Raw genomic sequence first — 72,089 nt, 5'->3', positions numbered from 1 at the left:
AACGTCTAAAATGTTATGAGGTCGTAAGGTACTGATACAATGTCAAAAGATCCTATAAATAGTAAGCTAGTATCCTAAGGTTTACAGAATTGAGTAAATGACAGAAAAATCCACTTCCGGGCCCACTTGGTGTGTGCTTGGGCTGAGCAATGAAGCATTTTCGTGTAGAGACCTTTTTTGGAGTTAAACGCCAGCTTTCATGCCAGTTTGGGCGTTTAACTCCAAGTTTTATGCCAGTTCCGGCGTTTAACGCTGGAATTTCTGTAGGTGACTTTGAGCGCCGGTTTGGGCCATCAAATCTTGGGCAAAGTATGGACTATTATATATTGCTGGAAAGCCCAGGATGTCTACTTTCCAATGCCGTTGAGAGCGCGCCAATTGGGCTTCTTTAGCTCCAGAAAATCCACTTCGAGTGCAGGGAGGTCAGAATCCAACAGCATCTGCAGTCCTTTTAGCCTCTGAATCAGATTTTTGCTCAGATCCCTCAATTTCAGCCAGAAAATACCTGAAATCACAGAAAAAAACACAAACTCATAGTAAAGCCCAGAAAAGTGAATTTTAACTAAAAACTAATAAAAATGTAATAAAAACTAACTAAAATATACTAAAAACATACTGAAAATAATGTCAAAAAGCGTATAAATTATCCGCTCATCACAACACCAAACTTAAATTGTTGCTTGTCCCCAAGCAACTAAAAATCAAAATAGAATAAAAAGAAGAGAATATACTATAGACTCCAAAATATCAAAGAAACTCAGCTCCAATTAGATGAGCGGGACTAGTAGCTTTTTGCTTCCGAACAGTTTTGGCATCTCGCTTTATCCTTTGAAGTTCAGAATGATTGGCATCCATAGGAACTCAGAACTCAGATAGTGTTATTGATTCTCTTAGTTAAGTATGATGATTCTTGAACATAGCTAGTGTATGAGTCTTGGCTGTGGCCCAAAGCACTCTGTCTTCCAGTATTACCACCGGATACATACATGCCACAGACACATAATTGGGTGAACCTTTTTAGATTGTGACTCAGCTTTGCTAAAGTCCCCAATTAGAGGTGTCCAGGGTTCTTAAGCACACTCTTTTTGCTTTGGTTCACAACTTTATTTCCTTCTTTTTCTTTCTTTTTTTTTCGAATTTTTTTTTCACTGCTTTTTCTTGCTTCAAGAATCATTTTGATGATTTTTCAGATCCTCAATAACAGTTCTCCTTTTCCATCATTCTTTCAAGATCCAATAATTTTAACATTCTTAAAACAACAAATTCAAGAGACATATGCACTGTTCAAGCATTCATTCAGAAAACAAAAAGTATTGTCACCACATCAAGCTAATTCAACTAGTTTCAGAGATAAATTTCGAAATCCTGTACTTCTTGTTCTTTTGTGATTAAAGCATTTTTCATTTAAGAGAGGTGATGGATTCATAGGACATTCATAACTTTAAGGCATAAACTTTAAATTTTATTAATTAAGAACAAGACTCAAATATAGATATAAGATGAGACTAGAAATAGAAAAAACGAAAAATAGGCTCCTAATGATAGAGGTTTTCACAGAGTTAGGACTCAACAACCTTGATTTTGAGAAGTGGATGCTCCCTCAGCTTGAGAGGAGAGCTTTTGGCGCTTCATCTCTTGGATTTCACGCCCCTGCTTCTCTTGTTCCTTCAGCAATTTGCAGAGCATGCAGTTTTGATTCTGCTGTTCTTCCTTAAGTTGCTTCATAGTCTCTTGCAACTTGGTGATAGATGCTTCCAGGCTGGCCCAATAGCCAATTTCAGGAAATTCAGGGAGGAACTCATGCGCCCTCCTTTTGATAGAGTTGTCTTGCACTTGTCCTTCCATTGACTTCTTGGTGATTGGGTGTTCAATGGGTATGAATTCATCTACCCCCATCTTCACCCCAGCCTCTTTACAGAGCAAGGAGATTAAGCTTGGGTAAGCCAGTTTGGCTTCAGTGGAATTTTTATTTGCAATTGTGTAGATCTCACAAGCAATCACATGATGGACCTCCACTTCTTTTCCAAGCATAATGCAATGAATCATCACTGCTCTCTTGATGGTGACCTCAGAACGGTTGCTAGTGGGCAATATGGAACGCCCAATAAAGTCTAGCCAACCTCTTGCAATTGGTTTGAGGTCTCCCCTCTTGAGTTGGTTTGGGACACCCTTAGAATTGGTTATCCACTTAGTTCCAGGGAGGCATATGTCCTCTAGAACTTGATCCAACCCCTTATCTACTCTCACCATCCTCCTATTAAAGGAATCAGGATCATCTTGCAGTTGAGGCAACTTGAAGATTTCTCTTATTTTGTCCAGATGGAAGTACATAACTTTCCCTCTGACCATGGTTCTATAGGTATGGTAAGCAGTTCCAGTCATTCTCTGCTTATCTGTTAGCCACAGATTTGAGTAGAATTCCTGAACCATGTTCCTTCCAACCTTTGTCTCAGGATTGGTTAGAACTTCCCATCCTCTGTTTTGAATTTGCTCTTGGATCCCCGGATATTCATCTTCTTTCAGATCAAATTTCACTTCCGGGATCACTGACCTCAGACCCATTATTTTGTGATAATGGTCTTCATGTTCTTTGGTTAAGAACTTCTCTTGATTCCAAAGATTCTTTGGATTATTCTCTTTCTTGCCTCTTAAATTGGTTTGTTTTCCCTTAGGAGCCATGATATTGACGAATCTTGGCTCAGTGATCACGGAAAAGCACACCAAACTTAGAGGTTTGCTTGTCCTCAAGCAAAAGAAAAGAAAGAAGAGAGAGAGAGAAAGAGGAAATTCGAATGGTGTGGGTAAAAGGGGTTCCAAACGTGAATTTATAAGGGGAGGGAGAAGAGATTTCGAAAAAAAATAAGAATTTGAAAGAAAATTTGAGAAGATATGGAGAGAAATTGAGAAAAGGGTGAGTTTTTGAAGAAGATTTGGGATTAATTTGAAATAGATTTGAAGAATGGTTTTGATTTGTGAAGATTTGAAAGTGAATGATGAAAGGTTGAAGTGCATTTATGTAGAAGAGTATGGTTAAAAAGAGGAAAGTTTGAAAAAAATTGAGTTGAAAACAAAATTGTGGTCCCCCCCACCTTGCTGGCGTTAAACGCCCATTTGTTGCCCCTTTTGGGCGTTTAACGCCCAGCCAGGTGCCCTGGCTGGCGTTAAACGCCAGAAATCCTTTGTCACTGGGCGTTTTTCCAAAACACCCAGGATGCTGCACACCTAGCGTTAAACGCCCAGAATGGTGCCCATTCTGGCGTTTAACGCCCAAAATGGTACCATTACTGGCGTTAAACGCCCAGAATGATACCCATTCTGGCGTTTAACGCCCAAAATGCCCCTTACTGGCGTTTTTTCGCCAGTAAGCTCATTTTCTCTGCTTTTTGAGCTGAATCCTTCTGTAACTCTGTGAATTCCTTCATTTTTGATACTTGCCTCTGTAAGAACAATTCATACAACTTCCTAATAACTGGGTTGCCTCCCAGCAAGCGCTTCTTTACTGTCTTTAGCTGGACTTTCACTGAGAATCACTCAAGTCTCAGTTTTGAGCACTCCTGCTCAAAATTGCCTTCAAGATAATGCTTGATTCTCTGTCCATTAACAATGAACTTTTTGTCAGAATCAATATCCTGAAGCTCAACATATCCATAGGGTGATACTCCTGTAATCACATACGGACCCCTCCACCGGGATTTGAGTTTTCCTGGAAACAATTTGAGCCTGGAGTTGAAGAGCAGAACTTTTTGTCCTGGCTCAAAGACTCTGGTTGACAATCTCTTGTCATGCCACTTCTTTGCCTTTTCCTTATAAATTTTTGCATTTTCAAAGGCATTGAGTCTGAACTCCTCTAGTTCATTTAGCTGGAGCAGTCTTTTCTCACCAGCTAACTGAGCATCCATGTTTAGGAATCTGGTTGCCCAGTAGGCTTTATGTTCCAGTTCCACAGGCAAATGACAGGCCTTCCCATACACCAGTGGTATGGAGAGGTGTCTATAGGAGTCTTGAATGCTGTTCTGTATGCCCACAGAGCATCATCCAAGCTCTTTGCCAATCCTTTCTTCGGGTTATCACAGTCCGTTCTAGGATTCTTTTTAGCTCTCTGTTAGAGACTTCAGCTTGCCCATTTGTCTGTGGATGATACGGAGTTGCCACTTTATGGCTGATTCCATATCTAACCATAGCAGAGTATAGCTGTTTATTGCAGAAATGAGTGCCTCCATCACTGATTAGCACTCTGGGGACGCCAAACCTGCTGAAAATGTTTTTCTGGAGGAATTTCAGCACGGTCTTGGTATCATTAGTGGGTGTAGCAATTGCTTCTACCCACTTAGATACATAGTCCACTGCCACCAGAATGTAAGTGTTTGAGTATGATGGTGGGAATGGCCCCATGAAGTCAATTCCCCATACATCAAATAATTCTATCTCTAATATCCCTTGTTGAGGCATGGCATATCCATGAGGCAGGTTACCAGCTCTTTGGCAACTATCACAGTTACGCACAAACTCTCGGGAATCTTTATAGAGAGTAGGCCAGTAGAAGCCGCACTGGAGAACTTTAGTGGCTGTTCGCTCACTTCCAAAATGTCCTCCATACTGTGATCCATGGCAGTGCCATAGGATCCTTCGTGCTTCTTCTCTGGGTACACATCTGCGGATCACTCCGTCAGCACATCTCTTAAAGAGATATGGTTCGTCCCAAAGGTAGTACTTGGCATCTGAAATTAATTTCTTTCTTTGCAATCTGCTGTACTCCTTGGGTATGAACCTTACAGCTTTATAATTTGCAATGTCTGCAAACCATGGAGCTTCCTGGATGGCAAAGAGTTGCTCATCTGGGAAAGTCTCAGAGATCTCAGTAGAAGGGAGGGACGCTCCAGCTACTGGTTCTATTATGGACAGATGATCAGCTACTTGATTCTCTGTCCCTTTTCTGTCTCTTATTTCTATATCAAACTCTTGCAGAAGCAATACCCATCTGATAAGCCTGGATTTTGAATCCTGCTTTGTGAGTAAGTATTTAAGAGCAGCATGGTCAGTGTACACAATCACCTTTGATCCCACTAGGTAGGATCTAAACTTGTCAATGGCATAAACCACTGCAAGTAACTCTTTCTCTGTGGTTGTGTAGTTTTTTTGTGCGTTATTTAGAACACGGCTAGCATAATAAATGACGTGCAAAAGCTTGTTATGCCTCTGTCCCAACACTGCACCAATGGCATGATCACTGGCATCACACATTAATTCAAATGGTAATGCCCAATCTGGTGCAGAGATGACTGGTGCTGTGACCAGCTTAGCTTTCAGGGTCTCAAATGCCTGCAGACACTGTGTGTCAAACACAAATGGTGTGTCAGCAGCTAACAGATTACTCAGAGGTTTAGCAATTTTCGAAAAATCCTTAATAAACCTTTTGTAGAATCCTGCATGCCCCAGAAAGCTTCTGATTGCCTTAACATTGGCAGGTGGTGGTAATTTTTCAATTACCTCTACCTTTGCCTTATCCACCTCTATTCCCCTGCTTGAAATTTTGTGCCCAAGGACAATTCCTTCAGTCACCATAAAGTGACATTTCTCCCAGTTTAAAACTAGGTTAGTCTCTTGGCATCTTTTCAGGACAAGTGATAGGTGGTTAAGACAGGAGCTGAATGAGTCTCCATATACTGAGAAGTCATCCATGAAGACTTCCAGAAATTTCTCTACCATATCTGAGAAGATAGAGAGCATGCACCTCTGAAAGGTTGCAGGTGCATTGCACAGACCAAAGGGCATCCTTCTGTAGGCAAACACGCCAGAAGGGCAAGTAAATGCTGTTTTCTCTTGGTCCTGAGGATCTACTGCAATTTGGTTGTAGCCTGAATAGCCATCCAAAAAGCAGTAGTAATCATGACCAGCTAGTCTTTCTAGCATTTGGTCTATGAATGGTAAAGGAAAATGATCCTTTCTGGTGGCTGTATTGAGCCTCCTGTAGTCAATACACATGCGCCACCCTGTGACTGTTCTTGTAGGAACCAGTTCATTTTTTTCATTATGAACCACTGTCATGCCTCCCTTTTTGGGAACAACTTGGACAGGGCTCACCCAGGGGCTATCAGAAATAGGATAAATAATCCCAGCCTCTAGTAATTTAGTAACCTCTTTCTGCACCACCTCCTTCATGGCAGGATTTAGCCTCCTCTGTGGTTGGACCACTGGTTTGGCATTATCCTCCAACAGGATCTTGTGCATGCATCTAGCTGGGCTAATACCCTTGAGATCACTGATGGACCACCCAAGAGCTGTCTTGTGTGTCCTTAGCACTTGAATCAGTGCTTCCTCATCCTGTGAATTTAAAGCAGAGCTTATAATCACTGGAAAAGTGTCACCCTCTCCCAGAAATGCATATTTTAGGGATGGTGGTAATGGTTTGAGTTCAGGCTTAGGAGGCTTATCTTCCTCCTGAGGAATTTTCGAAAATTCCTTTGCCTCCTCTGGTTCTTCCTGATCAGTTTGAGCATCTTTGAAGATGTCATCAAGCTCTGATTCTAGGCTTTCAGCCATATTGATCTCTTCTACCAGAGAGTCAATAATGTCAGCGCCCATGCAGTCATTTGGTGTGTCTGGATGCTGCATAGCTTTTACAGCATTCAACTTGAACTCATCCTCATTGACTCTCAAGGTTACTTCCCCCTTTTGTACATCAATGAGAGTTCGTCCAGTTGCTAGGAAAGGTCTTCCTAGAATGAGAGTTGCACTCTTGTGCTCCTCCATTTCCAGCACCACAAAGTCAGTTGGAAAGGCAAATGACCCAACCTTGACAATCATGTCCTCTATTATGCCTGATGGGTGTTTAATGGAGCCATCAGCAAGTTGGAGGCATATCCTGGTTGGTTTGACTTCTCCAATCAACCCAAGCTTTCTGATAGTGGATGCAGGTATTAGATTGATGCTTGCTCCAAGATCACATAGGGCTGTCTTGGTGCAAGTACCTTCTAATGTGCATGGTATCAGAAAGCTTCCAGGATCTTGAAGCTTTTCTGGTAAGCTTTTTAGAATGATTGCACTGCATTCTTCAGTGAGAAACACTTTTTCAGTTTCTCTCCAATCCTTCTTATGACTTAAGATTTCCTTCATGAACTTAGCATAAGAAGGTATTTGCTCAAGTGCCTCTGCAAACGGAATCTTTATTTAAAGAGTCCTCAAATAGTCTGCAAAGCGGGCAAATTGCTTATCCTGTTCCGCTTTGCGGAGTTTCTGAGGATAAGGCATCTTGGCTTGATATTCTTCAACCTTAGATGCTGCAGGTTTATTCCTTACAGAAGTGGTTGAAGAAGCCTTGTTAGAGGGATCACTGTCAGCACTCTTAGGTGTCTGATTTTCCTTTGGCGTTTGTACGCCAGGATTGGGTGGAAAATGGGCGTTAAATGCCAACTTTTCCCCCTTTTCTGGCGTTTGAACGCCATAACTGGGCAAGGAATGGGTGTTTAACGCCAGCTTTCCTTCCCTTTCTGGCGTTTGAACGCCAATATTCCTCTCTGGGCTCTTACTGTCCTCAGAGGGATTTTGAACAGTGGTTTGGTTGTCCTCTGTCAATTGTTCCTTGTTTGGCTTTTTTCTCTTTTGAGCAGTGTTATTCAAGGTCTTCCCACTCCTCAATTGAACTGCTTGACACTCCTCTGTTATCTGTTTAGATATTTGCTGTTTTGCTTGATTCAACTGTAGTTCTATGCTCTTATTAGCAACTTTAGTTTCATGGAGCATCTCTTTAAATTCTGCTAACTGCTCTGTCATCAGGAGTAATTGTTGACTAAGCTCAATTATCTGTTCTTGAGGATTAGAGTCAGTGACTACTGCCATGACTTCCTCTTCTGGAAAGAACTCATTGCTAGAATACAAATATTGGTTTCTAGCAACAGTGTCTATAAGCTCTTGAGCTTCTTCAATTGTCTTCCTCATGTGTATAGATCCACCAGCTGAGTGGTCTAAAGACATCTGAGCTTTTTCTGTAAGCCCATAGTCGAAAATGTCTAACTGTACCCACTCTGAAAACATTTCAGAGGGGCATTTTCTAAGCATACCCCTATACCTCTCCCAGGCATTATAAAGGGATTCATTATCCTCTTGTTTAAAGCCTTGGATGTCCAGCCTTAGCTGTGTCATCCTCTTTGGAGGGTAAAAGTGATTCAGGAATTTGTCTGACAACTGTTTCCATGTCTTTATGCTTGCTGTAGGTTGGTTATTCAACCACCTTTTAGCTTGATCTTTTACAGCAAATGGAAATAGTAATAGTCTGTAAACATCCTGATCCACCTCTTTATCATGTACTGTGTCAGCAATTTGCAAGAACTGTGCCAGAAACTCAGTAGGTTCTTCCTGTGGAAGACCGGAATACTGGCAATTTTGCTGCACTATGATAATGAGTTGAGGGTTTAGCTCAAAGCTGCTTGCTTTGATGGGGGGCGTGCAGATGCTACTCCCATATGCAGCTGTATTGGGGTTAGCATATGACCCCAGAGTCCTTCTGGACTGATTAATTCCACTTAAGTCCATAATGGAAAAAAGGGAAATGATAATGATTGCAAAGAGATAAATTTTGTTTATTTTATTTTATTTTTTTGAAATAACCGAAAAAAATTAAAATAAAATAAAGGAAAATTAAAATGAAAATTCGAAAATCAAAAGAGAATAAGATCAAAGTAAATTGAGAACTTAATCAATTAGTTAATTAAAAAAATTTTGAAAACAGCAATTAAAAAGATATGATTGAAAAATTTTTTTATGAAAAAGATTTGATTTTTTTAAAAAGAGGGAAGAGAAAAACACAAAAAGACACCAAACTTAAAATTTTTAGAAATCAAACACTAGTTTTTTTCGAAAATTTTTAAGGGAAAAACACAAAGAGGACACCAAACTTAGAATTTTTATAAATCAAAAAGGGACTAAGAACATGCAAAAACGAAAATTAAGAGAAAAACACAAAAAGACACCAAACTTAAAATATGAAACTAGACTTAACTAAAAGACTCTAAACCAACAAAAATAAAACAGTCCTAATCTAAGCAACAAGATAAGCCGTCAGTTGTCCAAACTCAACAATCCCCGGCAACGGCGCCAAAAACTTGGTGCACGAAATTGCAATAACACTTTTGCAATCCCGCACAACTAACCAGCAAGTGCACTGGGTCGTCCAAGTAATACCTTGCGTGAGCAAGGGTCGATCCCACGGAGATTGTCGGCTTGAAGCAAGCTATGGTTATCTTGTAAATCTTAGTCAGGATATCAGAAATTATCAGGATTGATTGTAAAAAGCAAAAGAACATGAAAAAGGTACTTGTTTTGCAGTAATGGAGAATAGGCTGAGGCTTTGGAGATGCTCCATCTTCCGAATCTCTGCTTTCCTACTGTCTTCTTCATCAAACACGCAAGGCTCCTTCCATGGCAAGCTGTATGTAGGGTTTCACCATTGTCAGTGGCTACCTCCCATCCTCTCAGTGAAAATACGTCCCTGATGCTCTGTCACAGCATAGGCTAATCATCTGTCGGTTCTCAATCAGGCCGGAATAGAATCCAGTGATTCTTTTGCGTCTGTCACTAACGCCCCGCCTTCAGGAGTTTGAAGCACGTCACAGTCATCCAGTCATTGAATCCTACTCAGAATACCACAGACAAGGTTTAGACCTTCCGGATTCTCTTGAATGCCGCCATCAGTTCTAGCTTATACCACGAAGATTCCGATTAAAGAACCCAAGAGATATCTACTTAATCTAAGATAGAACGGAGGTGGTTGTCAGTCACACGTTCATAGTTGAGAATATGATGAGTGTCACGGATCATCACATTCATCCGGGTTAAGAGCAAGTGATATCTTAGAATGGAAGCAAGCATGATTGAATAAGAAACAGTAGTAATTGCATTAATCCATCAAGACACAGCAGAGCTCCTCACCCCCAACCATGGGGTTTAGAGGCTCATGCTGTGGAAGGTACACAATGAAACGTCTAAAATGTTATGAGGTCGTAAGGTACTGATACAATGTCAAAAGATCCTATAAATAGTAAGCTAGTATCCTAAGGTTTACAGAATTGAGTAAATGACAGAAAAATCCACTTCCGGGCCCACTTGGTGTGTGCTTGGGCTGAGCAATGAAGCATTTTCGTGTAGAGACCTTTTCTGGAGTTAAACGCCAGCTTTCATGCCAGTTTGGGCGTTTAACTCCAAGTTTTATGCCAGTTCCGGCGTTTAACGCTGGAATTTCTGTAGGTAACTTTGAGCGCCGGTTTGGGCCATCAAATCTTGGGCAAAGTATGGACTATTATATATTGCTGGAAAGCCCAGGATGTCTACTTTTCAATGCCGTTGAGAGCGCGCCAATTGGGCTTCTGTAGCTCCAGAAAATCCACTTCGAGTGCAGGGAGGTCAGAATCCAACAGCATCTGCAGTCCTTTTCAGTCTCTGGATCAGATTTTTGCTCAGAACCTTCAATTTCAGTCAGAAAATACCTGAAATCACAGAAAAACACACAAACTCATAGTAAAGTCCAGAAAAGTGAATTTTAATTAAAAACTAATAAAAATATACTAAAAACTAACTAAAAGATACTAAAACATACTAAAAACAATGCCAAAAAGCGTACAAATTATCCGCTCATCAAGGAGCTTACAACAAGTTAAAGCACAATACTCCAGAAGAAATCTCTCATAAAATTTTGAATAGAAAATTGACAACATGGTAGCCAAAACTAATCATGAAGGAGAGGCAAGAAAGGTTCATGGTGACTTCACCATACCTACCTCTGATTTTTATGGCAGAAGTATCTCTGTACCTGCTCAGAGCTAACAACTTTGAGCTTAAGCTTCAGTTAGTCTCTCTTTTGCAACAGAATTACAAGTTCTATGGACTTCCATTGGAAGATCCACACCAATTCCTGTCGAAATTCTTACAAATTTGTGACACTGTCAAGACCAATGGAGTGGATCTTGAGGTTTACAGACTTATGCTCTTTCCCTTTGCTGTTAGAGACAAAGCTAAAATATGGTTGGATTCTCAACCAAAAGAGAGCCTAGACTCTTGTAAAAAGTTGGTCAATACTTTCTTGGCCAAATTCTTTCCTCCTCAACGGATGAGCAAAATCAGAGTGGAAGTTCAAACCTTCAGACAAAGAGAAGGTGAATCCCTCTATGAAGCTTAGGAAAGATACAAGCAACTGATCAGGAGATGTCCTCCTAACATGCTCTCATAATGGTCTATCCTAGAAATTTTCTATGATGGTTTGTTTGAGATCTCTAAAATATCATTGGACAGTTCTGCAGGTGGATCACTCTACTTGAAGAAAATGCCTGCAGAGGCAAGAGAACTCAATGAGATGGTTGTAAACAACCAATTCATGCACACATCTGAGAGGTATCTTGTGAACAACGAGGTCCCTCAGAAGAAAGGAGTTCTTGAAGTTGACACTCTGAATACCATATTGGCTCAGAACAAGATCTTGACTCAGCAGGTCAATATGATCTCTCAGCATTTGACTGGAATGCAAGCTGCAGCGGAAAGCAATCAAGAAGCTTCCTCTGAAAGAGAAGCTTATGATCCTAATCAACCCACCACAGAGAAAGTGAATTACATGGGAGAACCCTATGGAAACACCTACAATCCCTCATGGAGGAATCATCCTAATCTTTCATGGAAGGATCAATAGAAGCCTCAGTAAGGTTTCAATAATAATCAAGGTGGAAGAACCCAGAATAGGTTCAACTATAGACCACCATTCCTATCTTCTCAAAGGAATATAGAGACCCCTAAGCAGAGCATTTCTGACTTAGTCATTCCAGTCTCCGGCCTCTCTAAGACCTCTCATAATTTCATAACTCAAATGAGATTCTTGAAGAACGAAATTCTCGCGCGATCTAGAATTTTCACAAATAAATTCCCGTCGTAAGTATAGCTTCTAGACCGACAAGAATTCCTTTCTTACAAAAGTTTTGGTTGTCACAAGTAACAAACCCCTTTGAAATTGATAACCGAAGTATTTAAACCTCGGTCGTCTTCTCAAGGAATTGCAGGGAGGTATGTTTATTATTGGTTATGCAAAGGTATATTTTGGGGTTTTGAAAAGGTTTGAGCAAATAATTTAATTGATAAGAAAAATAAATTAATAATTGGAAAATCTCTTGGCAAGGTATGAAAACTGGAAGTCATATCCTAGTTATCCTTATCAATGGTGATGAGAATTATATTTTTGCTACCACTAAGTCAACCTCTAACTATGAAGGTAAGTCAAGTGGGTAAATCAATTCAACTCCTAAAGTCCTAGTCAACTCCAGAGGAAAGACTAGAGTTATAGGAATCTAAATCAATCAGCAAAGATATTAATTATCAATCACGATGAGTTTGACAACTCAAGAGTTACCAATTAATCAACCAAAGCCAATAGTAAAAAATCTAAATTATAAATAAGGAAAAGCAATCATAATTCCGAAATACCTTTAATTGTATTAATAAAAGAAAATCAATCCAACATGGAAAATTTCATAAATCAAATTGGAAAAATAAATAAAAAAAATATTGAACCTGTAATTGAAGAAGATAAAAATATTCCTAAGTCTTTTAAGAGGAGTCTTAATCCTAATCCTAAGAGAGAGGAGAGAGCCTCTCTCTCTAAAAACTACATCTAAAAGCTAAAGTTATGAGTAATGAGATCTGCCCTCCTCTGTTTGGATGGACTCTCCCAATTTATAGCCTCTAATATGTGTCTTCTGGGCCGAAAACTGGGTCAGAAGCAGCCCAGAAATCGCTGGAAACAAATTTTGCCACGCTGATTTTTGCATATGCGACGCGTCTGCATAGAGCACGCGTTCGCGTTGCCTAGCTGTATGGCCACTATGAGAAATTATATATTAAATCGAAGCCCCGGACGTTAGCTTTCCAACGCAACTGAAACTGCTTCGTTTGGACGTTTGTAGCTTATGTTTTGATCGTTTGAGTGTGAAGAGGTCAGGCTGACAGCTTTGGCAATTCCTTCAGTTTCTTGTATTCCTTCCACTTTTGCATGCTTCCTTTCGATCCTCTAACCCATTCCTGCCCTGTAATCTCTGAAATCACTTAACATACATATCAAGGTATCGAATGGTAATAAGAGAAGATTAAACATAGCAAAATTAAGACAAAAGAAGCATATTTTGAATCAGAGCACAGAATCAGAAAGAAAAATGTAAAACATGCAAATCATATGAATAAGTGGGTAAAGAGTTGATAAAAACCACTCAATTGAGCATAAGATAAACCATAAAATAGTGGTTTATCAACCTCCCCACACTTAAACACTAGCATGTCCTCATGCTAAGCTCAAGAGAAGCTATAAAGGTGTGAAGAGGAATGATAGAGAGTATGCAATGCAACCTATCTATGTGAATGCAACTACATGCAAAATGTTTTTACCTACTTGGTTAAAAGTAAATAAGTTCTCCAAGACAAATATGAATCAAATTCCACTAATTCAAATCGTACAATAAAAAGCAAGTAAACTTGTAAGAAGATAGCTCATGAAAGCAGGGAACATAGAATCAAGCATTGAACCCTCACTGGTAGTGTATATCACTCTAATCGCTCAAGTGTCTAGGGTCAATCACTCTACTCTTCCCTAGTCATGCTTTCTAAACCTTGTTCTTCATCTAACCAATCAACAAATATTTAGCATACCAATGCAAACATCATGAGGTCTTTTCAGGATTGTAATGGGACTGAGGTAAAGGTAAGAATATATATATAAGGCTAAGTGAGCTAACAAAGTGAATCCTTAATTAGTCTAAAATCTCACCTAACATATACATACTTTATATAATTTAAAATGCTTTACCTAGCTACCCAAATTTTTTCCCCTTTTATATGCTCATGTATCAAACTTATTTTTTTGAATTTTGTCCCATGTGTATTGATTCTTTTTATTTTGCATTTGGGGTAATATATTTTTTTGTATCCCCTTATTTAATTACTTTATTTATTTATTTTTTTAATCAATGCACATGGTAATTTAATTATTTTGATTTCACATGAGCATGCTTCCCAAATTTTCAAATAACTTATTCAATTTAATTCCCTACTTTTTTCTATCATCCCATGTTCCCATAAAATTTCTCACACTTAAATTATACACAATATCTATCTTAAGCTAACCAAGGATTAAACTTGGGATTTTTATTTTGTTTTTCTGCTTAAGGCTAGTAATGTGGTTATAAAACAGAAGGGGATTAAAAAGCTCAAAGTGGCTAACAAAGGTGACATAAAAGGGTAGGCTTATTTGGGATAAGTGAGCAAAAATAAGTAATGGCCTCAATCATATGCAAGCATGTAAATACACTAAATAATGGACATATAGAATGGAACAAAGAAAAAATTACAATTATAGAGAAGAAAACACACAAGAATAAAATATTTATGGTTAAATAATGTAACCATATAATAAGGCTCAAAATCTTATGGTTTGTGTGTTCTTAGCTTTTTAAACTATGTTCCAAATACAACTTCAAACAAATTTAACAAAAAACTTTTCAATTTAAATTAGTGAGATACTATAAAAATTTCTTGAAAAAGAAAATATTACTTCAACCAAGTAGTAACTAAATGCATAAAATCAAACATACATGCAAATACAACAATTAACAAATTAACATTGGTGTTGAAAAAAAAAAGAAGTAACTAACCCACGGAGATCGGTATCGACCTCCTCACACTTAAAGATTGCACCGTCCTCGGTGCATGCTAAGATGTACAAGTGGATGGGTAGCTCCGCAACTAGCGCTCTTTTTGTTCCTTTCCTTGCCGGTGGTTTGGAAGTAGCTTTCTCCTTTCCTTTCTTGGTGGCTATCCTGAAAGGGAAAGAGTAAGGACGTTAAAACTTCAAGGGTTAGAGCAAGGAAGAGAGCGGAAAAGGTGGTAATCAATGCACAGTAAAGAAGAATGACATTAACATATGGTCATAACTACATGTGAAAAGTTCATCAATGGAAATATAGCAAGTGCATGTAATGACAATTAAATGCAAGATGTTTATTGGCATGCTGGCAAAGGCATGAGTAGCATAGATCAAGCATTCAATGTCCAAGTTAGATTACCAAGTCTTTCAAACTAACAACATGTTTGTAATAACAATTATATTTAATTAATAAAATATAAAAAGGATTTTGTGAAAAGCAAGCATTTAGAGTAGTAGAATAAAAGAAATCTAAAAATAGTGCACAATGCCATACGGGCGTTTTCACAAACACATAGCATGCATGGTAAATAAGTTATTGAATGTATTAAATTGAACATGCAAGCAACCCTTTAAAAAGGAATATATAATTATCAAACAATTCCTTTAATAATCCACAAGCAAAATATAGAAAATAATGACCCAAATGAATTTCTAACACCAATGAAAATAATGCAATGAATGAAAGTATGCAAATAAATTAAATGAAATAGAATGGAAGTGAAGAGGGATGAGAAGTTAACGGAATGGAGAAGAAGAAAGTAAGAAAGAATGAAGAAAGAAGTAGAAAGGAGAGAAGAAAGGAGTAAGAATGTAGGAACGGGGCGCGACGCACGCGCGCAGGGCACGCGTGCGCGTGAAAACCGCATTAACCATGTGATGCGTAAGCGACGCCCACGCGTACGCATGGGTGGTCAGAATTTAAAAATGGCGCGCACGCGTCAGTTATGCGTACGCGTGGGTGATTTTGTGCCTTGGGCACAGTGCCCGCACCAGGCCAGCACAACTTTCGGCCAATATACCTTTTACGTCGAATTCGCAAGGTCACGCGTGCATGTCGTTGACGCGTACGCGTGGGTGGCTGATTTTTCAAATGGCGCGGATGCGTCAGGGACGCATCTGCGTGGGCGTGTTTGTGCCTAAAGCACGCCTCCAGCCACGCTCCCACATAACTCTCTGTAAGGTTTAGCGTCGCATGTGACACGTGCGCATCGTGCACGCGCACGCGTGGGATGCGCTTCTTTTTTTTAAAATATATGCAAAATTGCAGTATGCAGAATGCAATGCTAATATGAATGTTATGCATGATTCCAGGTCCAATCAAAACTCAAAAACAAACAAAACGGACTAGAATTAAAACTGAAAAAGGAACGATCATACCATGGTGGGTTGTCTCCCACCTAGCACTTTTGGTTAAAGTCTTTAAGTTGGACATTTGATGAGCTTCCCGTTATGGTGGCTTGTGCTTGTATTCATCCAAAAATCTCCACCATTGTTTGGAATGCCAACAGCCGCCGGGGTCCCAAACAAGGCATATAAAGCCCTTGAGTAAGTTCAAACAGGCTTCAAGGCTCCCGGGGTGTTGAATGTCAGAATAGATTCCAGGATCCCAAACCTTGTTTCTACACCCGTCTTCAAGTGGATCCTGATGATTCCATCCGGGTAGCAAGCAATCTGAATCCTCAGGGGAGCTGTCAAATAACTTCCTAGAATCCTCAGGGAAGCTGCCAAATAACTTCCTAGACCCATTCAACTGAGCTCTACACCAACCTTTACGTTTAAACTTTGAGCACACAATCATGTTGAACCTTGCTTGATAACTCCAACCACTAACTGCCTTCCTTTTACTCTTAATGCCACAAAGAGCTCTAAGTTGACCATCCGTCTCCAGTAGCCCATATTCAAGTGGGAAAGTAAAGGATAAGGATATGAATTTTGCCCACTTAAACGTTGTGTTGGATGGTAATGGCCTTGGGAGAGGTGTTTCTAATGAATTTGCAAGCTCCACTCCCTTGTGCTCTTCTCTGATAACTTCCACCTCTTTGCAAACTTCGTTAATATCAACCTCTTCCTCTTGGGAGCTTTCTTCCGATTTAATTTCTTCTTCATCGTTTACCAAGGGCATGGGAGGTTGTGCTTCTTCTTCCTTAATCTCCATGTCAAGTCCAATGGGAGGGGATTCAAATGTAGATAAGAATTCATTAATGATTGAATCCATCTCTTGATCGTCCCCTTCAAAGTCTTCAACCATGATATGCCTTGCAGGTTGTACACCCTCCACAACATCAAATTCAAACTCCTTAGAAGGGGGCTCTGTGACTTGAGTTTTCCATGGAGGTTCTGCATCTCCAAAGTCTTCAACCACTTCTTCCTCTTCAATGGTAGGCGTAGCTTCTTCCAATTATTCCAATACAAAATTGTGCTGCTTACTGTCCACTGGAGTTTTCAACTTCTCCTTCACGCCACGTTCTTCAGTAGATTCTCCACATGAAGCCATGGGGGTTCCTTGAATGTCCGAACGTCAGGAAGGTAATCGAATTATCGCTTGATCCAGTTGGCGAAGGGTTGCATGAAGTTTTTCCACTGTTTCCTTGAGATGATCCCTTGATTCTTGTTGCGCTCGGCTATCATAAGCAGGATCATAGTGCTCTTGGATTGATGGATATGGAGATGGTGAATATTGAGGTGGTGGTTCTTGGGAGTAATTGGGTTAGAATTGAGGTGGTTTTATATATGGTTCATATGGCTCATAAGGTGGTTGGTATGGTGGTTGAGGATTAGGATTATATGAGGTTGTTTGGTAGTAAGGGGCTTGTGAGTATGGTGGTCCAAAGTCATGTTGAGGAGGCGGTTCATAGGCATATGGTGGTGATTGTTGATAATCAAAAGAGTGCTCACCATAGCCATTGTCTTGATATGCATCACAGAATGGTTGTTGATAGTCCATTGGAAATGGTTGTTGCCATGAGGGTTGATCAAATCCTTGTGGCTCCTCCCATCTTTGATTCTTCCAACCTTGATGCCCGTTCTCATTATAGTTCCCATTCCTAACAACAACATTGGAACCAAACTTGAAGCCAGAGGGGTGAGAGTTCATAGTAGTAGGAGAAAATAAAAATAAAAACTAATAAAAAGAAAATATTTTGAAAAAGATATGATTTTTAGAAAAAAAAAAGATAAGATAAGATTTTGAAAAAGATATGATTTTTGAAAAAAAGATAAGATAAGATAAAAAATTTTAAAATAAAAATCTGAATTTTTTTTTGAAAAATATTTACAATAACCAATAATAAGGCACACGTTTGCAATTCCCTGGCAACAGCGCCATTTTGAAGAACGAAATTCTCGCGCGATCTAGAATTTTCACAAATAAATTTCCGTTGTAAGTATAGCTTCTAGACCGACAAGAATTCCTTTCTTACAAATATTTTGGTTGTCACAAGTAACAAACCCCTTTGAAATTGATAACCGAAGTATTTAAACCTCGGGTCGTCTTCTCAAGGAATTGCAGGGAGGTGTGTTTATTATTGGTTATGCAAAGGTATATTTGGGGTTTTGAAAAGGTTTGAGCAAATAATTTAATTGATAAGAAAAATAAATTAATAATTGGAAAATCTCTTGGCAAGGTATGAAAACTGGAAGTCCTATCCTAGTTATCCTTATCAATGGTGATGAGAATTATATTTTTGCTACCACTAAGTCAACCTCTAACTATGAAGGTAAGTCAAGTGGGTAAATCAATTCAACTCCTAAAGTCCTAGTCAACTCCTGAGGAAAGACTAGAGTTATAGGAATCTAAATCAATCAGCAAAGATATTAATTAACAATCACGATGAGTTTGACAACTCAAGAGTTACCAATTAATCAACCAAAGTCAATAGTAAAAAATCTAAATTATAAATAAGGAAAAGCAATCATAATTCCGAAATACCTTTAATTGTATTAATGAAATAAAATCAATCCAACATGGAAAAGTTCATAAATCAAATTGGAAAAATAAATAAAAAGAACATTGGACTTGTAATTGAAGAAGATAAAAATATTCCTAAGTCCTTTAAGAGGAGTCCAAATCCTAATCCTAAGAGAGAAGAGAGAGCCTCTCTATCTAAAAACTACATCTAAAAGCTAAAGTTATGAGTAATGAGATCTTCCCTCCTCTATTTGGATGGACTCTCCCAATTTATAGCCTCTAATAAGTGTCTTCTGGGCCGAAAACTGGGTCAGAAGCAGCCCAGAAATGCTGGAAACAAATTTTGCCACGCTGATTTTCGTAGATGCGACGCATCCGTGTAGAGCACACGTTCGCGTTGCTTAGCTGTACGGTCAATATGGCAAATTATATATTAAATTGAAGCCCCGGATGTTAGCTTTCTAGTGCAACTGGAACCGCTTCGTTTGGACCACTGTAGCTCAAGTTATGACCATTTGAGTGCGAAGAGGTCAGGCTGACAGCTTTGGCAATTCCTTCAGTTTCTTGTATTCCTTCCACTTTTGCATGCTTCCTTTCCATCCTCTAAGCCATTCCTGCCCTGTAATCTCTAAAATCACTTAACACACATATCAAGGCATCGAATGGTAATAAGAGAGGATTAAACATAGCAAAATTAAGACCAAAGAAGCATGTTTTCAATCATAGCACAGAATTAGGAAGGAAAATGTAAAACATGCAAATCATATGAATAAGTGGGTAAAGAGTTGATAAAAACTACTCAATTGAGCATAAGATAAACCATAAAATAGTGGTTTATCAATCCTCTATTAGAACTTTGGAGATACAAGTTGGTTAAATGAGCAAGAGAAACCTAGAGACTTCTCTTGACACTCTTCCTAGTAGCACTGAAGTAAACCCATGAGAAGAGTGCAAGGCTATCACCATAGAGGATGAGGCCGAATCTGGAGAGAATGGGATGGCGTTGAACGCCAGGAAAGTGGTCCCTCCTGAGTGTTCAACGCCCAACTTGGAAAAAGAACTGGCACTGGACGCCAGTAATGGCACACCTCCCAAATGTTCATTACCTATTGAAGTTATCCATGTCCATGAAATAAAGGAAGCTGGTGGACGAAATTGTGATCCATGCTCTTTGTACTTGTATGAAATTTAATAATTGGCTCTATTTGAATTCACAACTCCGTTCAACTAACCAGCAAGTGTACTGGGTTGTCCAAGTAATAAACCTTACGCGAGTAAGGGTCGATCCCACAGAGATTGTTAGTATGAAGCAAGCTATGGTCACCTTGTAAATCTCAGTTAGGCAGATTAAATAGTTTTGGTTTTCGAAAATCAATAATAAAAAGAAAATAAAAGGGATAGAAATACTTATGTAAATTAATAGTAGGAATTTCAGATAAGTGTATGGAGATGCTGTGCTCCTCTTGAATCTCTACTTTCCTATTACAGTCGTCCAATCCTTCTTACTCCTTTCCATGGCAAGCTGTATGTAGGGCATCACCGTTGTCAGTGGCTACATCCCATCCTCTCAGTGAAAACGTTCCTATGCTCTGTCACAGCACGGCTAATCATCTGTCGGTTCTCAATCAGATTGGAATAGAATCCCTTGATTCTTTTGCGTTTGTCATCACGCCCAGCCTTCAGGAGTTTGAAGCTCGTCACAGTCATTCAATCCCAGAATCCTACTCAGAATACCATATACAAGGTTTAGACTTTCCGGATCCTCATGAATGCCGCCATCTATCTAGCTTATACCACGAAGATTCTGTTAGGGAATCTAAGAGATATGTGCCCGGCCTAAAGTAGAACGGAAGTGGTTGTCAATCACGCGCGTTCATAGGTGAGAATGATGATGAGTGTCACGGATCATCACATTCATCAAAGTTATGTGTAACGTATATCTTGGAATAAGAATAAGAGAGAATTGAATAGAAAGTAATAGTAATTGTATTGAAACTTTGAGGTACAGCAGAGCTCCACACCCTTAATCTATGGTGTGCAGAAACTCCACCATTGAAAATACATAAGTGAAAGGTTCAGGCATGGCCGAATGGCCAGCCCCCAAAACGTGATCACAAGATTCAAATTACAATCCAGGATGAGATTATGATAGCAAAAAGTTCTCTTTATAATAAACTAGCTCCTAGGGTTTACATGAGTAAGTAATTGATGCATAAATCCACTTCCGGGGCCCACTTGGTGTATGTTTGGGCTGAGCTTGATCTATCCACGAGCTGAGGCTTTTATTAGAGTTGAACTCCAAGTTATGACGTGTTTTGGGCGTTCAACTCCGGATCATGACGTGTTTCTGGCGTTTAACTCCAGATTGCAGCATGTAATTGGCGTTCAACGCCAAGTTACGTCGTCAATTTCCGAATAAAGTATGGACTATTATATATTGCTGGAAAGCTCTGGATGTCTACTTTCCAACGCCGTTGAGAGCGCGCCATTTGGATTTCTGTAACTCCAGAAAATCTATTTTGAGTGCAGGGAGGTCAGATTCCAACAGCATCAGCAGTCCTTTTGTCAGCCTTTTTCAGAGTCTTGCTCAAGTCCCTCAATTTCAGCCAGATTTTACCTGAAATCACAGAAAAACACAAAAACTCATAGTAAAGTCTAGAAATGTGAATTTAACAAAAAAACTAATGAAAACATCCCTAAAAGTAGCTTGAACTTACTAAAAACTACCTAAAAATAATGCCAAAAAGCGTATAAATTATCCGCTCATCACAACACCAAACTTAAATTGTTGCTTGTCCCCAAGCAACTGAAAATCAAATAGGATAAAAAGAAGAGAATATACTATAAATTCCAGAACATCAATGAATATTAATTATAATTAGATGAGCGGGACTTGTAGCTTTTTGCTTCTGAACAGTTTTGGCATCTCACTTTTTCCTTTGAAGTTTAGAATGATTGGCTTCTCTAGGAACTTAGAATTTCGGATGGTGTTATTGACTTTCCTAGTTAAGTATGTTGGTTCTTGAACACAGCTACTTATGAGTCTTGGCCGTAGCCCTAAGCACTTTGTTTTCCAATATTACCACCAGATACATAAATGCCACAGACACATAACTGGGTGAACCTTTTCAGATTGTGACTCAGCTTTGCTAGAGTCCCCAGTTAGAGGTGTCCAGAGCTCTTAAGCACACTCTTTTGCTTTAGATCACGACTTTAACCACTTAGTCTCAAGCTTTTCACTTGGACCTTCATGACACAAGCACATGGTTAGGGACTGCTTGATTTAGCCGCTTAGGCCTGGATTTTATTTCCTTGGGCCCTCCTATCCATTGATGCTCAAAGCCTTGGATCCTTTTTACCCTTGCCTTTTGGTTTTAAGGGCTATTGGCTTTTTCTGCTTGCTTTTTCTTTTTTTTTGCTATTTTTTTTCGCCAATATTTTTTTTTCGCAAGCTTCTTCTTTTTCACTGCTTTTTCTTGCTTCAAGAATCAATTTCATGATTTTTCAGATCATCAATAACATTTCTCTTTGTTCATCATTCTTTCAAGAGCCAACAATTTTAACATTCATAAACAACAAGATCAAAAGACATATGCACTGTTCAAGCATTCATTCAGAAAATAAAAAGTATTGTCACCACATCAATATAATTAAATTAAATTCAAGGATAAATTCGAAATTCATGTACTTCTTGTTCTTTTGAATTAAAACATTTTTTATTTAAGAGAGGTGAAGGATTAATGGAATTTATTCATAGCTTTAAGGCATGGTTACTAACTACTAATGATCATGAAGTAGAGACACAAAACATAGATAAACACAGCATAAAAACCGAAAAGCAGAAAGAAATAAGAACAAAGAATGAATCCACCTGAGTGAGGGTGGCGCCTTCTTGAAGGTCCAATGGTGCTCTTTGAGCTCCTCTATGTCTCTTCCTTGCTTCTGTTGAATGATTCCTAGTAATTTTGGTGTTTCTACCCTTAGTTGCTTCCAATATTTGTGTGGAGGACAACTTATCCCCTGAGGTATCTCAGGGATCTCTTGATTTGCAGCCACATGTTCTACCACTGAGCTATGACGGCTTTATATGAGTCTTTCCATCTCCCAGGACTCAGAGGTGGAAGCTTTTGTCTTCTCTTTTTTTTTTTTGAATATCTCTGGCCTTAGGTGCCATTAATGGTTATGGAAAGGCAAAAAGCTATGCTTTTACCACACCAAACTTAGAAAATTGCTCGCCCTCGAGCAAGAGAAGAAAGAAAAGATGAAGAAGAAGAAGAAGAGATGGAGGAGATGGAGGGACGGGTGTATTCGGTTATATGGGTGGGTTTGGGTGGGAAAGAGTTTTGAATTTTGAAGGTGAGTGGGGAAGAGTGGATAGAAGTGAGTGGTGAATGAAGAACAGAAGGGATGACCATGAATGGAGAGAGAGAGAGGGCGAGGTAGGTGGGGATCCTGTGAGGTCCACAGGTCCTGAGGTGTCAAGGAATTCCATCCCTGCACCAAATAGGCATGTAAAATGCCTTGGCACACCATTCTGGCGTTTAAACGCCCATTGGTGCACATTCTGGGCGTTCAACGCCCATGTAAAGCATGTTTCTGGCGTTGAACGCCAGTTTCATGATTGTTACTGGCGTTCAGCGCCAGTTTTTCCTCTCTGGGCACATTCCTGGCGTTCAGCGCCAGAATGTTGCTTGTTTCTGGCATTCAGCGCCAGAATGGTGCTCTGTTCTGGCGTTGAACGCCGGCCAGATGCACCTTACTGGCGTTGAACGCCAGCCTGTGCATCCTCCAGGGTGCGAATTTTTTCTTCTGCTGTTTTTGATTCTGTTTTTAATTTTTATGATTTTTTCGTGACTCCTCATGATCATGTACCTAATAAAACACAAAATAACAATAAAATATAATAAAATAGAAATTAGATAAAATTGGGTTGCCTCCCAACAAGCGCTTCTTTAATGTCAATAGCTTGACAGTGGCTCTCATGGAGCCACAAGGTGATCAGGTCAATGTTGTATAGTTGTCCACACCAAACTTAGAGTTTGGATATGGGATCTTAACACCAAACTTAGAGTTTGGTTGTGGCCTCCCAACACCAAACTTAGAGTTTGACTGTGGGGGCTCTTCTTGACTCTGAACTGAGAGAAGCTCTTCATGCTTACTCTCTTTTGTCACAGAGGGATGGCCATGTGCTTTAAACACAAGGTAGTCCCCATTCAATTGAAGGACTAATTCACCTCTGTTGACATCTATCACAGCTTCTGCTGTGGCTAGGAAAGGTCTTCCAAGGATGATGCATTCATCCTCTTCCTTCCTAGTATCTAAGATTATGAAATCAGCAGGGATGTAAAGGCCTTCAACCTTTACTAACACGTCCTCTACTAATCCATAAGCTTGTCTCAATGATTTGTCTGCCAATTGTAATGAGAACAAGGCAGGCTGTACCTCAATGATCCCCAGCTTCTCCATTACAGAGAGTGGCATAAGATTTATCCCTGACCCTAGATCACACAGAGCTTTTTCAAAGGTCATGGTGCCTATGGTACAAGGTATTAGGAACTTGCCAGGATCTTGTTTCTTTTGAGGTAGAGTTTTCTGAATCCAAGAATCCAGTTCACTAATGAGCAAGGGAGGTTCACTTTCCCAGGTCTCATTACCAAACAACTTGGCATTCAGCTTCATGATAGCTCTAAGTATTGAGCAACTTGCTCTCCAGTTACATCTTCATCCTCTGATTTGGACCTCTTAGAGGTTCTAACCAGGGAGAATAGTCTTCAGAGCTCATGAATGGCAGAAGGAGATTTAATGGAATCTCTATGGTCTCTATATGAGCCCCAGATTCCTTTGGATCCTTAATAGGAAACTCCTTCTTGCTTGAGGGACGTCCCAGGAGGTCTTCCTCACTAGGATTTTCGTCCTTCTCCTCCCTTGTGCATTCGGCCATGTTGAGTATATCAATGGCCTTGCACTCTCCTTTTGGGTTCTCTTCTGTATTGCTTGGGAGAATACTGGGAGGAGTTTCAATGACTTTCTTACTCAGCTGGCCCACTTGTGCTTCCAAATTTCTAATGGAGGATCTTGTTTCATTCATGAAACTAAAAGTGGCTTTTGACAGATCAGAGACTATATTGACTAATTTAGAAGTGTTTTGTTCGGAATTCTCTGTCTGTTGCTGAGAAGATGATGGATATGGCTTACTATTACTCAGCCTATTGCGTCCACCATTGTTAAAACCTTGTTGAGGTTTTTGTTGATCCTTCAAGGAGAAATTTGGATGATTTCTCCATGATGAGTTATAGGTGTTTCCATAAGGTTCACCCATGTAATTAACCTCTGCCATGGCAGGGTTCTCAGGATCATAAGCTTCTTCAGAAGCTGCCTCTCTAGTACTGTTGGATGCATGTTGCCATCCATTCAGATTTTGAGAGATCATGTTGACCTGTTGAGTCAACACTTTGTTCTGAGCCAATATGGCATTCAGAGCATCAATTTCAAGAACTCCTTTCTTCTGAGGTATCCCATTATTCACGGAATTCCTCTCAGAGGTGTACATAAACTGGTTGTTTGCAACCATGTCAATGAGTTCTTGAGCCTCTTCAGGCGTTTTCTTCAGGTGAATAGATCCACCTGCAGAATGGTCCAATGACATCTTCGAAAATTCAGAGAGACCATAATAGAATATATCTAATATAGTCCATTCTGAAAACATGTCAGATGGACACCTTTTGGTCAGTTGCTTGTATCTTTCCCAAGCTTCATAGAGGGATTCACCATCTTTTTGTTTGAAGGTTTGTACATCCACTCTCAGCTTGCTCAGCTTTTGAGGAGGAAAGAATTTATCCAAGAAGGCAGTGACCAGCTTATCCCAGGAGTCCAGGCTATCCTTGGGTTGTGAATCCAACCATATTCTAGCTCTGTCTCTTACAGCAAAAGGGAAAAGCATGAGTCTGTAGACTTCAGGATCAACTCCATTCGTCTTTACAGTCTCACAGATCTGCAAGAACTCAGTTAAGAACTGATAGGGATCTTCAGATGGAAGTCCATAAAACTTGCAGTTTTGTTGCATTAAAGCAACTAGCTGAGGTTTCAGCTCAAAGTTATTGGCTCCAATGGCAGAAATGGAGATGCTTCTTCCATCAAACTTGGACGTTGGCTTTGTGAAGTCACCAAGCATTCTCCTTGCATTATTATTATTATTTTCGGCTGCCATCTCCTTCTCTTGTTCGAAAATTTCTGAAAGGTTGTTTCTGGATTGTTGTAATTTAGCTTCTCTTAATTTTCTCTTCAGAGTCCTTTCAGGTTCTGGATCAATTTCAACAAGAGTGCCTTTATCCTTGTTCCTGCTCATATGAAAGAGAAGAAAACAAGAAAAGAAAGAGGAATCCTCTATGTCACAGTATAGAGATTCCTTTATGTTAGTAGAAGAAGAAAGGGGTAGAAGAATGTAGAAGAGGGTTCGGATATTTAGATGAAGAGAGGTGAAGAGAAGTGTTAGTAAATAAATAATTAAATAGAAGAAGAAAAGAGAAAGAGAAATTCGAAAATAATTTTGAAAAAGAGGTTAGTAATTTTCAAAAAATTCAAGATAAAATATAATTGAAATTAAAATTTAAAACAATTAATTAATTAAAAGGAATTTTTTAAAAAGAGAGAGGTATTTTCGAAAATTGAAGAGGAAAAAGTAGTTAGGTGGTTTTGAAAAAGATAAGAAACAAACAAAAAGTTAGTTAGTTGATTGAAAAAGATTTGAAATCAAATTTCAAAAAGATAAGAAGATAAGAAGTTAGATAAGATATTTTGAAAACAAACTTTGAAAAAGATAAAAATTTTTGAAAAAGAGATAGTAAAAGATAAAAAGATTTAATTCAAAAATTTTGAAATTATTTACTTCACTAACAAGAAACTACAAGATAGGATTCTAGAACTTAAAGATTGAACCTTTCTTAACAAGAAAGTAACAAACTTCAAATTTTTGAACCAATCACATTAATTGTTAGCTAATTTTCGAAAATTAGATGTAAAGATAAGAAAAATATTTTGAAAATATTTTGAAAAAGATTTTTTTTTTGAAATTTTTCGAAAAATAGAAAAAAAAATGAAAAAGATATGATTTTTGAAAAAGATTTTGAAAAGATAAGATTTAAAATTTGAAATTTTGACTTGACTTGTAAGAAACAACTAATTTTGAAAATTTTTGACCAAGTCAACCCAAAATTTCGAAAATTTGGAGGGAAATAAGGAAAAGATATTTTTTTAATTTTTGAATTTTTAATTATGAGAGAGAAAAACAACAAAAATACTCAATGCATGAAATTTTTAGATCAAAACAATGAATGCATGCAAGAATGCTATGAATGTCAAGATGAACACCAAGAACACTTTGAAGATCATGATGAACATCAAGAACATAATTTTGAAAATTTTTTTTTGATGCAAAGAAAACATGCAAGACACCAAACTTAGAAATCTTGAATGCATGGACTTTAACAAACAAAAAATGCATATGAAAAACAACATAAGACACAAAACAAGAAATCATCAAGATCAAACAAGAGGACTTATCAAGAACAACTTGAAGATCATGAAGAACACTATGAATGCATGGATTTTTCGCAAAATGCAAGAAAATTTTTTTAAGCATGCAATTGACACCAAACTTAAAAATTGACTCAAGACTCAAACAAGAAACACAAAATATTTTTGGTTTTTATGATTTTCTAACTTTTTTGGATTTTTATTAGTTATTTTCTTTTTTTTTCGAAAATAGGATTTGGAAAAACGAAAAATAAAAGAAAAATTTTGAAAAAGATTTTTGAAAAGAAAATTACCTAATCTGAGCAACAAGATGAACCGTCAGTTGTCCATACTCGAACAATCCCCGGCAACGGCGCCAAAAACTTGGTGGACGAAATTGTGATCCATGCTCTTTGTACTTGTATGAAATTTAATAATGGGCTCTATTTGAATTCACAACTCCGTTCAACTAACCAGCAAGTGTACTGGGTCGTCCAAGTAATAAACCTTACGCGAGTAAGGGTCGATCCCACAGAGATTGTTGGTATGAAGCAAGCTATGGTCACCTTGTAAATCTCAGTTAGGCAGATTAAATAGTTTTGGTTTTCGAAAATCAATAATAAAAAGAAAATAAAAGGGATAGAAATACTTATGTAAATTAATAGTAGAAATTTCAGATAAGTGTATGGAGATGCTGTGCTCCTCTTGAATCTCTACTTTCCTATTACAGTCGTCCAATCCTTCTTACTCCTTTCCATGGCAAGCTGTATGTAGGGCATCACCATTGTCAGTGGCTACATCCCATCCTCTCAGTGAAAACGTTCCTATGCTCTGTCACAGCACGACTAATCATCTGTCGGTTCTCAATCAGATTGGAATAGAATCCCTTGATTCTTTTGCGTTTGTCATCACGCCCAGCCTTCAGGAGTTTGAAGCTCGTCACAGTCATTCAATCCCAGAATCCTACTCGGAATACCATAGACAAGGTTTAGACTTTCCGGATCCTCATGAATGCCGCCATCTATCTAGCTTATATCACGAAGATTCTATTGGGGAATCTAAGAGATATGCGCCCGGCCTAAGGTAGAACGGAAGTGGTTGTCAATCACGGGCGTTCATAGGTGAGAATGATAATGAGTGTCACGGATCATCACATTCATCAAAGTTAAGTGTAACGTATATCTTGGAATAAGAATAAGAGAGAATTGAATAGAAAGTAATAGTAATTGTATTGAAACTTTGAGGTACAGCAGAGCTCCACACCCTTAATCTATGGTGTGCAGAAACTCCACCATTGAAAATACATAAGTGAAAGGTTCAGGCATGGCCGAATGGCCAGCCCCCAAAACGTGATCACAGGATTCAAATTACAATCCAGGATGAGATTATGATAGTAAAAAGTTCTATTTATAATAAACTAGCTCCTAGGGTTTACATGAGTAAGTAATTGATGCATAAATCCACTTCCGGGGCCCACTTGGTGTATGTTTGGGCTGAGCTTGATCTATCCACGAGCTGAGGCTTTTATTAGAGTTGAACTCCAAGTTATGACGTGTTTTGGGCGTTCAACTCCGGATCATGACGTGTTTCTGGCGTTTAACTCCAGATTGCAGCATGTACTTGGCGTTCAACGCCAAGTTACGTCTTCAATTTCCGAATAAAGTATGGACTATTATATATTGCTGGAAAGCTCTGGATGTCTACTTTCCAACGCCGTTGAGAGCGCGCCATTTGGAGTTCTGTAACTCCAGAAAATCCATTTTGAGTGCAGGGAGGTCAGATTCCAACAGCATCAGCAGTCCTTTTGTCAGCCTTTTTCAGAGTCTTGCTCAAGTCCCTCAATTTCAGCCAGATTTTACCTGAAATCACAGAAAAACACAAAAACTCATAGTAAAGTCTAGAAATGTGAATTTAACATAAAAACTAATGAAAACATCCCTAAAAGTAGCTTGAACTTACTAAAAACTACCTAAAAACAATGCCAAAAAGCGTATAAATTATCCGCTCATCAGAAGCCAAGGCTCACATAAAGACCATAGAGGTTCCCTTGCATGTACTATTGCAGTGCATAAGTTCTGGTGAATACTCATCCTCTGATGAGGATAAGGACACTAGGGAAGAGCAAGTTGCTTGGTACCTAGTAGCTCTCATGAAGGTGAATGCCAAGCTATTTGGTACAAAGCCTTTGGAGGAAGAACCTCCAGTGCTTTCCAAAGAACTCAATACTTTGGTTCAGCAAAAGCTACCTTAGAAGCTTCCAGATCCTGGACACTTCCTAATTCCTTGCACCATAAGCTCCATGACCTTTGAGAAGGCTTAGTGTGACCTAGAGTCAAATATAAACCTCATGTCACTCTTTGTAATGGAGAAGTTGGGAATCTTTGAGGTACAAACTGCAAATATCTCACTAGAGATGGCAGACAAATCAATGAAGAAAGCATATGGCTTAGTAGAGGATGTCTTGGTGAAGGTTGAAAACCTTTACATCCCTGCAAACTTCATTATCTTAGATACTGGAAAAGATGAGGATGAATCTCTCATCCTTGGAAGACCTTTCCTAGCCACTGCCAATGCTATCATTGATGTAGCAAAGAGAGAATTGATTCTACAACTACGAAAGGATCACATCTTGTTTAGGATACATCACCCCAACTGTCCCTCTGAAAAAAGAGAGATAATTGTGCAACACTTAGTGTTCCAACCATTTCTTTCAGTGCAGAGCTTTACTAAGCCCCCAAACATCAATTCTAAGTTTGGTGTTGGGCGGCCATTAACAAGCACTGACAATAAAGGTACTAGGAAGAAAGTAGCTAAAGGCTGGTGGGATAAGAAAATTCCCATCGAAGACTTCTCACCTGGCATGAGAGTTGTCTTCACCAAGAAACCAGTCATACCACATACAGTGAATCATGTCCTGTCTCTAGAGCATGTAGAGCTCATTCATGAGAATATAGGTAGAAAGTTCACTGTAAGGGGCAAAATTCTAAGCCCATATCAACCTCTGTAAGAAGCTGACCGTCAAGCTAGTAACGTTAAAGGAGCGCTTGTTGGGAGGCAACCCAACCCTAATTAATTATTTCTATTTCTTTTAATTCCTTAATTTTGTTTTTCTTTAATTTTGTTTTTCTTTAATTTATTTAATTAGGTTCATGATCATGTGCAACAGTCAGAATAGAGACAGAAAGGTTCAGCAATGAAAACAGAACACTCTAGATGGACTGTCTTGATGGCATTGAACGCTAACCAGGGAATACTGGCTAGCATTGAACGCTAGCTTTGGGCATAGTGCTGGGCGTTCAACGCCCATGCAGAGGGTAGGAAATCTGAATTCCCTAGCCTCTCAGAACTAGTGGGTCCCATAGCATCTTCACCTACCCCACTTACTTTCACACTTTTCCATACACTCTTCCCTATAAACCCTAGCCCAATCACATCCATATCACTTCCCCAAAACCATCATAACTTCCACCAACCTCCACCCACTTCAAAATCCAGTTTTCCTCCCATTTACCCCACCCATGACCGAACCCAACCCTAGCCCACTCCTATAAATACCCCTCTTACTAACCCTTCATACACACACATCTCATACACATCAAAGCCCCCTTGGCCAAATTGCTCTCTCCCTCCATCTCCTTCTATTCTCTTCTTTTTCTACTCTATTCTTCTCTTTTCTTTATTTTTGCTTGGGGACGAGCAAAGCTTTTAAGTTTGGTGTTGGAAAAGCATTGCTTTTTGCTTTCCATTCCCACTTATGGCACCCAAGGTTGGAGAACCCTCTAGAAAGAGGAAAGGAAAGGCAGTATCCGCCACCTCCGAATCTTGGGAGATGGAGAGATTCATCATCAAAGCCCACCAAGACCACTTGTATAAAGTAGTGGCAGAGAAAAAGGTGATCCCTGAGGTCCCTTTTAAGCCCAAGAAGAATGAGTATCCGGAAATCCGAAAAGAGGTTCGGAGAAGAGGTTAGCAATTCCTAACCAATCCCATCTAAGAGGTTGAGATTTTAATGGTGTAGGAGTTTTATGCTAATGCATGGGTCACGAAAAACCATGACATTAATGTGAACCCAAATCACAAGAATTGGAGCACCATGGTCCGAGAAAAAATCTTAGATTTTAGCCCAGAAAGTGTGAGGTTGGCGTTCAACTTGTCCTTGATGCAAGGAGACCCACATCCTTACACTAGAAGAGTCAAATTTGATCAGAGACTGGATCAAGTGCTCTCATACACCTATGTGGAAGGAGCATAGTGGAAAAGGGATTCCCAAGGCAAGCCCATTCAACTAAGAAGGTTTGACCTCAAGCCCATAGCTAGAGGTTGGTTGGAATTCATCCAACGCTCTATCATCCCCACTAGCAACCGGTCAGAAGTGACTATTGAAAGAGCCTTCATGATCCATTGCATTATGATTAGAAGTAAGGTGGAAGTACATGAGGTTATCCCTCAAGAATTGTACAAGATAGCTGAGAAGCCTTCCACCAAAGCAAGGTTGACATTCTCACACCTCATCTGTCATCTATGCAATTCAGCTGGAAATGTCATAGAGGGAGATATCTCCATTGAGGAGGACAAGCCCATCACTAAGAAGAGGATGGAGCAAACTAGAGAGCATGCACAAGAGCCTGTGCAACCGCCTCAACATGAGATCCCTGATATACCTCTAGGGATGCAATTCCCTCCTCAAGGCTATTGGGACCAATTACATAATTCTCTTGGAGAATTAAACACTAATATAGAGCAATTGAGGTTAGAGCATCAAGAGCATTCCACCATCCTTAATGAAATAAGAGAAGACCAAAGGGCTATGAGGGAAGATCAAAGGGCTGTGAGGGAAGAACAATAGAGACAAGGGCGTTACATTTAAGAGATCAAGCACTACATTGGATCCTCAAGGAGGAGTAGTATTCGCTATCACTAAGGTGGATTCGTTCTCTTAATTCCCTTTTCTTATGTTATTTTTTCTATTTTCTGTTAGGTTGTATTGTTTGTTCTCTTGTTCTTATTGCATGATCATTTCTATCTATGTCTTAAAGTTATAAGATTTTCCATATATCTCTCACCTTACTTAAAAAGAAAATTTTATTTGAAAAGAATTGAGAGATACATGAATTTCAAGTTTATAATAAGAATAGTCAATTATTTTGATGTGGTGGCATTGCTTTTGTTTTCTGAATGTATGAATAAACAGTGCATATTTGAAATTGAAATTAAGAATATTGGCTCTTGAAAGAATGATGAAAAAGGAAAAGTATTATTGGTAATCTGAAAAATCCAAAAATTGATTCTTGAAGCAAGAAAAAGCAACAAAAAGAAAAAGAAAAAGCATGTTGCAAAAGAAAAAAAATAATATATATATATATATATATATATATATATATATATATATATATATATATATATATATATATATATATATATGCATGCAAAAAAAAAGGCAGAAAAAGCCAATAGCTCTTTAAACCAAAAGGCAAGAGCAAAAAGCTAATAACCCTTTAAACCAAAAGGCAAGGGTAAAAGGATCCAAGGCTTTGAGCATCAATGGTTAGGAGGGCCTATAAAGAATAAAATACTGGCCTAAGCGGCTCAACCAAGCTGTCCCTAACCATATGCTTATAGTGTAAAGGTGTCAAGTGAAAAGCTTGAGACAGAGCAGTTAAAGTCGTGGTCCAAAGACACCTCTATCTGTGGATTCTAGCAAAGTTGAATTACAATCCGAAAGGGTTCACCCAGTTAAAGTGTCTATGGCATTTATGTATCCAGTGGTAATACTGGAAAACAAAGTGCTTAGGGTCACAACCAAGACTCTAAAAATCTGTGTTCAAGAATAAAAAAGAACTAAACTAGGAGAGTCAATAATATCATTTGGATTCTAAGTTCCTAAAGAGACCAACACTTCTGAGTTTCAACGGATAGTGAGCTGCCAAAACTATGTAGAAGCAAATAGCTACTAAGTCCCGCTCATCTAATTGAAACTGAGCTTCATTGGAAACTTTGAGATTTATTATATCTTACCCTTCTTTTTATCCTACTTTGTTTTTAGTGTCTTGGGGACAAGCAACAGTTTAAGTTTGGTGTTCTGATGAGCGGATATTTTATACGATTTTTTCCATTATTTTCATATAGTTTTTAGTATGTTTTTGTTTAAGTTTTATTGATTTTTCATAGGTTTTAGTGCAAAATTTGGATTTTTGGATTCTACTTTGAGTTTGTGTGTTTTTATGCAATTTCAGATATTTTCTGGTTGAAATTGAGGAGCTGGAGCAAAAGTCTGACTCAGAGACAGAGAAAGCACTGCAAATGCAGTCTGGATCTGACCTCCTTGCATTTGAAAGAGCTTTTCTGGAGCTACAAATATCCAAATAGAGTGTTCTCAATGGCTATGAAAATCTAACATCCAGTGCTTTCCATCAATGTATGATAGTTCATACTTTTCTTCATAATTGAAGGCCCAAAACTGGCGTCCAACGCCAGCCTCCTGCCCTATTTTGGCGTCCAGCGCCCAAAGGAGAAGAGACCAGCGTCCAACGCCCATAAAGGACCCTCTAGCCAATGTTCAATGCCCTAGAGGCCTCCTATCACGTGGATCTCATCAAAGTTCAGCCCAAACACTCATCAAGTAGGCCCTAGAAGTGGATTTTGGCACTAAAAGACTGTTTTACCCTTCTTATGTAATCCTTAGTCATTAGTCTAGCATTTATTTGAGAATTTTTATACTATTCAAAGATCATAGACACTTTACACGTTTTTCATATTATATTCACTATCAGTATAAGTTTCTAAACCTCCTAGGTTGAGGGGAGGAGCTCTGCTGAGTTTTATGGATCAATAAAAGTATTACTGTTTCTTTTCAATCTGTGTTTGATTCTCTATTCTAAGTTGTATCTTCATTCTTCATCATTATGTATGTGTTGAACTGGAATAAGGTTATATCATTCTACATGGGTTTAGAGTGCGTTTTTTATCAGACAATGATGAACCACTAGCTTGATTATACATCTCTTAGACGACTAATCCACGACTTCGTTGAGGACTTCTCGAGACACCAGTTTAGCCGAGGTTTGGGGAGATTAGGGTCTCTATGGTGGAGGCTAGAACTCAAAGACACAGCATTCTCTGATTTGGAAGATTCGACCTTGTCTGTGGCATTTTGAGAAGGATCATAAAGGAGAATGGACTCCAGGAGCTTCACCCTCAATTAGAATGTATCCACACTAACCCTGGGGTTTAAATCTGGAAGAGCATTCGCGATCTCTCAACCGGCGTTGATCACATACAGCCTGCCATAGGAGAAATCATTCACAGTTGAAGAAGACAGTAAAACCAGAGTTATCCAGAAGAATAAAGCATCTCCAAGCCTTAATCGTCTTCTTATCATTGCAAACATATCAACCTAGTTAAGATCTCTTTATTTCCTTTTATTCATCTAAACAACATATCTACTTCTTCTATCCGCCTGACTAAGATCTACAAGATAACCATAACTTGCTTCAAACCACAATCCTCGTGGGATCGACTCTAACTCGCTTAGGTATTACTTGGACGACCCAGTGCACTTGCAGGTTCAGTTGTACGAAGTGTGAAAATTCATGCCACCACACATACATCCTGCCATAGAAGAAATCATTCACAGCTAAAGAAGACAGTAAGACTAGAACTAATCCAGAAGAACAAAGCATCTCTAAGCCTTAACCATCTTCTTATCACTGATTATAATCAAACATAGTAATTCCATCTTATTCTATTTTATGCGTTTAAACAAATCCAACAACTCTTTTATCCGCCTGACTAAGATCTATAAGATAACCATAGCTTACTTCAAATCACAATCCTCGTGGGATCAACCCTGACTAACTCATGTATTACTTGGACGACCCAATACACTTGCTGGTTTAGTTGTACGAAGTGTGAGAATTTTGCACCAATAGATTTAGGGATTTAATTTTGATATGATGATAGTACACAAAGTTTTGTATAGTCATCCTATTATATGATGTCTTAACAACAAACAGGTTAGTCTTTTATATCCACTACTCTGAAAGTCATATATTCTTATATGATCTGACAATATATCAAATGAATGTCATATCATAGAACCTTTGCCTTAATTGCTCATGTTTTAGACTTAAAGCCATATAATCATCTTAGTAACTGAAAAAAGAATAAACTAATTGAACAACAAAATCTAAACAATCAGTATTTCAAACAAAAAAATAAAAATCCAAAAAATTGAAAGTGATAAAAATCCATGAAAAATATTAATTTTTTCGACAGATTTTCCGACAGATTCTCTTTTTTTTCTGTAATTTATGCTAATTCATTTTTTTTTTTGTTTTGGACAAAAATTCCATCGTAAAATCTATCTATATTTCCATGGGATAAAATCTGTTGGAAATATCTGTCTGTAATAAGTATTTTTCTAGTGGTGAGTTTTGATTGCTACATGAATCCTCTAGAAAAAGGTGCAGCATTATGTTCAATGGCTTACCTGCGAACGAATCTAGATATGACCGGTCCTGGAAAAGAGATAACAGAAAAAGCAAAGAGATTCTATAATACTTGCACCTACAAAAATATAACACGTACGTAAAATACATAACATGAACCTTTAAAACAGAATATATGTAAAATCATGATTTTTAACAACCTCTAAGTGACTCACTAACAGGGTCATCCAAGCCACCGCCAAATATTTCTAACGAATCAACAAAGCCAATTTCTCCGTTATATGCTTCCCCCAAAGCTATCCTGAGGAGATACAGATAAAAAATCAACGACTTTTTAATATGCAATTCCAAAATAGTCTGATGGGCTAAACCATGTATTTTAGATACCATAATCATTCGGTAGTAAGTTTTCACTTAAAAGACCATACAACAAGTCATTATTCTGAACGATCTAGCTGTTTACTAAGTTAAACTGCATAAAAGACTTAAAATCAAAAGCCAAGTTAAATTTTCTTAAAATCGATGTCACTATAGATAAATAGAGTTGATACATCATTAACTAAATTTACAATTACAAAATTCATATTACATATATGCATATTTATTCACAAAGAGATTAGCAAGGATAATTGAGAGTAGGATAAGAAATTTGCTCAAAAAAAATTATTAAAATAAAACACCAAGATCATACACCCACAAATGCAACAAAATATTTAATTTTTTTGCATATGATTGATAAAAATTCAATTGAACTCATCATGAGTAGAGGAGAAAAATCTCATATTTTCTCTTTATATGAAAAATAAAAAGAAAAACCAGTCATGTATAAAGTTATAACTTTGAAATCTCGAGTAGACAATTTTTGTATAACAATGATAATGATTGATTAACGCAATAGTAGATCCAATATAGGAATACCATAAAGAACTTACATAAACTTCTTACATTCTTTGAATAGCTTCTAGCATCGATCCTTTCACTCATCAATATTTGCTTCAAGAGACAATACCTGTCCCACGGAAAAGACTAAATTATTGGCAAGGAATCATCTTTCATTCTTTCTACTTCTGGTACATGACTATTAACCTTTCAAAAGGATCCATGAATCAAATAATCTTGATCAACATCGATACATGAGAAGTGAAACTGCACATACTTCTTTAGGGGAGAAACAGACAATTTACCCTCACAAAAACTGAAGAGAAGGCAAGTTCTTTTTCTTTTTCTTTAAAAAAATATAAATTAAAAAATAAATAAATAATGCATCTTTATTTATTTCTATTAATAAAAGCCAATCAATCCCATTGCCTACTAAAACATATTTGACACCATAAAGCAGACAAGAGTGATCCATCCTTAAATAAATTAACTTCCATTAATCCTCATTTGCTTACTCATTCCAAATCAAGGAAAAAACTATAGAAATTAAAAAAGAAATTTTTAAAATTACCAAAGCAAATTTATCCCTTTAAGATTAGGCCGCCACAGATCTTACCAGTGTTGTAACTGAAGTTTGTATAAGCCCATAAATGCCTTGCAAGAGTTTTACCAGGTTTATTAAAAGATAACTCACCTCTATAGGAGCCAACGTATGTTTTTGAAATTCATTTGTCTTGTACGCTATTACCATGTAGCCCCATTGATGAGCCACTATTTTATGGTTATTTTTGTACTGAAATGAGTGAATTTTATCCATTATTCTCACACTTATTCCTAAAATTCGCATGTTTTACATTCTCCTTCCTAATTTTGCGCTATGATTGAAAACATGCTTCTTTGGCCTTAAATTTGCTAATTTTTAACTCTCCTTTATTACCATTCGATGCCGTGATATGTGTGTTAAGTGTTTTCAGATTTTATAGGGCAAGAATGGCTTAAAAGATGGAAAGGAAGCATGCAAAAGTGGAAGGAACACAAGAAAGTGTTGTTTTGAGAAGCTAGAAGCGGCGCATATGCGTGGACGACGCATATGCGTGACTGGTGTAGCATTCATACGACGCGCACGCGTGGCTGACACTTATGCGTGAATAGTGCCGAGTTCAAGCGACGCGTACGCGTGGGCGATGCGTACACGTGGCAGAGCGTCACGTGCTGCAATTGCAGAAAATGTTGGGGGCAATTTATGGGTTACTTTTGACCCAGTTTCAGGCCTGAAAATACATATTAGAGGCTATAGAGTGGAGCTGGAAGAGGGAATCAATCATTCACACTTCATTCATACACTTTAGATTTAGATGTAATTTTCAAGAGAGAGAGGCTCTCTCCTCTCTCTAGGTTTTTAGGTTTTTTAGTCTTATTTGTTCTTGCACTTTAGTTATCTACTTCTCCTATTGATTCCTTTATTTTGCTAATTTAGTTTATGAACTCATGTGTTACTCTCAACTTTCATTAATGCAATTTATGTTTCACGTTTCTTATTGTTCAATCGCCTTGTTATTGTTATTTCTTGGCTTTGGTTAGTCTTAGATTTTGCTATGTCTTGTTAGTTTTCTCTGTTTTTATTTTATGCCTCCCAAATTTTTGATAAAATGCTTGATTGGATTTTAAATTAGATTTTTATGTTCTTTTGATCAATTAGAGACTCTTAAGTTATCAAAATTCTTTTGTTGATTGGTGATTAAAAATTGCTAGTTAGTTTAGACATCACTAAATCTAATCTTTGATTAGGACTTGTGAACTTAAGTTGATTTTACTCACTTGACTTTCCTTCATTATTAGAGGTTAACTAAGTGCAAGCAAAAGGCAATTACCATCACAATTGATAATGATAACGAGTATAGGAATTTCAATTCTCAATCCTTGCTAGGACTTTTCTTAGTTGTTATTTTATTTCCTTGTTATTTATATTACTTGTCTCTTATCACGAAAATCCCAAAAATACTTTTTCATAAATCAATTATAAGTACACTTCTCTGTAATTCCTTGAGATACGACCGAAGTTTAATACTTTGGTTAATTTTATTGGGTTTGCTTAAGTGACAAATAATTTTAATATTGATTGAGGTTTAATTGTCGGTTTAGAACTATACTTGCAACGCGATATTTTTGTGAAAATCTTTACCGACATTTTTCCTCCGTCACCCATCTATATGGAGTCGCCCATATGTCACCTTTAGGATCCATTTCGCCCTCACAGTTCCTGTGTAGATATACCTGGAATTTTGTAAGTAGAACGTAAAACTATACTTTCAAGAGATTTAATTCTAGAATAGAGGCACTTAGAAATGTTTCTTCATGATTGCAGAATCATTATTTCACACTACAATAAGCTTAAAAAACAAAAATTTTGCCTTATAAAGAATAAATTTGCACAACAAGTTAAGAAATAGAAAATTTATTGTTACCTTCCATTTCTCATCTAAGCCTTTAAACCAATCCTGATCTTCTACAACCCTTATTAGCTCAATTATAGTTTTTTAACGGCAAATTTAAGACATTAATGAATCACCAATCCCAACAATATCTACTACCAAAGCAGAGGCAGGCACGAGATTTCCTTTAGTAAAAGTAATTGATAGCTAAAAAAAGATACCATCAAAACTGGTATGATACTTCACATTAAACTTTAATATCTTCCCTTGAGAATTTATGAAGTCCTATGAATGAAATTGAAAAAATGCTACTATAGAGTAAGTTATTCACATCTAGTATAAAGGTTTTTAGCAACTATGAATTATTTGAAATGAAATGAAAGAATAAAAGGAAATTTCATCACGAACTAGTACATTCTCAGCAGTCAGAAGATGAATTGTAAATTGAGAGTAAAGCAGAGAATATTATTCATTCATGATCATTTTGTACAGTTTTACAACAATTGTATCTATGCCTAGTTATATACATGAGGACCACCAATGCAGTTAATTCATCACTAGCAGATCTGGGACAAAAGGAGAAGGGAGAAGAACGAACCAAAGAGAGGAGAGAAGAAGCGATCGAGCAACGCACAATAGGGGAAAAGATGCTGACGGTGACACTAGGATGGACAGATAGGAAGGACACTGATGACACGGACGTGCACGGCGGAGTGAGAAGACTTGGACAACCCCTTCCACTTTCCTTTCGCGCGCAGGAGCTACACGGCGAAGGGAGCAGACCAATGATAGTGAAGAACGACAACGCGGACGTGACGACTGGAACTGACGGAGGAAAGAGTCACGGCGGCGGAATATCTCAGAGATGGTGATTGACACCTTTGGTCCCCTAGGATTCATGCGAGAACGTGAAGAATGACTGTTTATGTTTTTGCCAAAAATTTTAATAAACTCTTGCAAAATGTTATTCGCAGCAGTTTAAAAATTAAACCGCCGCTATTTTCATCAGTTTTCAACGGAACATGTGTTCACTACCGAAATTGCCACTATTCCATCGATTGGCAGCTGTTCAAGAAATCGCCAACAATTTTTCGCTGCAATTTACCATTTATCTTGTAGTGCAATATCAATTTTGATAATAGTCCTTAACTTGTAGAAGGAGCCAAAGTATCGATCAGGGTTAATTCCTCGTTAGCTTGTATTCTTTTGTTCTTGTTCTCGATGTGTTAAGAAAATTAAAAAAATAGTCTAAATTTATTTTACTTAATGTTCATTAATTTTAATAATAATTAATAATATTAAATAAAATAAATTTTATCTATTTTTAATTAATTTTTTTATTACTAACCATTTTCGTTTAAATTTGTAGTGTTTGAGTTAAGAACAAAACCAAAGCCAAAACAATTGGTTAAACAAAGACAAATAAACTAATAAATCACTTCTGCTCAACGTATGCTTCCCGTGTCAAAGGAATAAGATTGATTCCATGATTCCATCGTCATGTGGTACTACCTAATAACATAATACAGTTAATCTTTACACGGATCTTGCCTTAAGCCATTGAAACACAACCTCCCTTCCATATAGTCAACCCATACAAATTGTTATTTTAATTAAATGTATTCTTTCTCGTCCTCTGTTTCCGCAATCCCATTATATAACAAAAATGGCTGTTCTTCCTCCATCACTACGTTCAAGAAGCTATCCTTTACTACTTGCTGCAGCTACAAATTGAAGAAATTATCAATATCAATAAATAATCCATGCTATAATAACAACAATATTAACATCATGTCGAAATGTTTAAAGTCTATTGCTACGTTCCCACTCCTCATACACACCTTATTATGCTTTCTCTTGTTCCCTCAACCCCTTCTATCTCATGATATTAGTGGTTTCGTTCGCCTCCCTGCTCGTCCAACCATCATCACTCCTCATCAATTATCTGAGTCCGAACCTCAGCAGGTTCGTTCGTTGCAAAAATATTTATATCCGCATAATATATAATTTTAATTTTAACAATATTCTACTTATACGAAAATATGTACAGACTGATGGTATAAAATCGATATTACAGCAGTCAATTTTAATTAATATTATAATAGTTTGTCAAATAAGTTCCGTATGAAGCTCCCTTAAAATGAGTTTTTGTTTCTGTTGAGTTTAAATTTTAAATATTTTTTTGAATTGAATTTGGAATGTTCTTGTTTTCAAAAATTTTAAATATATATATATATTTACGTTAAATGGTGAGTGCAATGTTTACTGTGCCATGTTAATTAGCTTCTTCGACATTTTCTAATGTTTAAATATTTCCATAGAATATTATGATTTGAAAATGTTTGTAAATTCTTAAAGGTGCACATTTCGTTGGTGGGAAGAGACAAGATGAGGGTGTCATGGATTACAGAAGGAAAACACACAAAATCTGTGGTAGAGTACGGAACAAAGTCAGGAGAATATTCCAAAAAAGCTACCGGAAAACATACTTCGTACCAGTATTTTTTCTATAACTCCGGCAGGATCCACAACGCCGTGATAGGGCCACTTGAGCCCAGCACCACTTACTTCTACCGCTGTGGAGGCTCCGGACCCGAGTTCTCATTCAAGACTCCACCGCCCAAGTTGCCCATCGAATTCGTCATCGTAGGTATGTTTCATTTTGATTTTCGTTTAATTTCTTTACCAAGCTTTGATAATTTGGCATATGGTTTGGTAAGGGTACATTTTGATTATTGATACCCTTTTGCATCTGACCACGATGGAGTAAAGTTAGTTATAGAAGTAGTTGTAGTTACGTTGTTGATGAGTGCTTTGAGCTGGAAGGAAACAGCAGATAAGGTGGTTAACGGGTGTGTGGTGGTGGAGTGTACGCTACTCATTATCAGGCTCTGTTGCCAAACTTATATTACCAAACTAAACAAAGAATTGTTCAAAAAATATAAAAAAAAGTGAATTTTATAATGTTTTTTATTATGGTGTTTAAATTATTTTATTTATTTTAAAAATAAAAAATAAAATAATTAAAATAAAAATTAAAATATTTAAAATTTATTAAATATGATTTATTATAATATTTATTTAAAAAATATTATTTTTATAATAAAATTATTTATTAAAAATAATTATTAATATATTTATATATAAATATATATTTTATATTAATAATTAATTTTATTGTATATGTAATATGCTAGTTAAACTTTAGGCACGTGAGACGTGCTAAATGTCGTGGCAGAAAATGGGAATGAGTAGGGGCTGGCCCTAGGAACTCTTGAAAGTGAAAGCCTGAAAGGGTTAGGACTTAGGAATTAGGGTGACCATCGGTGTTTGTTATTTTAAAAGTTTAGTTGGAGTTGGAGTTAGAGTTAGATTAAATATAATAAAATAATATACTTGTATATATTATATATTTAAAAAGTAATTTAAAAAATTGATTTTTAATCGGGTTTTTAATAAAAAAAATTAAATTGATTTAATCGGTTTTTATTTTTTAATCAATTTTACTGACTTTTTAAACAATTTTTTTTGTAATTGGTTCTCGTTTTTTTTCAATTTACCTACTTCCAATTGGCTACAGAAAAAAAATAAAGAATGTAAAACACATACAAAATTAGCTATTAAAATTAGTTTGATAAATAATTTTTTTTATATATATTGTTCAAATAACGTTTAAGTCACGATCTTAGTAAGGTTAATAGTCTTATTATAATATAAAAAAAGTCAAGAATTTATCATGGTGACCAAAACAAGCATGTTTTTCTTACTCTTTAAAGCTAAGAGTTTAGAATAAAATAAATACAAAATATATTATAAATATATCTAAACAACTCATCAGCTTGTTTAGCAAATGGGGCTATATAAGTTAATTATACAAAGAGAATATTAAGGAACAATGATTTTGTTGAATAATATGAATAATTATTAATTAAATTAAAATACATTATACTTTTAAATTAATCTTTTAAATTTTAATATTAAAATAACCAATGGTACATTAATAAAATAAATATCTAATATATTTATTATTTATATTGTTTAATATTTTTATTATTTACCTATACTTTTTCATTATACAATTATGTCCCATAGGCTTAGTAGAGCGGGAGATGTCTTCATAACATGAATAATATGTGACTAATACATAATATAGCATATATAATAATACAAACTATACTAAACTACTTCAATTAACAACACAAGCATAAAATTAAAAAAATATTCAGTTTAGTATTTAAAATTATACTCGAACTTTAATTTCATCTTTAAAATTTTAATTACTTCAATTAAATTTTTAAATTTTTTAAATTTTAATCACATTAATTTTTACAGTAATTTTCATTTATTACAGAATCAATTAAAAAATTTAAAAATTAAATTAAAAAAAATTAAAATATCAAAATTAAATTGAGGCTCGAATATAATTTCGAAAGACCAAATTGAATATTTTCTTCATAGTTTATGCTCCAACATCATCTAGCATAATTGTTTTAAGAAAATGATCCACCAATAGAAGTAACAAATAAGTTTTGGACCTTTATTTTATAATGTCAAAATTATCAAAATTATACCCAATTTTTGAAACGTTGACAAAAATAATTTTTACTTTTGACAAATATTTTTAACATTATAAAATACGATAAAATAACTAAAAATAATAATATATTTTATAAATAACAAACAATTTTTGTATTTAATAAATTACTTATATATTTAATTTAAAATTTTATAAAAATATTTAAATAATTATTTAGAAACTAGATAATACAAAAAACTGGATAAAAAAAATTCAATTTCTATATTTTTTAATATTTTTGGTTATTGATAGAAAAAAATCTCAAAAAAATACTAAATATAAAATTACTTAAACGATAAATCTATCTCATCTTTTTAATCGTACTTAAAAAAATTAGATCAAAATCTAAATTCTAAAACAATTTTTGAGAATGATTTTAAAAATATATTTAACGTTGGATAATTTTATCAAATTCTAAAATATTGAGGATATTTTTATCGTTAAAAAAAGTAAAAAATATTTTTGTCTGTGTATTAAAAATTTGGACGATTTTGGTAATTAACTTCATTAGCAAGTTATTTTTTTAAATTTAAATTATTAATATAAAATATAACAAACTAAAAATTAAAATTTATTTAATTAACAAGAATTATGATGACTTTCGTCGTATAATAAAAAACATTTAACGATGTATCATTTTTTCATCAATAGATAATCATACTTAACTGCTGCTTTAATTCCAATTTCAGTACAGGGAACTTAATCCCATCATATAATTTCTTTTCCTCATTATACTACTTTATTTCACTTTAATTATTATCAGAATGGTTTAATGAAGACGAAATTAACACTAAGGACCATGAATAAAGTTTATTAATAAAAAATTTAATTATATTAAAATTATTAAAAAACCCTATTCAAATGAAAATTAAAGAAGGACCAAAACTTTTGTTATATAGACAATTATGTCCTTAATCAATCATTTAGTCGAATAAAAAAATAATAATATCACTCTACACAGAATTATTTTGTATTGTATATTTGTATAAATTTATAAAAAAAAATTATATTATCAAAATAAAAATGATAAAATCCCTTTTCATGAAAAAATCATCCACTTTAAATAACAAATTTTTACCTCAAACTCAAGAACTTTTTGTCACCATAACCATCTATCTCACCATTTTTGCTATATCCTCTAATAGTATTTATTGGTGATTTTAATAATAAGAAATTAAAATAAATGAATTATCAAAATAGTAGCTCTGAAAGTTCACATGCATTGCTGACAAAAAGAATTTCAAAAGATGCTAACGACCAAGTAAATTTTCAAAAGATTTAAAAACGCGAAAAAATAAAAGAATTAAATATTAAATATATATTTTAAAAAAAGATTTTAGAGATAAGATTTTGATAGAAAATTTTGTAATTATAATTTTAAAAAAATATTTTTATCTTTAAAGTTTGATAATTTTGTAAAAAGTAAATTAAAAAAATTAATTGTGAATGAACACATTTTTTTTAAAATAAAAAATATTTAGAGATCAACTTTTTTGCTTAATATTTTTGCACTTTTTAAATATTTTTGCCACAAAAATTTGATTCAATAGACAAGTTATTTGTTAAATACATAAAATTTTTGTCATTCAAAAAAATATAATATTTATTAATTATTTTTATCACTTTTCAAATTTTTTAAAAACTGTTTTGTCGATAACATTTTTATGAACGGTTAAATATTTTCGATATTAAATTAGCGGTTAATCCTAAAAAATTAAAATTTTGTATAGATGTGTGTCATTCTATAAAGAAAGAGGATGTTTGTGACGCTATTAGGTATGTGCGTGGCATTGACGAGTATATTCACTAAGAATAATTTGGATTACCTTATGTATATATTAAAATTAATCATTAAAATTAATTATTAATATAAAATATATATTAAAATATAAATACATATTAAAAATAAATTAAATCATACTTTTTGGTGGCTATTTTGGTGTGCTAATAGCTTTTTTGAAATAGTTTTAGCTTTAATTTTTAAACTGGAACCAGAGGTCATCATAAGGTGAGCGCTGGTGAAATTAAAGGCCGAGGACTAGTTTCATAAATCCTACTTTGCAAATTGTCATACTAATGTAACAACAGTAATTAGATTTGGACATTTTCGAATCTGTTGGAGGAATAATTTACCGTATATGTGTAGGGGACTTGGGACAAACGGAATGGACAGCATCGACGTTAAAACACGTGGATAGTAGCGACTACGACGTGTTCCTATTACCAGGTGACTTATCGTACGCCGATACACAGCAACCTCTATGGGACTCCTTCGGCCGTTTGGTGCAACCATACGCCAGCAAAAGGCCATGGATGGTTACTGAAGGAAACCACGAGATGGAGATTTTCACCATCATCTACCCTCACGGCTTCAAAGCTTACAACGCAAGGTGGGCGATGCCGTTTCAAGAAAGCGGATCAACTTCAAATCTATACTACTCTTTCGAGGTTGCTTCCACCCACGTCATCATGCTCGGTTCCTACACGGACTTCGACGCCCAATCAGAGCAGTACACGTGGCTTCAGAACGATTTGGCTAACATCGATAGGAGCAAGACGCCTTGGGTGATTGTGTTGTTGCATGCGCCTTGGTATAATACTAATGAGGCACACCAAGGTGAAGGTGAGAGTATGAGGAAAGTTATGGAGGATTTGCTCTATCAAGCACGGGTTGACTTGGTTTTTGCTGGACATGTTCATGCCTATGAACGATTTGTATGTCATTCTTTCTTATTACAATTTTTTCCATTCAAGTATTTATAGTTTTTTTACGAAATGTTTTGTTGATTCTTCCTGCAGACTCGAATTTATGACAACAAAGCTGATTCCTGTGGTCCAATATATGTGACAGTTGGTGATGGAGGAAATCGTGAAGGCCTTGCATTGAAGTAAGATGGTTTTTTCCCCCTATAGCATATAGTATTAGAGAAAATAAAATAACTAATCTTTTATTAGTTAATATTATCTATTTTTTTTTTAATTTTTCATTTTTTTTACAACTTAAGATTTAAAATTATTTAAGTTTGAGATCTTAAGTTTGAGAGTTAAGAATTTATAATTTAGAATTTAAAATTTAACATAAATAAATTAATTTTAAAAAAAATGACTTTGATGTAAAAAAATTAACTCCCTAACATTTTTCATATTATTGTGGAAAGAGATTATTGTTACATACTTTTCTAGGGTTTTTAATTTTTTATTTTCAAGTGATGATGATAATAAGTAGCTATATTTGTTTTTAAAGAAAATATTTTTCACACCTCTTTAACTACTTTATTAAGTGTAATTTTCTTTATGTATACGTTTGATTGATTGGCGATGATAGTTTTAAAAGCCCTCCAAGTCCACTGTCGTTGTACCGGGAGTCAAGCTTTGGCCATGGAAGGTTGAAAATAGTAGACGAAACACGTGCATACTGGTCATGGCACCGCAACAATGACACTGATGCAGTAATAGCTGATGGTGTTTGGATAGAGAGCTTAAGCAGATCAAAAGCATGTTCAGGTAGACCAGACCAAAAGGTTGTTCATGAAGAACTGTAGATTATATAGTGCAACTCGAATGATGTATTGTTCCTTTCTGCTAACAAAGGGAAGATTGGTGATTTGCTTGCAATAACTTTAAGTTATCTACTTAATTAGCTGCTCAGTTGATAGGATGTGGAAAGTGAAAAATGTACGCAGTAAATTAGCCGCTGGTAGATTTATAACTTATTATTTCTTTCAATTTTCTTACATTACATGATGTATGTATAATCAAGTAATGATACTCAAATAAACAAATTAATAAGTATAAAGACACTTCATTCATAAATGTGTGTAACGTATTGTCTTTTGGAAGAATGGAATGTCACTCATCCGAAGTACAAATACAAAGAATAACGTTAATATACCTATATATATATTTTTGGTTCTTATTTCTTAATATAATGTTCTTTTTTTTGGGTCAAGAATATAATTTTCAAATCCTCAGTATTTTTTCCCCCTCCTTGCTCCTTGGTCTAAGACCCTACAGCTTTTTCCTGGGTTTGGAAGATCATATGGCGTGATAAGTTCGTAATAATGTTTGGTTGGCTTAACCACCAGAATTAAAACAGTTGTTGTGGGTCAAAAGAAAAAGTCAAAAAACACACTTGTTAGAATCAGATAGTGAATTTTTATGCTCCAAGAGAACTCTTTGATGTAATTTTGTCTTTTGGGCTCCGGCCCCACTGGTTCACAAAAACCAAATGATAGTTTTTCATTTTTTTGGAGTTTTTCCTTGGGTACAATGATTTCCTAATTCCTATGTTAAGAATAACTTGTTTCGGCCCAGCCAAAACTGAGAAAGTAAAATATGTCAGAAGTGGGATTTGAACCCACGCCCTCTCACGAAGACCAGAACTTGAGTCTGGCGCCTTAGACCACTCGGCCATCCTGACAGTTACGCAAGTATCTCGACATTTTATATATTATATAATATTCTTCTATCCGGACCATAGCCTTCCTTTCCTTATACCGTTACACATATCATTAAGTATCCAACAGAACAATATAAAAAAGCAATAAACACAGAATTAGTCTACTAAGATTATGATTAAAGAATAATGCAATTTTTATATCTAAAGCGGTGTTCTATTTTAAACATCTAACTTACAATTATGAATTAAATTATAACTTTTGTTCACTTTTACTTATTCCTCTTTTTAAATTTGAATTTAAGTTGATATTTAGAATAAATACCAATTTAATTGTGTAAATAATGTTGCTAAAAAATATTAAATATGTGTATATAAAATACAAAATTAAAATGCTTTTTTTATATTGAACGAACCAAAGCTCCAAAAAACAAAATCAACTAAAATAATTCTAAGAAAATAATTCCACAAGTCCTCGCCATGGAGGTGCGTCGAAATAGAAAATGCCAGTCAGTTAAAAATACACTTTTTCACAAAAAAAATTTATCCATATATTTTTTTCCTATAAATATTAGAGATATTTACGTCCCATGAGTGAGCTAGAATTACGTTAATAGCTCGAAGAAGGAAAGTTCTCTCTAAGTGTTCGACAAAATGTCGTTAAATAAGTAAAAAAATACGTATCAATATCAAATCTGTTTTTACACTACAACAAATGCGGCAGATGGCGGCGGTTGAAACCTCGGATGGCGAACCGCTAGACATTTTGCAACTGTTGGTTGACCGTTGCTAGTAAGGGCGCCGGTAAACCTTTAGCGGCGGTTTTTTACGACTGTCGGAATAACCGCTGCCAAATTGTGTTTAGCGTCGAAAATATTTTGCGGCGGTTAGCAACCGCTGCTATCTTCCAGAACTGATTTTAGACCGATTTCGCGGCGGGTAGATAACCGCCGCTATTTAATTTTGTTAAAGTTAGGATTTTGCGTCGTCCCATAGTAACCGCCGCTAAAAGTTCAATTTTGTTTTGATTTAAATTGATTATTTGAATTTCGTTTTCATATCACAAACAATATTTAAAAAATCTTTTAATTTTAACATGTTACGTATTAATTTAACTGATTATGTTTGCAATTACAGTAAAAAAAATACTTGACTTAAAACACAATGATGTGGTATTCTAACTGATATTTATTAGATCCCAAACGAAAATAGTTAATAACAAATACTTCTCAAAGAATACTGTTCACAAAGGAAAAAAAATTGTGTTTAAGATCCCTATTTTGCTCCACTCCCCAAAGACTTAAGCTGTGCATCAATTTCAGGTGGTAAAGTATGTCCTTACTGTTGGATGATGTATTTCACCAGGTTCTCCATGATCTGTATCTTTACCTTGTCTTCTGCTGCCTTTGCCTTATGTTCTGCTGCTCCTGCCTTCAATCTTACGTACAAGCCCCACATTTATGCCACAGTGATGGTTTATGGCAAAAATTCAGCACGAAAACTAGCTATAACTCTTATTTGGTAATAAGAAGGAGCCTAATGCATGTAGGCGAACCAAAATATTAAAGGATAGATCCATCTAAGTTCAACTTACCTAGTTCTCTCTTGAAAGTTGTCATCCAATTTGTTCCTCCCGCCTAGAAGTCTAGAACTAATCAGCATCTATAGAGATGGAGAAAGGCCAAATAGTCTGTCAGAAGCTTGTGGACTGGCCTGTAGGCCTTGTATGGTTTGATAGAAAATAAGTCCAAACTCAAATTATTTTAAAAGTTTAAATTTTTTAATAAGTCAGACTCAGGTTTATTACATAGATTGTTTGGTCTTTTAAAATATATAAATACATAATTTTTTTATAATTTTATATTAAAAAATATAATAATGAGAGTTTAAATTTATATTATTTTTTATTTAAAAACTTTTATCCATTAAACTATTTATTTCTTTAATTACATATATATATTTTTAAAATATATTTAATATTTTTTATTTTTTATTATTTATTTATTATTATTTTTTATTATTTTTTAAATTATTAGATCTTTTAACAAATTTTAAGTTAGATCAAATTTAGTATTTAGTAAATACTCTATAATAAACTATAAACTAGGTCTAGGCCAACATACAAATCTTATTACAAGCTTGACCTGTCAAAGATGAAGCATGGTCTAACGTGTTTTCAACCCTAAGTATCTGACAAGCTGTTAAATGATTAAAATTTGTTCCTTCGACAAGATTAGTTATTTCGAAAGTCATGTTATTGCTAGGGATCGGATCATATTTTGATTGAAAATGAGTTTATTCCTATTTTCCAAGCCAAATTGCATGTGGTAAAGAAAATGATAGGCTTGCTAGTCCATTTAGTTTTCGAGGGTTCTATATATTCTTCGTTAGCCACTCCTTAATGCATGGGTTTATGGGAGAATAATTATTGTGAATTCCTAATTAACCAAGCTTTTCACACATCACTCTGATAGGGACAATCACACAAGATATGGAATAAGGTTTTTGTCTTCAACTTGACAACATATGCAGTTCAGATTCGAAGTTAGAATTCTCTAACTCTGTATTCATTTATAAGTGAGGCGCTATGAGCCATAAGCCATGTAAAAGCTTAAAGTTGTGACGTATCTATAGTTTTCAAAGTCTATTAAAGTTAAAATTTCTAACAAAGTTAGTCTAATGGATTGCATCATAAGCAATTTTGATAGGGTATTTCTTTGAAGAACATGGTAGCCAAAAGATGGAATATTTTCTATATCTTGTTATAGAGATTTTTAAAGTGCGAATAATCTTTATAGTTTTAGTAGGAATAACTAGGCTAAGGATGAGGTGGCTGTGGTGAAAAGTTGGAGATTGGAGATTTAAGATTAAGTTAGTTAAGAGAGGTAGTTTGAAAATTTTGGATAATTTTTAAGTGTTTGGATAATATTGTCTATCAGAACCTAATTTTATGGGTACAATGTTAATTTTAGTTTTTTGGATAAGTTTGTTAATATCTTGAAATTTCTGGATATAAATGGTAGTTTAGTTTTTATTAATTGTTATCTAATATTTGTTCAAGCGTATAATATACTAATCCTTAAGTAGTATGAGAAAACTAGCTAAAGTCTAAACCTAAAAAATTAAAAAATAATCTTAGCAATTGACTATGAATAAGAACTCACTTCAGAAGCAACACCCATAAATAAGATCTTTTATATAAATCGATATAATAGTAATCTCTAGTTTTGAGAAGTGTAAGAATCTGATTCTCTATAAAATGATTTTTTAGAATTTCTACGATAAAAATTCATGAAATTCGAGAATCACAATTCACTTCATTTTAACGAGACAGGCCCATATCAAACATAAAAAGAGGTTTTTTAAAATATTAATTTTCATATAAAACAAAAAAGTACTTCTTAATTATAACATTTAATTATCGGGTCCAAATTCAACCACTAAGAAACTTTTAGGGTTAAATACTTTTTCCGTCCTTAAAGTTTGAGGACAAAATCAAAATCTTCCCCGACTTTTTTTGTTATTAAAACCATCCTCAACACTACAAAACGTTATAAAATCATCCTTTTCTACTTTAATTTTATTTTTTTACCAAATTACCATTAATAATTAATATAAATAATAAAAATAATATTAAAAAATAAAAACAAAACCTTCTCCCACCCTCCACCCCACTCCCGTATCCTCCCGTATCTCTTTCCTTTCTTCTTTCCCTATCCCCTTCCTCATACCCCCTGCGCACTGGTACCCCAATCTTTCAAAGCTCAGCCTACCTTGAACATCATAGCTCAGCCTACCTTGAACATCTTCCAATTTCTTCTTCATGGCTATGTACTTTTGAGAAAATCAAGTGAGGATCAGGTGGCTGAGAGTGTTGTTTGGTGTGAGAAAATTACCACCATCATCATCATTCCAAAATTCTTGCATTGTTATGGGACAAATTCTATGGCCAAGTGAGAATCATTTGACGATGTTGGATCTTTCATAGGTTTGGCCAGTGGAAAGTGTCACTGGCTCTTACATTGGCTCAAGTGAAATTGAACAAATGAACACTGCAGAAATATCATCAATGCTTGTTGAAGATTCTATTTTTTCAATCATCACCTTCAACTCCAATTTCTCAGCAACTTTCAACAGGGCCTTATTATCTAGACCCAAAAAAGTATCAAGCTTTAAAGTTTCTTTATATGGTTGATATTGTAGCATTTTAGCAAACACCTAATAGGCAAGTATCTATTTCTATTGTGTTCGCCAAAAAAGACAAACTTAAGAATGGAATTGCTGAAATGGAAGTTCAAGAACACTTCCAACGAATAAAATTTTTGTTGAACAATGAAGAGAAGATTTTCAATTAGAAGATGAAGAAGCATGTGGTGTGAAAAAAAGGCTACAGAGACAATCAAACTTGCTTTTTCTTTTTCTTCTAATCCCTCGTAATAGAAAGAAAAGAAATACGGAAGTGCGGATGCCGGGGGGATGGGTGCCGGGGCTGGAGGGGGGAGGATTTGTTTTTTATTTTTTAATATTATTTTTATTATTTATATTAATTATTAAGGATAATTTAGTAAAAAAAATTAAAATAGAAAAAGACAATTTTATAACGTTTTGTAACGTTGAGGATGATTTTAATAACAAAAAAAGGTCAGAAACAATTTTGATTTTGGTCTCAGACCTTAGGAATAAAAAAAAGTATTTAACCCAAACTTTTACGAGTATTCTTTAATTCGTTTAACTTCACTAAAATATTTTAAAAATATTTTAGAGTTGAGATAACATATGATACTAGTCTTACTCATATTGGTATGATTATTTGCTTTATCTGATATAGTAAAAATAAGTGATCAAATAATTATTATTTTTGATAATTATCCTCTAAGAATTAATCCTAGCCACATGTTTTACTACTCGTATATCATTCCCCTTTCCTCATTCATTATCCACCACAAGTTAATTCATAATGTGGTGAATTAACTTGGAGGTAAGCAAGTGGTGCACGAATTTGTGATTCGCACAACTAACCAGCAAGTGCACTGGGTCGTCCAAGTAATACCTTACGTGAGTAAGGGTCGATCCCACGGAGATTATTGGCTTGAAGCAATCAATGTTTATTTTATTAATCTTAGTCAGGAGGCCAATTAGGATTAAAAGTGAAATTACCAGATTTGATTATAAAAATAAAAGAGAATAACAGTGTTACTTGTTGTGCAGTAATGAGAAACATGTTGGAGTTTTGGAGATGCTTTGTCCTTTGAATTTCTACTTTTCCATGAAATCCTCTTCCCACACGCAAGATTCCTTCCATGGCAAGCTCTATGTAGGGTGTCACCGTTGTCAATGGCTACCTCCCATCCTCTCAGTGAAAACGTTCCTATGCTCTGTCACAGCACGGCTAATCATCTGTCGGTTCTCAATCAGGTTGGAATAGAATCCATTGATTCTTTTGCGTCTGTCACTAACGCCCAGCCTTCAGGAGTTTGAAGCTCGTCACAGTCATTCAATCCCAGAATCCTACTCGGAATACCACAGACAAGGTTTAGACTTTCCGGATTCTCATGAATGCCGCCATCAATCCGGCTTATACCACGAAGATTCTGATTAAGGAATCTAAGAGATACTCATTCAATCTGATGTAGAACGGAGGTGGTTGTCAGGCACACGTTCATGGGTTGAGGAAGGTGATGAGTGTCACGGATCATCACCTTCTCCATAATTAAGCGCGAATGAACATCTTAGATAAGAACAAGCGTGTTTGAATGGAAAACAAAGGAATTGTATTAAATCATCGAGACGCTGCAGAGCTCCTCACCCCCAACAATGGAGTTTAGAGACTCATGCCGTCATAGAGTATGTAATTCAGATCTGAAAATGTCATGAGGTCCAAGAAATGTCTGTAAAAGTTGTTTAAATAGTAAACTAGTAACCTAGGTTTACAAAAAATGAATAAACTAAGATAATTGGTGCAGAAATCCACTTCTGGGGCCCACTTGGTGTGTGCTGGGGCTGAGATTAAAGCTATCCACGAGTAGAGGCCTTTCTTGGCGTTAAACTCCAGGTTATGACGTGTTTTGGGCGTTCAACTCCGGATCATGACGTTTTTCTGGCGTTTAACTCCAGACAGCAACATGAACTTGGCGTTCAACGCCAAGTTACGTCGTCTATCCTTGCGCAAAGTATGGACTATTATATATTGCTGGAAAGCCCTGGATGTCTACTTTCCAACGCCGTTGAGAGCGCGCCAATTGGACTCCTGTAGCTCCAGAAAATCCATTTCGAGTGCAGGGAGGTCAGGATCCAACAGCATCAGCAGTCCTTTTTCAGCCTAAGTCAGATTTTTGCTCAGCTCCCTCAATTTCAGCCAGAAAATACCTGAAATCACAGAAAAACACACAAACTCATAGTAAAGTCCAGAAATATGATTTTTGCCTAAAAACTAATACTATTCTCCTAAAAACTAACTAAAACATGCTAAAATCTACATGAAATTACCCCCAAAAAGCGTATAAAATATCCGCTCATCACAACACCAAACTTAAACTGTTGCTTGTCCTCAAGCAACTAGATAAATAAAATAGGTTTTAACAGAAATTTAGAAGTAATAATATTCTAGAATTTTAAATGAAGTTCAGATTCTTATTAGATGAGCGGGGCTTGTAGCTTTTTGTTTCTGAACAGTTTTGGCATCTCCCTGTATCTTTTGAAATTCAGAATGATTGGCATCCTTAGGAACTTAGAATTCAGATAATATTATTGACTCTCCTAGTGTAGTATGTTGATTCTTGAACACAGTTATTTTATGAGTCTTGGCCGTGGCCCCAAGCATTTTGTTTTCCAGTATTACCACCGGATACATAAATGCCACAGACACATAATTGGGTGAACCTTTTCAGATTGTGACTCAGCTTTGCTAGAGTCCCCAATTAGAGGTGTCCAGAGTTCTTAAGTACACTCTTTTGCTTTGGATCACGACTTTAACCACTCAGTCTCAAGTTTGTAACTTGGACCTGCATGCCACAAGCACATGGTTAGGGACAGCTTGGTTTAGCCGCTTAGGCCTGGATTTTATTTCCTTGGGCCCTCCTATCCATTGATGCTCAAAGCCTTGGATCCTTTTTACCCTTACCTAGGGCTCATGGCTTTTTTTTTTTTTTTGAACTGCTTTTTCTTGCTTCAAGAATCAATTTCATGATTTTTCAGATCATCAATAATATTTTTCGTGTTCCTCATTCTTTCAGGAGCCAATATTCATCAAATTCAAAGTACAATTTATGCACTGTTCAAGCATTCATTCAGAGAACAAAAAGTATTGCCACCACACATAATTAATTATAATTTTTATTATTAAGAACTCGAAAATATAAATTACTTCTTTATTCTAAAAAAATCTACTACTTTATTTATGCCTGATGATGATGAGAAAAATAAATTATAGCTTAATTGGAAATAAAATCAAAATAGATATACTAATTACTACTACTATATATAACTTCTAAGGTAAAATCCTATATTATCACAGAGTTAAAGCTAGAATTAGAACTTAACAACCTGTATTTTGGGAAGTGGATGTTCCTCTAGTCTGTGGGGTGCCTTCAAGAATTAATTTCTGACGCTTTAGCTCCCTTAAGTTCACATCCTTGCTCTTCCTGTTCCCTTAGGTGCCATGATCTTGATGAGTTTTAGCTCAGTGATCATGGCAAATCACACCAAACTTAGAGGTTTGCTTGTCCTCAAGCAAAATAAAGGATAGAAGAGGAATAAAGGGAGAGGCAATTTCGAAATCCAAAAGATATGATGAGTTGAAAAAGATTTGGATTGGAAAAAGATTTGTGTTTATAAATTAAGATACATTTGATATTTTTGAAAAAGGGATTTTAGAAATTAGGGTTTTTAGAAATTAGGATTAAAATTTTTGGAATTGAAGGATGATATTTTGAAACATGTTTATGCAAGAAATCATGAATTGAAACATAAAAAATTAGAAAAACTGTGAAGAAAAACGAATTTTACCTCCTCCCCACCATCCTGGCGTTAAACGCCCAACTGCTGCATGGTTTGGGCGTTTAACGCTCAAATGTTGCTTCTCCTGGGCGTTCAACGCCCAGCTGATGCATCTTTCTGGCGTTGAACGCCAGGAAGTTCTTTGTTACTGGGCGTTTTTCTAAACGCCCAGGATGCTGTCAATCTGGCGTTAAACGCCCAGAAGGCTACCCTTACTGGCGTTGAACGCCCAGTGGGTGCTTCTTTTGGGTGTTCAACGCCCAAATTGTTTCTTACTGGCTTTTTCACGCCAGTGAGCTTCCAATTTCCCTTATAACTCTGTGAATCCAACCAATTGCTATTTTACCTTGAAGATACCTTGACATATACCTGTGAAATTCAATTAATTAATCAATACGAATAAAATTAAATTTTGTGATTGGCTGGGTTGCCTCCCAGCAAGCGCTTCTTTAATGTCATTAGCCGGACTATTACTGAGTTTTAATCAAGTCTCAGCTTTGAGCATTCTTGCTCAAAATTGCCTTCAAGATAATGTTTGACTCTTTGTCCATTAACAATGAACTTTTTGTTAGAGTCATTATCCTGAAGCTCTATGTATCCATATGGTGATACGTTTGTAATGACATATGGACCTCTCCACCGGGATTTTAATTTCCCGGGGAATAATTTGAGCCTAGAATTAAATAACAGAACTTTCTGCCCCGGCTCAAAGACTCTGGATGACAATTTCTTATCATGCCATCTTTTTGCTTTCTCCTTGTAAATTTTTGCATTCTCGAAAGCACTGAGTCTAAATTCCTCTAGCTCATTTAACTGGAGCAATCGTCTTTCTCCAGCTAACTTGGCATCAAGGTTCAGGAACCTGGTTGCCCAGTAGGCCTTGTGTTCCAGTTCCACTGGCAAGTGACACGCCTTTCCATACACAAGCTGGTATGGAGAGGTCCCTATGGGGGTCTTGAATGCTGTTCTGTATGCCCACAGAGCATCATCCAAGCTTCTTGCCCAATCCCTTCTACGGTTAATTACAGTCCGTTCCAGGATTCTTTTAAGTTCTCTATTTGAGACTTCAGCTTGCCCATTAGTTTGTGGGTGATATGGAGTAGCTACCCTGTGGCTGACTCCATAACGTACCAGAGCAGAGTAAAGCTGTTTATTGCAGAAATGAGTGCCCCCATCACTGATTAATACTCTAGGGATACCAAATCTGCTGAAGATATGTTTCTGGAGGAATTTTAACACTGTTTTAGTGTCATTAGTGGGTGTTGCAATAGCCTCCACCCATTTGGATACATAATCCACTGCCACCAGAATATAAGTGTTTGAGTATGATGGTGGGAAAGGTCCCATGAAGTCAATGCCCCATACATCAAACAACTCAATCTCCAAGATCCCTTGTTGAGGCATGGCATAACTGTGAGGTAGATTACCGGATCTTTGGCAACTGTCACAATTAAGCACAAACGCTCGGGAGTCTTTATAGAGAGTAGGCCAGTAGAAGCCACTTTGGAGGACTCTTGTGGCTGTTCGTTCACTTCCAAAATGTCCTCCATACTGTGATCCATGGCAATGCCAAAGGATCTTCTGTGCTTCTTCTTTAGGCACACATCTACGGATTACTCCGTCTGCACATCTCTTGAAGAGATATGGTTCATCCCAAAGATAGTACTTTGCATCTGTGATTAATTTCTTTGATTGCACCCTACTGTACTCTTTGGGTATGAATTTCACTGCCTTGTAGTTTGCAATGTCTGCAAACCATGGCACTTCCTGGATGGCAAATAGTTGCTCATCCGGAAAGGTTTCAGAGATCTCAGTGAGAGGGAGGGACGCCCCTTCCACTGGTTCTATTCGGGACAGGTAATCTGCCACTTGATTCTCTGTCCCTTTTCTGTCTCTTATTTCTATATCAAACTCTTGCAGGAGCAACACCCATCTGATGAGTCTGGGTTTTGAATCCTGCTTTGTGAGTAGATATTTAAGAGCAGCATGATCCATGTACACAATCACTTTTGATCCTACTAAATAGGATCTGAATTTGTCAATGGCGTAAACCACTGCAAGTAGCTCTTTTTCTGTGGTTGTGTAGTTCTTCTGTGCGTCATTTAAAACACGGCTAGCATAATAAATGACGTGCAGAAGCTTGTCATGCCTTTGTCCCAACACTGCACCAATGGCATGGTCACTGGCATCACACATTAATTCAAATGGTAATGCCCAGTTTGGTGCAGAGATGATTGGTGCTGAGACCAATTTAGCTTTCAGTGTCTCAAATGCCTGCAGACACTCTTTATCAAAGATAAATGGCGTGTCAGCAGCTAGCAGGTTGCTTAGAGGTTTGGCGATTTTTGAAAAATCCTTTATGAACCTCCTATAGAATCCTGCATGCCCCAGAAAGCTTCTGATTGCCTTAACATTGGTGGGTGGTGGTAATTTTTCAATTACTTCAACTTTAGCTTGATCCACCTCTATTCCCTTGTTCGAGATTTTGTGCCCAAGGACAACTCCTTCAGTCACCATAAAGTGACACTTTTCCCAGTTTAAAACCAGGTTAGTCTCTTGGCATCTCTTTAGAACAAGTGCTAAATGGTTAAGGCAGGAGCTGAATGAGTCTCCAAATACTGAAAAGTCATCCATGAAAACTTCCAGAAAATTTTCCACCATATCAGAGAAAATTGAGAGCATGCACCTCTGAAAGGTTGCAGGTGCATTGCACAGGCCAAATGGCATCCTTCTGTATACAAATACTCCAGATGGGCATGTGAACGCCGTTTTCTCCTGATCCTGGGGATCTACTGCAATTTGATTATAACCTGAATATCCATCCAGGAAGCAGTAGTATTCATGACCTGCTAGTCTTTCTAGCATCTGGTCTATGAATGGTAAAGGAAAATGATCCTTTCTGGTGGCTGTATTGAGCCTTCTGTAATCAATACACATACGCCACCCAGTAACTGTTCTTGTAGGAACCAGTTCATTTTTTTCATTATGAACCATTGTCATGCCACCTTTCTTAGGGACGACTTGGACAGGGCTCACCCAGGGACTGTCAGAAATAGGATAAATAATCCCAGCCTCTAGTAATTTAGTGACCTCTTTCTGCACCACTTCCTTCATGGCTGGGTTCAGCCGCCTTTGTGGTTGAACCACTGGCTTGGCGTCACCCTCCAGTAAGATTTTGTGCATGCATCTAGCTGGGCTAATGCCCTTGAGATCACTGATGGACCACCCAAGAGCTGTCTTGTGTGTCCTTAGTACTTGAATTAGTGCTTTCTCTTCCTGTGGCTCTAAGGTAGAGCTTATGATTACAGGAAAGGTATCACCTTCTCCCAAAAATGCATATTTTAGGGAAGGTGGTAATGGTTTGAGCTCGGGTTTAGGAGGTTTCTCCTCTTCCTGAGGGATTTTCAGAGGTTCTACTATTTTCTCTGACTCCTCCAGATCAGGCTGAACGTCTTTAAAGATGTCCTCTAGCTCTGATTCGAGACTCTCAGCCATATTGACCTCTCTTACCAGAGAGTCAATAATATCAACACTCATGCAGTCATTTGGGGTGTCTGGATGTTGCATGGCTTTGACAACATTCAACTTGAACTCCTCCTCATTGACTCTCAAGGTTACTTCCCCTTTTTGGACGTCAATGAGGGTTCGGCCAGTTGCTAGGAAAGGTCTTCCTAGAATGAGAGTTGCACTCTTGTGCTCCTCCATTTCCAGCACCACAAAGTCAGTAGAAAAGGCAAATGGCCCAACCTTGACAATCATGTCCTCAATCATACCTAATGGGTATTTAATGGAGCCATCAGCAAGTTGAAGACATATCCTGGTTGGTTTGATTTCTTCAGTTAAACCAAGCTTTCTGATAGTAGATGCAGGTATTAGGTTGATACTTGCCCCAAGATCACATAAAGCTTGCTTGGTGCAAGTACCCTCTAATGTGCATGGTATCATAAAGCTCCCAGGATCTTTAAGCTTCTCAGGTAAGCTTTTCAGAATGACTGCACTGCATTCTTCAGTGAGGTAAACTTTTTCAGTTTCCCTCCAATCCTTCTTATGACTTAAGATCTCTTTCATGAACTTAGCATAAGAGGGTATTTGCTCAAGTGCTTCTGCAAACGGAATCTTTATTTCAAGAGTCCTGAGATAGTCTGCAAAGCGGGCAAATTGCTTATCCTGTTCCGCTTGGCGGAGTTTTTGAGGATAAGGAATTTTGGCTTTGTATTCCTCAACCTTAGTTGCTGCAGGTTTATTACCTACAGAAGTGGGTTGGGAAGCCTTTTTAGGAGGGTTGTTATCAGCACTTGTATGTGACTGATTCCCCACTGGTATTTGAATGCCAGTGGTGGGAGCTGGAGTGGCGTTAGACGCCACTTCCTTGTTTGTTACTGGCGTTTGAACGCCAGAACCATGCTCCCTTTGGGCGTTCAACGCCGGATTCATGCTTGTTTCTGGCGTTGAACGCCAGGAATGAGCATGGTCTGGGCGTTCAGCGCCAGCTTTATTCCTCTCTGGGCTCTGATTGTCCTCAGAGGGATTTTGAGTATCCACCTGTTCATTTCTTGGTTTCCTGCTACCTTGAGGTGAGGTATTTAATGTTTTCCCACTTCTTAATTGAACTGCTTGGCATTCTTCTGTTATTTGTTTTGACAGTTACTTTTCTGTCTGCTTTAATTGTACTTCCATGTTCCTGTTAGCCATTCTTGTTTCCTGTAATATTTCCTTGAATTCGGCTAGCTGCTGAGTTAGAAAATCTAATTGCTGATTGAATTCATTGGCCTGATCCACTGGATTGAGTTCTGCAGTTACTGTTTTAGCTTCTTCTGTCATAGGGGATTCACTGCTTAGGTACAGATGCTGATTTCTGGTAACTGTATCAATAAGCTCTTGAGCCTCTTCAATTGTTTTTCTCATATGTATAGATCCACCGGCTGAGTGGTCTAGAGAAATCTGAGCTTTTTCTGTAAGCCCATAGTAGAAGATGTCTAATTGCACCCATTCTGAAAACATTTCAGAGGGGCATTTCCTTAGCATCTCTCTGTATCTTTCCCAGGCATCATAAAGAGATTCATTATCTCCTTGCTTGAAGCCTTGGATGCTTAGCCTTAGCTGTGTCATCCGTTTTGGAGGGAAATAGTGATTCAGGAATTTTTCTGACAGCTGCTTCCATGTTTTTATGCTGTTCTTAGGCTGGTTATTTAACCACCTCTTAGCTTGATCTTTTACAGCAAATGGAAACAGTAATAATCTGTAGACATCCTGATCCACTTCCTTATCATGTACTGTGTCAGCAATTTGCAAAAATTGTGCCAGAAACTCTGTAGGTTCTTCATGTGGAAGACCAGAATACTGACAGTTTTGCTGCACCATGATAATGAGCTGAAGATTCAACTCAAAGCTACTAACTCCAATGGAGGGTATACAAATACTACTCCCATATGAAGCAGTAGTGGGGTTAGCATATGACCCCAGAGTTCTTTTGGCTTGTCCATTCATACTTACTTCCATGTTGGAATAAAAGAGATGGTATATAGGTTGATATTATTTATTTTATAAAAATCAATTTTTATAAAATAAAATAAAATCGAAATAAATAAAAAAAAGTGGGAATATTTTGAAATTGAAAATTGAATTTTTATATAATATTTTCGAAAAATGTAGTTCAAAATTAGTTAGAAAATAAAATATTTTTTTTTTGAATTTTGAATTTTATGATGAAAGAGAAAAACACACAAAAAACACAAGACTTAAAATTTTTAGATCTAATGCTCCTTATTCTCGAAAATTTTTGGAGGGAAAACACCAAGGAACACCAAACTTAAAAATTTTAAGATCAAGACACAAGAATAACTCAAGAACACCTTGAAGATTCAAAAGAACACCAAGAACAAAAGAAAGAACACCAAACTTAAAATTTTTAGAAAATCAAAATAAATTTTTGAAATTTATGAAAAGATTAACAAGAAAACACCAAACTTAAAGTTTGGCACAAGATTAAATCAAAGAAAAATTATTTTTGAAAAAGATTTTCAAAAGTATTGGTGCTCCCTTATCAAGAATATAACCCAATATTCTACCCAAATGGGCAGAAAAAGTAACAATTGTTCTAAATGGGTATATTCTTTTTGGAAGACTAATGCTTTGGATTAGTATAAGAAAAACAAGAAAAGACACAGAACAAGAGAAATTAAAGATCAATCAAGAAAAATGAACAAGAACAACTTGAAGATCAAGGAAGAACCAAGAACACTAACACGAAAATTTTTAAAGAAAATATAAAATATGCAATCAACACTAAACTTAGAATAAGACACTAAACTCACAAAAAATTAACAATTAATTAAAAAAAATAATATTTTTGAAAAGAAATTTTTGAAAAGAAACTATCCTATCAAAATTTAATGACTCTATAACAACAAAAATAAATTATTCCTAATCTAAGAAATAAAATATGCCTTCAATTTGTTCAAACTCAATAATCCCCGGCAACGGCGCCAAAAACTTGGTGCACGAATTTGTGATTCGCACAACTAACCAGCAAGTACACTGGGTCGTCCAAGTAATACCTTACGTGAGTAAGGGTCGATCCCACGGAGATTATTGGCTTGAAGCAATCAATGTTTATTTTATTAATCTTAGTCAGGAGGCCAATTAGGATTAAAAGTGAAATTACCAGATTTGATTATAAAAATAAAAGAGAATAACAGTGTTACTTGTTGTGCAGTAATGAGAAACATGTTGGAGTTTTGGAGATGCTTTGTCCTTTGAATTTCTACTTTTCCTTGAAATCCTCTTCCCACACGCAAGATTCCTTCCATGGCAAGCTCTATGTAGGGTGTCACCGTTGTCAATGGCTACCTCCCATCCTCTCAGTGAAAACGTTCCTATGCTCTGTCACAGCACGGCTAATCATCTGTCGGTTCTCAATCAGGTTGGAATAGAATCCATTGATTCTTTTGCGTCTGTCACTAACGCCCAGCCTTCAGGAGTTTGAAGCTCGTCACAGTCATTCAATCCCAGAATCCTACTCGGAATACCACAGACAAGGTTTAGACTTTCCGGATTCTCATGAATGCCGCCATCAATCCGGCTTATACCACGAAGATTCTGATTAAGGAATCTAAGAGATACTCATTCAATCTGATGTAGAACGGAGGTGGTTGTCAGGCACACGTTCATGGGTTGAGGAAGGTGATGAGTGTCACGGATCATCACCTTCTCCATAATTAAGCGCGAATGAACATCTTAGATAAGAACAAGCGTGTTTGAATGGAAAACAAAGGAATTGTATTGAATCATCGAGACGCTGCAGAGCTCCTCACCCCCAACAATGGAGTTTAGAGACTCATGCCGTCACAGAGTATGTAATTCAGATCTGAAAATGTCATGAGGTCCAAGAAATGTCTGTAAAAGTTGTTTAAATAGTAAACTAGTAACCTAGGTTTACAAAAAATGAATAAACTAAGATAATTGGTGCAGAAATCCACTTCTGGGGCCCACTTGGTGTGTGCTGGGGCTGAGATTAAAGCTATCCACGAGTAGAGGCCTTTCTTGGCGTTAAACTCCAGGTTATGACGTGTTTTGGGCGTTCAACTCCGGATCATGACGTTTTTCTGGCGTTTAACTCCAGACAGCAACATGAACTTGGCGTTCAACGCCAAGTTCCGTCGTCTATCCTTGTGCAAAGTATGGACTATTATATATTGCTGGAAAGCCCTGGATGTCTACTTTCCAAAGCCGTTGAGAGCGCGCCAATTGGACTCCTGTAGCTCCAGAAAATCCATTTCGAGTGCAGGGAGGTCAGGATCCAACAGCATCAGCAGTCCTTTTTCAGCCTAAGTCAGATTTTTGCTCAGCTCCCTCAATTTCAGCCAGAAAATACCTGAAATCATAGAAAAATACACAAACTCATAGTAAAGTCCAGAAATATGATTTTTGCCTAAAAACTAATACTATTCTCCTAAAAACTAACTAAAACATGCTAAAATTTACATGAAATTACCCCCAAAAAGCGTATAAAATATCCGCTCATCAGCAAGATTAGGTCATCAAATTAGTATCATATGATATTTAAAGTTATGCAAATCTCTTCTCTCAACTTCGGCCCTCTCTCCTTCTCTTTATTCCATTAGATGTCAAAATTTCTTGTCTTGATTATCAAGAAAGAATAGTGAGATAAGATAAAAAAAAGAAAAAAAAAATTAAAATATCATCCTTATCTCTTTTTCACTTTAATGTTAATGTCCCTTCTCTTTTACTCTCGTATTTTAATTTTTCACCACTAAAATAACACTAAGTTACCTAGTGAGAAAGAAAGAAAAGAAAGAAAAAGAAAGAAAGAGAGAATGATTGAATTGGAGGAAAAGAAGAGAGAAAAACTAACTAATCACTCATACAATTACCTCTTTCATTTTCAAAAGCACAAACTCTATTAACAAAAAGTCAAGTTAGACAAATAACTCTCATCATCTTCTTTATTTTCTATCTTAAAATTTTGAAGGTTAGTGAAGAGAATTTCTTCATTCCTTCTCTTTATAAATTCGGTTTTTATGTTTTTTCATAAAGGACTTTAGTTTGTTCCTTTTCTTGTATAGCAAGCCACCTCTAGAACTTCCAAAGGAGTAGCAAGAACATCAAAATTCAAGCTCAAAAGTAGGAGAAATTTCTTTTTTTCTTTCATTGTGAATTCGGTCATAAGGCCTCCATGTGATTGAAAGTTATGTTATTTTTCATTTAGAAGGTTCTTGGTGATCATAAAACCTAAGGAAGGAACTTAGAAGGATTAACAAGAAAGGTAAGGGTTAGAATAGTTAGAAGAATTCATATATAAATAATACACTTTTAATGATATTTTGATGATGATTGATAGCTACAAATGTTTTTATTGATGATTGAATGATTGATGAGCTAATGATATATTTTACAAGTGTTTGATATGATTTTTTGATAAATATGTATGATGATGATGGTCGATTGTATAAACGCCCTTAGGGTTAAATTACAATTTTGTAAAAGTTGAAAATCAAGTAAAGAATTCATTATATGATGCTTAAAGAAGTTAATTATGTAAAAGATTAAAAGATTGGAAGAAAAATAATTTAAAAATTCTAAAAGGATCATAAACAAAGGTTTTAAGTTTATCAAAAATGTAAGATGCACCAAATATGATTAATATATAATTTAGAGTAAAAAGTGAGCTATAAAAGTATAAACAACAAAATAATAGGCTTAAATATGAACATCAAAGATTTAGGGATAAAAATATAATTATATAAAAGATTCAGATTAAAAATATAATTAGGATAAAATTTTGGACATAAACAATAATTTTAGTAAACTTTAGGAGTAAAAATATAATTATAACAAAGTAACAAGATAAGAATAAAAGAATAGGAGTGAAACGATAATTTAGGCTAAAAAAAGATAAAATAATTATTAAAAAATTGAGGATAAAATAGTAATCTGGAAGACAAAAGAGGCAAATTAGTCATTTTGGTAGAAGATAAGATTAAAATAAGTAATTATGTAATCTAAGAGTAAAACAATCATTTTGCATAAAAACAGAATATTAAAATAAGTAATTGTGAAATTTAAGAGTAAAGTGGTCATTTTGATAAAATATAATGTTAAAATAGTCAAAGTGAAAACACTTAGGGCAAAATTATTATTATTGAAAAGTGTGAGGTTAATATAGTAAAATTAAAGAGAAAATAATAAAATGATCCTATTACAAAATATGAAAGAAAAAAAGTAAATATGATAATAGAGAGCATAAAAATTTTAAAAGAAAAAAAAAGAATAAAGGACATAAATGTCATTATGTAAAAAGATTAAGGACAAAAGATTCCCTTAAAAAATAAAAAATGTAACACCCTAATATTCAAATCCTTATGCTCGAGCCATAAGTCAATGATAATAAGGTAGTACGACTTAAGGTGGATTATATATATATATATATATATATATATATATATATATATATATATATATATATATAAAAGTTGAAATTAAAGAAAGTATTAAACGAGAAGTCTAAAATAGGAGTAAAATGAAATCGCAAAACGGAACACTCACATATCGATAAACAGAAGATGAAACGTATTTGGATAGTGAAACAGGATAATGTATAAATAATAAGGAAGAATAGAATAAAGACACGGTATATATGTATATATAATAGCCATTAGTCGCGACTTGTGAAGTTTAGGCCGACTAGGGTACAGAAATAAAATCAGTTTGACAACAATATTTCCTATCTCTCCCAAAATATACATCAAATCCTCTATAGGAAAATTTTCCAAAATGATGAATACACATACATATAAATTTTTCAAGATAAAATATGGAGAGATTCTAAGCAAAGTAAATCAGGAGTCCAATGATTTTTTCCATCTTTCAGATGAATTGCAGTTCACTGCTGAGTTCCAATACCTGCATCTGAAAAATAAGAGATATATACAGAATGAGAACCCCCAACCCATGGGTTCCCAATACGATAAAAGTGCCAAATAAATACAATGTACTATAATAGGAACTCACTAAGCATCCTAAGCTTTCTTTCATCAAATATTCATCCTAGGTTCTCACTACTCCATGAATAGGCAACTCTCATAAAGAAATACTAAATCTAATTCATCTTTCCCAACTTCCCAACTCTCCAACATAATAGAAATAAAATCATAAATAGAACCTTCACCAACTATTTTATCTCAACAACTCTATATCAATACCTCATATCTTAACTTGGAGCAAATGAAATCACTTCACTGCATCTACCCAGGGAACTTAAATCATCTCATTCAATATTCATCATTGTTAATCAATCATCTTCTCATTTCATTTCAACAAGGACAACCCTCAACGTCAATTTGTAAACCCTGTAAAATTTAGCAAATAATTAATCAATAAATTAACTTTTACGAAAAGAAATTAGAAATGTAAATTTTATAGTTTAATAAGATAGAGCAAATCAAAATAAAAATTTCAACACTAGTTTCAAAGAATTTGGCCCAATATTAGGCCAAACGGGCTGAACCGTTCGAATAGGGCCTAAGGCCCAACCCACTTTCCCTTAACACAATGAGATGAAGCTCATTTCTTCCCCAAACCAAGTAAACACATTCTTGGAGGGAGAGTAAGGGAAGAAGATCTCTAACCCTTGGTTTTGATTCTAACCCACATAACTTTTTACTCTGAGCTCCGATTGTCGCACTGTTTGCGGCCACGCATCTGCAGTGACAAGATCTACAAAGTCTGGTGCATAATTTGGTAAGGAACCTTCATTCTCGTTTTTAGCCTTAGTTTTTCCAAATTTTTGAAATTAAATGGAGTGGTAATGAGGTTTTGGTTCTTTGATGTTATAAGGTCCGATTAGCTTGAGAAAATCACTCACTCTTGCTTCTTTGGCTCTTGGGTAAGGTGAGAATCCTAAAACTCTAGTTAATTCCTTGATTTAATGTGTTGATTATTGAATTTTGGGTATGTATGTATAATTGTGTGTATTAGGTGTGTAAATATATAAATTAGAAGCTTGGTTTGGATCTTGGTTGCGGATTTTTGGAGTTGAAGGCTTGCAATTTCGCCTAAGTGGGTTGTCTTGGGATATACGAGAAAATTGGTCAAGGTATGATTTTGGTTTCTCGTATTTAATATGTAATGTCTTGTGAAAACTTAAGCTAGATGACCTAGGATAAGTTGGATTGAAAATGCTGGATTTGATTGGTAGTTTAGTTGACAATGTATGTTTGATTTGATGAGACATGATAAATTCATTGGTTTTGTGACATGAATATAGTTGATGTGGTAAGGAGGTTAATGAATGATGACTTTGATGGTGGTAAATGTAAATGTTGATGGTAGATATGTTAAGGTTGATGATTTAGATGCTATTATTGAAAATATTGGAAGAAAATGTATGCAAGATCGAGGTACACTGGACTTTGATAGAATGTGGGGTTGTGATGCTGAATTGAAAGGTTGTGGTGCTGTTTGTATGTTTTGAGTGTTGATATTGAGTTTGAGTTAGTGATAATATAGGTTTATGAACTTTTGTGAAAATCTAATTTTTGGTCAAACTTCGGCGAGCTATAACTTGGATTCTGGACTTCCAAATTGTTTCAAACTTGTTTCATATAAAAATTGGATCCATAAAGTTTACGCCATTCAAGAAAAGATGAAAAATGTTTTAAAATAAGAAAGTTATGTGCGTCGGAAGTTCGGTAGGTAAAATTGAAATTCTGCAGACTTTAACCATTTTTTGACTAATATGCAATGTATGCGTATGCAGATCCCTCCATATGCGAATGTTCGATTCTGTCCAGCGTACCTACGTACGCGGATGAGGTAATACATAAACATGATGGGCAAATTGCACTCCCACGCGTACGCGTGGCCCCTGTTTCAGCAAACATGAATTTGGTGTTTTAAAGTTTAATTTCGAACCTCTAAACCTCTATTTTCATTACTTTAGCCCTAGATCTTAATTGTATGCCTAGTAATGAATTAGGTATGGGGAGTTAGGTGGCATAAATACATATATATGTATGTGTGTGTGTATATATATACTTTGTAGATTATAAAACTGATCAAAGAAAGATATGAATATTTCATCTGAGCACACTTTCATGAAAGTACAACCCCCAGGAGATGGTGGGAGGTTAGGATCCTCTCCTTTGTTCCTTCTGGGCATATAAGAATGTACCTTCTAGGTAAACGTAATGGTTGTGATTTCGCCCTACTTGCTTAGTATAGAGGTTCTCCGGGTAGATGTAAAGATGTAGTTCATGCCACTTGCTCCGGGTTATGATGAATTATGTATAAAAGTACAATTATATGATGTATAAGTGATGTTATGGCTAAAATGAATGATTACGAATGAATATAAATGGAATGAGGTTTATGCACTTATGTTATCTGAGATACAAATTTTTCTGGGTAAAAGAGTAGTGGCTTGCCATCACATGCTCCAGATTGAGACTCAATATTGTGTTAACCCTACGATGTAAGGGTGACCGGGCACGTATAAATTCCTGGGAATGATATCCCCCAATGAGCAAAATTTATATATGAATAAGAAAAAGCTATGCATAGACTCTTGGGGATGCGCATCAAGGGACAGTCTATGGTTTAGCAGCCGGACTTGTCGGGTTGGCTTGATAACCGACAGATGTGACTCATCAGCCATAGGACAGGCATGCGTCATATGCATATTATTTGAATTGCTTGTTTGTGCATTATTTGGGAATGCCTAAGTGAAGTTACCATGTTAATTGTTATATTTGCTACCTGCAGTACTTGTATTCTACCTATGTTTGTTATTGTCTGCTTGGATGTTTATGCGGTTCTCTAGTGTTGGAGGATTGGAGGAAAGGAGGAGGATTGATGGTTAGGTTTAGTTTTAGTTGATATAGAAACCCTTAGAAAACCACCTTGATTTATGGTTTTTGTTTTAGTTCTTTAAGTTTTATAATCTGAGTGTCGGCGTTCTAAGATTACCTCTAGCTTTCCCAAGACCTTATATCTTATGTATGCGGCACATTTACCATGCTGAGAACCCCCTGGTTCTTATTATGCACATAATTATTATTTTTCATTAAATGTGTTAGTTGGGGATAAAATAGTAATTTAGGAGACAAAGAGGCAAATTAGTCATTTTGGTAGCAGATAAGATTAAAATAAGTAATTATGTAATCTAAGAATAAAACAATTATTTTGCATAAAAAATAGAATATTAAAATGAGTAATTATAAAATTTAAGAGTAAAGTGGTCATTTTGATAAAATATAATGTTAAAATAGTAAAAGTAGAAATAATTAGGTCAAAATTATCATTATTAAAAAGTATGAGGTTAATATAATAAAATTAAAGAGAAAATGATAAAATGATCCTATTACAAAATATGAAAGACAAAAGTAATATAATAATAGAGAGCTTAAAAATTTTAAGAGAAAAAAATAAAGGACATAAATGTCATTATGTAAATAGATTAATAACAAGAATTTTTTAGAAGATAAAAGACATTATGTTAAGGGCAAAAGAGTCCCTTAAAAAATAAAAAAGAATGTGAATTTAAGATACCCTCAGAAAATGTAAGCCCTAAGATGCGCATGGCATGAATGACCGCCTAGTAAACTAGAGGTTCCTGTAGGATTATAAAGTGTTCATAACATACAGCAAAAGTAATAAAGTAATTCTATTGATTTATTTATGCTTAAAATTTTATCGAAATAAGATGGGTTAGATGTCAATACATGATTACGTTAGTGAATAAAATTTTCTCCTTCGATAGTACCAAGGTACTATGTGTATCTACACTGAAACTGATCCTTGTTGTCAACTTCTTGACCAATAGATTTAACTGAAAAATCTCTTACAACTCTTTGTACCATAAATTCTTCACCAAGAATTAGACTATTTGTGTATGTGGAGGTAAAGAAAAATTTTTTTATGTTTCTTTTACCATATACATATATATAGTATGAGATTGGAAACTGATTTGAAACAGAATCGATTAGGATCTTCTCCATATATAAAACTCATCATAGAATAAATAATTTATTACTTAATATACTCAATTATCATATTATTATATTTATGGTGCTAACAAAGAATATAATAATATTTTTTTGAATTAATATAATTATTTATTTGATCAAATCAAAATAATAATTAAATAATTCTTTACCAATGATTAGAACATTCGTTAGTATGTGACCCCATAGGTTCAATACTAAGTGGGTAGTTAATTAGTCATACTAACCTTACTAATCAAGGTTGGTGTCTAGCAACACTTCTTGATGACCTGATAGCTTGAAGTAATAATATTTTTACTAAAAATCCAAAAAGAACAAACATATAATTCCTTCAACCATCTTTTTAGTTCTTGGTTAATTTTAGAGTACAGTTTAATTGTCAAACTCTAACTTGTTACCATTACTATAATGAATTACGAATGACCTATGAAATTCATTTCTTTATTCATTCAAACCTCTTGACCAAGATTTTGTTTAATTCATTCATTATAATCGTAGTCCGTAGAGCTCGAACTTATTACCATAGTTGATAGATTCCATATTAACTAATCATTAATTCTACAACTATTTAAATCATACCTAATATCCATTCAACTAGTATCATAGAATATTAGGTGTCCCAAATCAAAGTATAATAAATACTTTTGTTAATTACTATGATAGTTGCAGGTCAAAGAAAAATTCTAATACTATTTTCATCATGAGAATATCCTATTGACAAATATACGGTAACCATAACTATTAGGAATTCTCAGAGTGAGTCCGTTCAACGATCATATCTCTATATGTATCATTTATATATATAATTTAATAAATAAGATCTATTAATCTTCATCCAATGAAGACTATTATATATAAATTAATCTACCCAAATCACTAATGTCCTAATTTTAGTGATTTTATGATTAATAATAGTTTAAATTAAAAGTACTCAAAAACGTATATCTCATTATTATGATTCCTATCGTAATTATTCATTTCTAATTTTAATTAAGGACACTATCATAAATTATGAAAGCTTATTTTTATATAAAAAAATAATAATTAATGATAGTATTTTGTCGGACATACACACTTATCTCCAATAATCTCCCACTTGCACTAGAGTTAATGATAGATTGGATCTAGGACATACATATATCTCTAATAAAATCTCGCACTTGCACTAGAGTCAATCAATCATATATTTCAATCCCAATTCCGGCATATGTTTATCAAACTCTTTTGATTTAAGTGCCTGAGTGGATGGATTTGCTGGATTATCTTTTCCAGTAATCTTTTGAATCTTAACGTCTCTATATTCAACGATCTATCTTATCAATTGATACATTCTCAAGATATGCTTATACTTTTGATGTGATCTTACCTCTTTTACTTGTGCAATGGCTCCATTATTATCGCATGGTAATGGAAGTGATTCTTTAATTGAAGGCACCACACTAAACTCGTTTGTGAACTTTTTCATCTAAGCAACTTTTTTAGTAGCCTCACTTGCTGCTATGTACTGAACTTCAGTAGTTGAATAAGCTACAGTAGCTTATTTGGAATTTTTTTAACTCATTGTACCACCATTTAAGGTGAAAATATAACATGAAGTAGATTTGTTATTATCATTATCTGAGATAATTTGCATCAGCAAACCCTTTTGGTATAAGTTCAGAATCTCTAAAGATGAGAAATTGGTCTTTGGTTCTTAGCT

At 35.7% G+C, this 72,089-nt stretch overlaps 1 protein-coding gene, 1 long non-coding RNA gene and 1 other non-coding gene across 3 annotated transcripts; 1 reads left to right on the top strand and 2 right to left on the bottom strand.

Moving 5' to 3' along the window:
* Positions 1-40,379: 40,379 nt before the first annotated feature.
* On the bottom strand, positions 40,380-40,971 carry LOC130932665 (uncharacterized). Its single transcript, XR_009067513.1, has 2 exons — positions 40,743-40,971; positions 40,380-40,625 (listed from the first exon to the last, which is right to left on the bottom strand). It is a non-coding gene; the product is annotated as an uncharacterized LOC130932665 (long non-coding RNA).
* Positions 40,519-47,275, top strand: LOC130932664 (purple acid phosphatase 22-like). Its single transcript, XM_057862054.1, has 5 exons — positions 40,519-40,866; positions 41,260-41,551; positions 45,624-46,192; positions 46,277-46,365; positions 46,803-47,275. The coding sequence occupies exons 1-5, from the start codon at positions 40,519-40,521 to the stop codon at positions 47,017-47,019; spliced, it is 1,515 nt and encodes a 504-aa protein (XP_057718037.1). The 3' UTR covers positions 47,020-47,275.
* A 538-nt stretch (positions 47,276-47,813) lies between these two features.
* TRNAL-CAA (transfer RNA leucine (anticodon CAA)) lies at positions 47,814-47,897 on the bottom strand. Its single transcript has one exon. It is a non-coding gene; the product is annotated as a tRNA-Leu (tRNA).
* Positions 47,898-72,089: the final 24,192 nt, after the last annotated feature.

The sequence above is a fragment of the Arachis stenosperma genome, chromosome 6, assembly GCF_014773155.1.
Source record: "Arachis stenosperma cultivar V10309 chromosome 6, arast.V10309.gnm1.PFL2, whole genome shotgun sequence".
Lineage (NCBI taxonomy): Eukaryota > Viridiplantae > Streptophyta > Magnoliopsida > Fabales > Fabaceae > Arachis > Arachis stenosperma.
This window is presented reverse-complemented; position numbering and strand designations above follow the sequence as displayed.

What these genes read in the sequence shown, in the direction of transcription:
- LOC130932664 (XM_057862054.1), top strand. Translation starts at nt 40,519, where the DNA reads ATGTATTCTTTCTCGTCCTCTGTTTCCGCAATCCCATTATATAACAAA. An exon ending in CTGAGTCCGAACCTCAGCAG is followed by an intron (nt 40,867 to 41,259) that starts GTTCGTTCGTTG and finishes AAATTCTTAAAG; the next exon opens with GTGCACATTTCGTTGGTGGG. An exon ending in TTCATGCCTATGAACGATTT is followed by an intron (nt 46,193 to 46,276) that starts GTATGTCATTCT and finishes TTCTTCCTGCAG; the next exon opens with ACTCGAATTTATGACAACAA.